Source organism: Taudactylus pleione, unplaced genomic scaffold (assembly GCF_031769625.1).
Source record: "Taudactylus pleione unplaced genomic scaffold, aTauple2 ptg000122l, whole genome shotgun sequence".
Lineage (NCBI taxonomy): Eukaryota > Metazoa > Chordata > Amphibia > Anura > Myobatrachidae > Taudactylus > Taudactylus pleione.
The window spans coordinates 6,416,455-6,488,543 of NW_028284524.1; the positions used below are offsets into that span (position 1 = coordinate 6,416,455).

Here is a 72,089-nt window from a genome sequence, read left to right on the forward strand (position 1 = left end):
GTGTTTAATTTTAACTGAATAATTCAGTGGTTCTTGAACTCTGCCCACAGGATGCCACACAGTTCACGTTATCCAGATCACCCAGCAGATGCACAGGTGCAGTCATTACTCAATGTATAAAAAAGGAGTAGGGGACAACCTAAAGGATTGTGTACTTGATAATACTGGGTGTCATTTGGCAACATCTATTAAGTGGATAATATGATGTCCCCTACATCAAATGGAGGATTATTAATTTTTAAATGACTGCTTGTTTATCTGACTGGAATCTATTCAAATCACAGATATATTATTAGGACTCAAGTCTACTAAGAGGGTATTTATATGAATTATGTTTCTCCTTCATCCACTAGGGGACACTGGAGCTCAAGACAGTGGTGGTAGAGTAGAGCCTGGCACTTTAATAATTTAGAAGTGTGATTCTATGCCCCATCAGCCCCAGTTTAGAAATTGTGCCCGAGAGAGCCGGTGCACTGTGGGTCTCCAGCCCTTTAGTATTTTATTCATTTTACATTTTATTCTTACATGTGAGGACAGTCTGCTTGCTACGTTGGAGCCCCTGGGACGGGCACCACCACAGCTACTGCAGCCTGTGTCCGGTGACCCTGAGGGTGGACCTTAAACAGTGAGTCATCGGACTTCATAAGGACCCACCACAACTGAAACCGGTTCGTGTCTGGGTTTCCTCATTTGCCCCCCAGCCCAGATGCAGCAGTCTGTAAGTATATCCCTCCACTTCTGACTAGCTGTAGTGGTGGGCCGAAACACTGGGCTCAGTGACAGTGTGTGCTGCGCGGCTGTCACACATACATCCTTGCCAGTGCTACTAATGCAACAGTGTAGGAGCTGCTGATGAGACCCTGTGCGGCCCTTGGCAGTCAGCATCCGGGTCTCTGGCTTATCCCTAGCTAATGTTTCCCTTATTTATTGAGGGGATAGACACTGCATGTTGTGGGCCCCTCTAAAGCAGGGGGGCCTCATGTTGTACAAAGGGGGAGCATTGGTGACACCGTGGTGCTGCCGCTGCTGTAACGCTGAGGTGCTCCTGCGCCCCGTGAGATAAAGCCGGCGCTAGCGGCTAAGACTGCAGGAATTTGTGAAAAGGTTCTCCTGCCCGCCATTAGCAGGAGCTGTTGGAGAGACCTGCCACGGCTTACGGTGGTCAGTGTCCAGGTCTCTGGCTATGTGGAGTGGCACGCTAGCAGCAGTAAGAACCCCCTCTTCACAGGTGTGATTCCCATTCCCCCCCCGATCTACTGTGCTAGGATGGGGGTGGACTACCAGGCAGCATGTCCAGTCCCGGCTGCACCGCGCACCCTCCCACCCGCGCTGTACTCCTGCTAAGCATTAGTCCAAGATGGTGTGCACCAAGCGTGGGTACCCGCCATGTTCTTCATAGCACTCCGGGTGTCCTTAACAGCACTGTGCTGAGTGCATACAGCCACTCACAAGCGGCTGTCTAGACTTCACTACCGTGCTGGGGCCCTGCATGCAGGGCCGACCCTAGCCAAAAATTTTTGGTGCCCCCCCTTTGCAGTGCCCCTTTTACAGTGTCCCCGGTAGTGCTCCCCCCTGTGCAGTGCCCCCAGTAGTAAGCCCCTTATATAGTGCCCACAGTAGAGGTACCCCCTATGCAGTGCTCCTTGTGCCCCCAGTAGTAAGCCTCTTATATAGTGCCCCCAGTAGTAGTCCCCCCATACAGTGCCCCCAATAGTGGTACCCTTTATGCAGTGCCCTTTAAACAGTGGCCCCAGTTGGAGTTCCCCCCCATGCAATACCCCCAGTATTGGTCCCCCCCTTGTAGTGCCCCTAGTAGTAGTAGTCCCTCCTCTTGTAGTGCCCCTAGTAGTAGTCCCCCAGTGGAGGTTCCCCCCTATGCAGCGCCCCCAGTAGTAATCCTCCCCCCCTTGTAGTACCCCCAGTAGTAGTCCCCCCTTGTAGTGCTCCCAGTAGTAATCTGCCCTTGTAGTGCTCCCAGTAGTAGCCCCTCCTTGTAGTGCCCCCGGTAGTGGTCCACCAAGTAGAAGTACTCCCTTGTAGTGCCCCCAGTAGTAAATAAAACACCTGAAACCCCACCCCTGCTCCTAGTCCCAGCGCCGCTATCAGCTCCTCCATCAGTCCTCCGGGCCGCTTTGCATTATGGGAGAGACGTCATTCCTGGTGTTGGCTTCTAAATTATGGTGGAACCCTACACATATTGTTCCCTGAAATTTTAGAAACCAGGACTGGCTGGCAAGCCTGGGGCTGGTTAGGCTTTTGGGGGGGGACCCTATGTAATTTTTTTTTCTATATTTACAGTCAGAAACATACATGTATCACAGCAATCTGTGTATGTTTCTGCCAAACTCGCAGATCACAGACAGGTGTATTTTTCCCACGAGTTTTTACAGGAGAGTTTTCCCATCTAATGAGAGTTTAGAAACTCCCTGCTTGGTAAATTCCAGAATCCTATCTTTACCAGTGAAAAGGTTCTCGAGTTTTGCCAATGGTGAATTGAAGAGAGTTTGCAAACTCTCCAGTATTTTCCCGTAGCAAAGGAGATCTCTCTCCCAAGTTTGATATTAGTAAATTTGAGAGTGGGAAAAAATGCCCAAACTCTAGAGTTTGCAAACTCTCAGCTTAGTAAATTTACCCCTAGGTGTCTAGGTCCAGCTCAGGCCATTCTGAGAAGGGCATTCTGCCTCACAACACATAGGTCTTGGGCTGTCGCATCGTGACCTTGAACTGTATCTGGTGTAGTCCTGTCCCCGGCAGTTTATATTATGGTGCCCCCTTTTTTTGGGGGGGGAGGGGGGGTGCTTATTTTTATTTAAAACTGCAGTAAATGCTCACGCAATGATATATAGTTTGGCACTCCAGGCAAGCAAGATAGTACGGGGTGCCTTCCTATAATGATATAAGATTATATTTCCTATAGTTGTGTATAACAGCACCACATAAATAAGAATAATTGAGACGGCACTCCCAGCTTCAAAACATGAATTTTAAAGTGATAAAGGTAAATCAATACATAGGCACAGATTAAAAAAAAAACGACGTTTCAAGGTCCTAAGACCTCTTCATCTGGACTGTACTTAAATCAAACGTGAAACAACAAAACTGCTTACCTTATAAAGAAGTGAGCTAGTGACTAAACCTGAGTGTAGCAGCTCCGTGTGTCCCGTCAGCGCAGCCAGCAGGGACATCCGGTGGGAAGCGGTGTAATCCTCCGTTACCTAGCAACCACGGATACCTGGCGGGCCGCGTCATCAGGAGGCACAGGCCTGCAACCAGAGATGAGAAGTGAAAACGCAACAAAATAGCAGTGTCAACATGAAGCGAAAAAGCATCGCTATGATGAAATCAAAGAGAAAAGTCTATATACCTCGTGAATAAGTAAAAGAATATTAATAACATATCGAACTGGAGGTGATATATTACATATAAAAGCTCAACATAAATATAGCATAAAACACCCAAGTGAATATAACAATAGTATAAGAGGTATATATATCATAAAATCTCCTGCGGTGAATATTAAAAACAAGTAACAGATTCAAGACAGTATCTAGATGACTAGACAAAAGAATATGCAGCAAAGTCAATATTAAAAAAATACATTTTGGGAGCGCTACCATCAGTCCTGTGTCATGCCAACAGTAAAGCATCCTGAGACCATTCATGTGTGGGGTTGCTTCTCAGCCAAGGGAGTGGGCTCACTCACAATTCTGCCTAAGAACACAGCCATGATTAAAGAATGGTACCAAAACATCCTTCAAGAGCAACTTCTTAATGTAATTATCAATAAAAGCCTTTGACACTTATGAAATGCTTGTAATTTTACTTCAGTATAGCAAAGTAACATCTGACAAATAGGTATAAAAACACTGAAGCAGCAAACTTTGTGAAAACCAATACTTGTGTCATTCTCAAAACTTTTTAACTTTTGGCCATGGCTGTAATCTGTTAGAGAAATCTGTGGACAGGATCAGCTTTACATCTGTATAGCTGTATAATAGATATAATAGATTATATATATATATATAATTTACTATATACATGGTTTATATATATTTCAATTGTTATGCCCGGCAGGGCTCGGATTCTACTGTCCCAACTGTTGTACTGTCCTATTTTAAACTCTGGTACAGTTTTCTCGAGTTTTGTTCTCGCGTTTCTGCCCTTCTCCTTTGGATTCTTGCTGGCTCTGCTAACAAGGTCTGTTTTCAGCTGAGATTACGAGGTTCGGACGATTCTCGTCTGCTGTTGTCCACTAGATAGCCATTTTCCTGTTCCATTCGACTTATGCTGTATGTTGTGGAATTTTCTGTGGCTGTTCAGCAAGTTTTGACTGTCTCCTGTGCTCTTTTTCACTTGGGCTTACGGTTCTTGGCGGTCCCTGTTTCAGTTTGTCAAGTTCTCAGCACTTCCCACCCGGGAGGTTCACTTTGGGACGTCCCAACAGTCTTGACCTCCAGTGTCCCCTAGTGGATGAAGGAGTAAACAGGATTTTTGATACTTACCTACAAATCCCTTTCTTCGATTCCACAGGGGACACCTGCCCAGCGCTGCATAAATGCCGTTTTTTTTGTTTGGTTCTTTCTGTGGTTGTGTGTCTGCATGTGTTCCCTGCAGTGGGTTCCTCTGTTCTCCTTCAGTCGGTCTTGTTCCGTTCTATGGACTTCTCCTTCTCCTCGTTTCCTGTGGTCCTTAGTCTCCTCTCGGGCTTAGTTTCTTAAACTGGGGCTGATGGAGCACAGAGGGGGAGGAGCCAGTCACACTAAATTATTTAAAGTGCCAGGCTCTACTCTACCACTGTCCCCTGTAGAATCGGAGAAAGGGATTTATCGGTAAGTACAAAAACCCTGTTTGAATTAATATTTTTCTTTTGAATATTTGTATACATTGTTTATCATATTTATGCACGCTCTTTGGTCTGTTTATTATTCTGTTATACATTTCTTGAAACAATTCAGAGTTTGTTAGGGAGCGGCTGGTTTATATATAGGCGCAAACAGTGATCATCAGAATTTTAAATATCAATTTTTTATTCTTTTGCACCTGATCTCTTAATTGGGTATTTATTGCTCACTGGCACATTTTAACCACTTAACTGATGATTTTTCTATTAAAAACGGTCAGAAATTACCGGGTCCGCAGGAGAATCCGAGGAGTCAGAAGAGATCTGTTCTCCACACATGTACAACAAATTTTCTCTTCAAAAGCACTGCAGGGTGGCGCATTTGCACCTTCTCAACTGAAGCACAGCTGGCTGCGTTCGCATCCCGTACGACCACGTCAGTTAAGTGGTTAAAAGATCCACAGGTAGAGCTAATTATTTCACTTGACATTCTGTGAGGAGACCTGGAAAACATGAACGGTTTGGGGTCCTAAGCACAGATTTTGAGAACCTATGAAATTATTTAGAAAAAAACAAAAAAAACTTTCTGATTCATATCTGCACTCATGATTCAACAATCTAAATAGGTCCTTTATTGCTGCCATTCTGAGTGCGCAGTGAGAGGATCATTTATGACAGCAATGTCTATACTGGAAAAAGTACAAATACCACTATAGCATCCTGGCTATAATCACATTTCAACCACTAACACACACTTTGGATGGGGATGGGTACGGGAAGCCTACAGTCAGAATCCTGACAGGGTTGGAATACCGACACTTTGTCGGTCGGTATGCTAACCCTAACCTCCCCCTCCCCGCACCCTAACCCTCCCCCTAGTGTCTAAACCCTAACCCCGGTAATTACCTTCAGGATTCCGGCGTGTTGCAGCTGGATGATTGGCTGAGACCAAATCTTAAATTAATATCGGGCAACGCCATTTTGTGTCGCCCCTGACGACGCCATCTTGCGTCGTCAGCATGAAACCATTGTGTGCGATGCTATATGCGATTAATAGCGTCGTGCATCTGCGTTGCTACCGCAAATTGTTGAAAGTCCTACCATAACCCATACGCACATTAAATAAAACATATAAAATATACAAGACGCACAACACACTTTTGCGCTGTTTATCAAAGCACTCTACACAAACGCACCACGCATATTAGCGACTTTACGCAATATTCTCACACTTACACATACCAAAACTTATAAAAAGGTTACTCCGCATTAAAACCTTAATATCAGAGGTTTTATTAACGAATACTTATGTTGTGAAATGTAATGTATTACGATATTTAAGGTACATAAGCTAGTAGACATATCATGTTTGGTACCATTCTAAATCACTGTTTATTTGCAGATTTCCGGTTCGACCCGCAAGGAAATCACATATATGAAATTAGTGGTTAGAATGTAAAGCAGTATGAAGTGTCTTTTATTAGTTTAAACCAGTTATTCAGCGGGAAAACCACACAAAGCAACATCTGAGGAACTGGGACATACCCCCAGTGATGCATATGAACTGTCCAATGACCTGCATTGTACCAGCATGTCCAGGAGCAAGACCCAATGGAAACCTGTTAACTAGTTTCTTTGTTCTGCAAGGTATATAGCTTGCATACTGGTTATAGTATACAGCCATTCTTCTTGGATGACCACAGGATTCTGGAGTGACGACTGTTTACTGGGACCAGTGCGCACGCGTATGTATCTGCTTGTATCTTTTGTATTTAACTGTCTCTTGCGCTAATTGTGTTTGATGTAAGCATGTAACTTTCTTTTATTGCAATAAGAACTTTTGTGCTTTGGAACCACAATAAACAGTCAGGTGCATAAATATTGGGACATTGACAGAATTTTCATATTTTGGCCTCTATTCACCACCACAATGGCTTTGAAATGAAACAAACAAGATGTGCTTTAACTGCAGACTTTCCTTTCAGGTTTAATTTGAGGGTAATTACATCCAAATCAGGTGAACGGTGTAGAAAATACAACCGTTTCTATATGTGCCTCCCACTTTTTAAGGGGCCAAAAGTAATGGGACAAACTAAACAATCCTAAATCTAACTTTTTAATACTTTGTTGCAAATCCTTTGCAGGCAATTACAGCCTGAAGTCTGGAACGCATAGACATCACCAGACACTGGGTTTCATCCCTGGTGATGCTCTGCCAGGCCTCTACTGCAAATGTCTTCAGTTCCTGCTTGTTCTTGGGGCATTTTACTTCAGTTTTGTCTTCATCAAGTGAAATGCATGCTCAATCGGATTCAGGTCAGGGGATTGACTTGGCCATTGCATAACATTCCACTTTTAGCCTTAAAAAACTCTTTGGTTGCTTTTGCAGTATGGTTCGGGTCATTGTCCATCTGCACTGTGAAGCGCCGTTCAATGAGTTCTGAAGCATTTGACTGAATATGAACATATAATATTGCCCGAAACACTTCAGAATTCATTCTGTCAGCAGTCACATCATCAATAAATACAAGGGAACCAGTTCCATTGGCAGCCATACATGCCCACGCCATGACACTACCACCACCATGCTTCACTGATGAGGTGCTATGTTTTGGATCATGAGCAGTTCCTTTCCTTCTCCATACTCTTCTCTTCCCATCACTCTGGTACAAGTTGATCTTTGTCTCATCTGTCCATAGGATGTTGTTCCAGAACTGTGATGGCTTTTTTAGATGTTGTTTGGCAAACTCTAATCTGGTCTTCCTGTTTTTGTGGCTCACCAATGGTTTACATCTTGTGGTGAACCCTCTATATTCACTCTTGTGAGGTCTTCTCTTGATTGTTGACTTTGACACATATACACCTACCTCCTGGAGAGTGTTCTTGATTTGGCCAATTGTTGTGAAGGGGTTTTTCTTCACCAGGGAAATAATTCTTCTGTCATCCACCAGTTTTTTTCCGTGGTGTTCTGGGTCTTTTGGTGTTGCAGAGCTCTCCGATGCGTTCTTTCTTTTTAAGAATGTTCCAAACAGTTGATTTGGCCACACCTAATGTTTTTGCTATCTCTGATGGGTTTGTTTTGATTCTTCAGCCTAATGATGGCTTGCTTCACTGATAGTGACAGCTCTTTGGATCTCATATTGAGAGTCAACAGCAACTGATTCCAAATGCAAATGTCGCACCTAGAATCAACTCCAGACCTTTTACCTGCTTAATTGATAATGAAATAACGAGGGAATAGCCCACACCTGTCCATGAAATAGCTTTTGAGTTGATAGTCCCATTACTTTTGGCCCCTTAAAAAGTGGGAGGCACATATAGAAACCGTTGTAATTCCTACACCGTTCACCTGATTTGGATGTAATTACCCTCAAATTAAATCTGAAAGTCTGCAGTTAAAGCACATCTTGTTTGTTTCATTTCAAAGCCATTGTGGTGGTGAATAGAGGCCAAAATATGAAAATTCTGTCAATGTCCCAATATTTATGCACCTGACTGTATATTTAATGGGATGCGGTCAATATCCCGGCACATGGGATGCCGGCGCTTAGAATACCAGCACCAGAATCCCGACCGCCGGCATCCCAAAGGTAAGTAGTGGGATTAGGGGGGTTAGGTTTAGGCAAAAATAGAGGCCAAAATATGAAAATTCTGTCAATGTCCCAATATTTATGCACCTGACTAAGTCTTGAAAGCAATTATTTCTTATACAAATTGTATCGCTAAACAGTGACATTTAGGGTATATAGATTAAGGGGTATCAATAGGCGGTTGGGAAGCGGGCGCCGGGATTCCGACGTGTTATGATTCTGGCGCCAGCATTCTGACCACCGGAATCCCCTCAGTTGATATTTTAACCACATCCCCTTTGGATGAGTATCTGAGTATATATCTACTTCCATTTACTGATTTCGTTCCAATTATAACGAGCGGGGGTTGTAGATTTCCATTAGACTGTTGCACTATAATACGAAGAGGGTATGTAGTCAGGAAGCCGGTGGTTGAAATGCACTGTGAAATCGCGACATGGGACTAATGATAGGCGTCTAAATACGACGCCTATCATTAGCCCCACGCAAAAATCCCGACGCCCGGCATATCGATCGTAGGTAAACTGGGCGTCGGAAGCTCATAGCCGCGGGAAAGGGGGGTTAGGGTCTCTTGGGGGGACAGGGTTAGACACCCCCCCCCGGGAGGGTTAGGCTAGGGGAAGGGGGGGGGTTAGGGTCTGGCACCCCCTTGAGAGGTTGGGGTTAGGCACCCCCCAGGAGGATTAGGTTTAGGGTGCGGGGAGAGGGGGGCTAGGTTTAGGCACCCCTAAGGGATGGTTAGGGATAGCCTACTTACCTTCCCCTTTGGGATCTTCATTTGCCAGCCTTCCAGCATCTGTATTTCATCCGCCGGGCTGACGTCCGGCGGTATAACATATCGATTCCACTAAGAGACGCCCTACCTGTGCTCCATCTACTTCTCTTTCTCTGATGAATTTAGCAGAGGTGGATATGAGCAGATGCCTTTCCTGAGCAGGTAGATCTGTTAAGACACCCATGTGTATAATCCCTAATGCTGTGTACACACTATGCAATGTGTGTGTACCCAGCAATGGCATGATGCGATGGAATGATCCATTGCGCCGTCCATAAACAATGTAGCGTATGATGGGGCGATGTGTGGTTCCATTCTGCAATTTAGCAGCATGGGATCATTCATCGCATTGTGCCATCTGCTGTGCTGCACAGCAGATGGGATGATGAGATAAACTACCCGCGCAATTGGACATATACACTATGCAATCCACACAATATATCGTGCGAGGAATCACATAGGGTGTACCCAGCTTTACAGCTTTCTTCCATCACCCACCATGTAATGGTGCTATACACCCACAGACAATAGCTTGGCACTTTTAGCCACACGGTTAGTGCTTAATTGAAATCAAAGTCACATTAAAAAACCTACCAACTGGCAGGATGACCAGCTACTACTCAATACTGCAGAATGAAATAAAGGTCTTGAGTCCTTAACAGACTATAAAAGTCTGACCAAACTCCACCACACCATCATCGCACAACAATCTTCCTGCTGCATACAGCACAGACAGTAGTTAAACACAGTGAGACTGGTTGTCTTACAGCTAACTGGATTCAGACTAATGAAAGCTGTGCTGTGGTTGCTATGTATTACAGCAATGTTATTCCACCATGCCAATAAAGATAAACCTTTGAAACAAAGTTGTTGGTTTTTTATTTACACATGTGGCTGGTGCAGCAATATATCAAAAGTTTAAATCATGTTAAAATAACAGTTTAATGATTGTCTATGTATTATTTGATTCAGACAATAAGTGTGTGGAGATACAGTATCTATCTATCTGTTAATTAGCCTAAAGACAGGATGAAGGTTAGTTGGGAGATGACTGGCTGGGATCCTGTGACTTACTGTTGACATTTTTAAGAGTGTGATATGGACATTAAATGAACCTGTTAGTAAGAATGAGCCATAGGTCGCTAATAACATTCATTTTGTCTGCCACTTGTGCCAAGCATGTTAACATATAAACCTTTTTATTTGTGTGTCCCTTATATACAGCCTTTCCCTAATGCATATGTTAGCTATGCAAAGGAGCATGAAATCAATGCATTTAGTCTCATTCTGCTTTATATTCACACTACTGGTTTTGTGGCAAAAGCTGAAGTAAGAGGGTTTATGCCAAGAAGCCAGTTTCAGGGGCCCTGAGATAAAAGTTCCATCTGGTTATACATGGTTCCCTTTTGCCATTGAAATAAAATATATTCATTGAGGCGGATAAACTAGATAAATAATTTTATGGGGGTTTATACACCTCTCCTGCTTTTTACAGCACTCATCAAGGCACATTGGGAAGGGGTCATTCAGTGTCTAGAGGGCACCATAGGATTGGTAGGGTAAGAAGGTACAACCTTGAAGAGCACCAATATAAAGATTTATGTGGGCATAATAGGCCCTTTGAATTACTTTTGTTGTCTTTTAAAAGTTTGTCGTCTACAACAGCGACATCTTTCCTCTAAGCCACAGCAGTAGGCTTTAAATTAAGTATATCATTTCAATAATGTTATGGTTAGTACTTTGTGTGTTTGTTGCATAATCAAAGTTTTTATTGCTTAAGGGATCAAATAATTAGTCATAGCTTAGGTGCCATGGTAGGCGTTGGATACGTTGACCTTTTTTTTTTTTTTTTATTGCCTAGCTCTCAAAATGTACTGTATTTCATAGTTCACATATTTAGTTCTTATGGTTTGACAGCTACACTCTTAAGGCTAAGCTACACTGGTCACTTCCTGATCCCAGAGAGGATGCATGGATTGGTTGCCGAGTTGTAAGGACTGTAATGCTGGCCATTCATTTAACGATGTGGGGGACGACGGCAAGATTACGACGCCGTCTCCCGCAGGGTGAACTGCATACACTGAACGTTCAGATCAATCATCCCCGAAAATGGCAACCTGACGGCAGTCGCCAGGTTGACAGTCATGTTCGGGCGATGATTGATGTTAAAAAAGACCAGCAGGCGCGCGCATCGCTGGTTGTTTTTAACCTTTTACTGCCCGATTTGTGGGTGCTTACCAAGCGATGGAGCGATAACGACCATCGTTATTGCTCCATCGCTAGGTATAATCGCCTATTGGATGGGCAGCTTAACTTGTGCAATGATCTCATCAATGTCTGGACTTAAGACGCCCCACTCTTGAGAGTAAAATTGTGAAGTAGGCTGTGCAGGAGGCCTGTATAAACATATTATGTAAGTATATATCCCCAGATTCTGGCAGGAGTTGCTATGGCTTGATAGTCAACCAACTTTGTCTTCTGCAGCGAGATAGGTACTCATTTCCCCAGGAAAGTCCCATTCAGTATTGGTCTATCTATAAACATGGCTAAAGGCAGCTCTGGAGCATTCTCTAGTTCCAGCACAGTAATATTGTTCATTTGTGAAGAGCTCAGGATGCTGCCTGGTACATAGAGGGTAATCTGTGGTCCTCGAGCAGGCCAGTACCGTCCAATATTGAAGCCATTTATCCACACTTGTCCCTGCAGAAGAGCAATCAATGTATGAGGACATGCAACACAAGTTTCCAACATTAGAAATTAATACAGTAGACATGCAGGTCACACAGATCATCCAACAATCATTCAGTAGCCAACCCAGTACACAGCTAATTCAATTTCAACTTCTATATCAAGTACTATTGTCTGCTTCTAACGATGTTACAGGTATAATGTAACACAGCAAGGCTCAAAAACCATTTCAGTCTAGGGTATTACCATACATGCACACCTCACTCCACATTGACTCCTCTAGCCTCACACCCCAACTGAGGACTGTGCAACGTGACAGCAGGAAGGCAAAAATGAAGGAAAAAGTGAGAAAGTGTCACTTCCCATTTGTAAGCAAGTTTTTATTTTATTTTTTCAACTATTTTGTTACACAAAATTTGCATTTCATTTATTTGTGAATTAGTAATAGCTAATGAGAAAACCCTCTTGAGCAGAAGCTCCTGTGATTATTACCTTTGTCCACTGGGGCAATTTTAGGAACGTGTCTCCAATGTCCGTAACCTTAAAGGATCCGCTGTAGATGACTGGTCCCCCTGTGTTCTCAGTCTGTGGAATCCTCAATATGTGATTACCTAGGATGTGGGGCCAGCCTCCTGCAATCGGGCCATCTAGATTGAGTGAGTAAACCAGCCAATCTTTCAGGACGTCTGCCTTGAGAGTCAAGTTACCCACCAAACCCTATGAAAAGAAGGTTAAAGTATTAATATAACCACAGACAGCGTTGTTAATAGCAGCCCCTTCATCCTGTCGCTGTCTTTACCTTGAAGTCCCTGAGATCTGAACCATAGTTGATTCTCCCCATATTTTCCACAAGAACATCCAACCATTCTCCAGCTTTCCCCGTCACATTAACGCCCTTTATGCTGTCTCTTTCCAGTACACCGTAAAAGCGCTGTATAAATAAAAATCAATGCAGGGTCATTACAAACAAAATGGATGTTGTATCATAGAGACATTTTCAATTTTAACATTGTACATGAAGTCTTACGGGGGCGGAGACATTTCCCTGTTCCTTCCGTAGGAAGGAACACAGGAAATGTCTGTCTGTCGGCCGCGCTGGGCATACACTGCCCGATGCGGCCGACAGTTTCCCGGGTAAATATCGCATCGGACGGGCATGCTGGACAATCCAGCATGCCCGACCGAGCAATATTTAACCCTCGGTCGCCCGCATACACGCTGCAATTATCGCGGCGATCCGCCGATATCGGGCGGATCGTCCCGATAATTGCAGAGTGTATGGCCAGCATTAAAAACAGCAGTATTTTTGAAAGGATAGTTGGGGCTTGGCAGTATTTGTAGCAAATGTGAAAACAATAACAATACAGTACAAAAACCCCAACACGTATAATGGCTTAAACAATCTAACTGGAATATACTTTTCTGCAGTAGTCCGACTTTAAGGGATAAGTAATCAGAACACACAAATTAATGCCATACTACCAATGAATGCAGTACTATCAGTCAGTGGTGTCAACACAACACCGGCAGCTAGATAGTGCTGCTGGTATAATCACTACCACCACGGTATATCTCTACACCCCTAACAGATAAACATCCTAAAAAGCATATCTGGCAGTGGCGTAACTAGGGTAAGTGGAGCCCAGGGCAAATTTTAAAAAGGAGCCCCGCGGCGAAAAATGGGCGTGGTCACAAGGGGAGTGGCCACTGCAAAATGGGGCGTGTCAACATGACAGACACACCCCTTTCTTGTCACTGGGAACATTTCTTTGCATTTGCACCTTAATACAGTTCCCCTTATACAGTCCCCTCTATGCAGTGCCCCTAGTAGTGGACCCCCTTATGCAGGCCGCCAGTGGTACCCCTTATATAGTACCCCCAGTATACAATGCCCCATTATTGGTCCCTGTTATGCAGGCCCCCAGTAGTGCCCCTTATACAGTACCCCCAGTAGTGGTCCTCCTTATGCAGCCCCGTTTAGTTCCCCTTATACAGTGCCCCCAGTAGTGATCCCCCATATGCAGGCCCCCAGTAGTGATCCCCCATATGCAGGCCCCCAGTAGTGATCCCCAATATGCAGTGCCCCTTATACAGTGCCCCCAAGAGTGATCCCCCCTATGCAGCCCACCATTAGTTCCCCTTATACAGTGCCCCCAGTAGTGATCCCCCAAAAGCAGTCCCCCAATAGTGATCCCCCATATGCAGTGCCCTTTATACAGTGCCCCCAGGAATGATCCCCCCTTATGCAGGCCCCCAGTAGTGCCCCTTATACAGTGCCCCAAGTAGTTGTCCCCCTTATGCAGTGCCCCCTGCAGTGGTCCCCCCTATGCAGTGCCCCCTGTAGTGGTCCCCCCTGTAGTAAGTCCCTTATATAGTGCCCCAGTAGGAGTCCCCCTTGATGCAGTGCCCCCAGTAGTAGTCCCCCCCTATACAGTGCCCTTTATATAGTGCCCCCAGCAGGAGTCCCCCTTGATGCAGTGCCCCCTGTAGTAGTCCCAAGTAGTGGTCCCCCACGATGCAGTGCCCCCAGTAGTAGTCCCCAGTAGTGGTCACCCCCCCCCCCCCACCCGATGCAGTGCCCCCAAGTAGTAGTCCCCTCCTTAGTAATAGTCCCCCCCCAATGCAGTGCCTCCAGTTTAAGAACACACACTGAAATTAAACAAATAAAAGGAAAATGAATCCACGCCCCACTCCCGCCGCTGTCCGCACGTCAGTCCTCCCGGGCTGGCGCGCTCTGCTGGCTCGGGAGGCACACATGGAGATGGGTCTGAGTGCTGGGAGCCTGTCTCACCCCCTACTCACTGTAACTCTCCCCTCACTACACTAAGCTTCAGCATCCATTGATTCTCCTACCTGCATCACTGTCTTCTCTTGCTGCTGGTGACTGAGCTCGACATCTAAACACTGCAGTGTACTTTCTGGTCACATGACACATCCAAGGTGTCCATCAGTGCTCAAGGCACTCCCCCCATACTCAGAGGCATGCCTCTATTAGCTCTCTTTCTGTGTATCTTACTGCCTGTGGTGTGGCCCCACCCCCAGCTCTGCAAGCAGTGTCTGACTATACAGAAGCAAGGCTGAGCTGTTGCTCCTCATCTCTCGTCTCCCTGCAGTCCTAGGGTGCTCCACAAACCTGGTGAGTGTTACCTTTAAAAATGATTACAATAAACAAAGAAGATGTTTATAAGTTATAAATAATTTTTATATCAAATCTCAGGAGTATGACAGTGGAGGCTCTGCCTCCCCTGACTGCATGTCCCTGGTATCTAGTCTCTAAATTGTAATGTTTAATATGCCTACTTAGGAGAAAAGTATAAACATCACCACAACAGATTCTTTTATTTAGTTCAGCAGAAAATGAGAATGTTTTTGGCAGACACTAGGTGTTTATTTACTAGATATACTGTTCTAAAAGCCAGCACTTCCGATTGGATTTAAAAGGACAATGTTTTTACTAGCAAAACAAGGCTAACAAAATAATTGCTCTTTTAAATTTCAGCCATAAACACAAGCGGAAGCGCCAAGCTTTAGAACCCGAAGCTTAGTAAATAAACTCCTTAGAGAATTGGACCTACCAGTAAAAATCTGCACAGGCTAAAAGGCAAACAGTGTCCAAACTTGGCTTAGATATATCAGTGTAAGCTAGGTCAGACGATTAAAAATATAATTATACAAATATTACATAATCGCTATAGAAAACAGCAGCCAGACTTATTATGAAAGTATATACTCCAGACTTCGTTCAAATTAAGCACAGCACTGAGAAGAATATACCTTACCCCATTAACTGAAATATAACCACGGTCATGGACGCCATTTACTTGTGATGAAACAGGAGTGTAGAATGGGATGTCCAAGGGCAGGTGGGTCCGGTATAGCATGAACCCAAAATACTGAGAGAAAGCAAAAAATACAAAAAAAAAAAAAAAACACTAGTTCAGTTGAACTTGTACTAAAGAATTGCTCCGTTATCACACACACACACACACACACACACACACACACACACACACACACCACACACACACACACACACACACACTACCTGTTTGGCATCCTCGAAGGTGATGGGGTAGGCAGTCACAAAGGGGCCTCCTGTAGCCAAAATATCCAATAGATCCACTAGAGCCCCAACCTGAGTGTGTAGGGGGAAGTTACAGTGTGTGACAATAGGTTATAACTAGGCAGCCATACTTCTGATGGTGCATACACACGTAACAATTTTTGGAACAATTTGTCGTTAACGATATTGTTAAGTCGTTCAAAAAAAATCGTTCAGTTTCTGAGTTATGATGAACGAAAATCACAAATGCGCGCTACCGTTTGCAGTTTTCGTTCATCGTCCCTTCTGACTGTCCAACATGACAATTTTCGTTCAGATAATCGTTCATGTTTGACAGAATGAACGATGAATGGCGGCCACTCCCTTAACTGATTTTCTATTTCTAATTAATTTTACATCTAATTTAGTTCAGGAAATCGTTGAAAAAAATTGTTCATTACATATTAAAAAATCGTTCACTTTTTCAAGGGAAAATGTGAACGAAAATCGTTGGTAACAAAAATCGTTACGTGTGTATGCACCTTAAGACAAATCAAATACTCACCTTTTGCAGAGTGATTAAACCATAGTAAAATTTTGTAGAGGGGGGTGGGATGGGCCCGAACGGCACTGGTTGGAACTGTAGGGCAAAAAAAGAAAAGGAAAAAAAAAAAAAAAATGGTATAAAACATTCTAAGTTGCATATACTAGACTCGCAGGCCTGGCCAACCTATGGCTCCAGCTTTTGTAAAACTACAAGTCACAGTATGCCGAGCCACAGTTTTGCTATTAGGGAATTCTAAAACTGTGGTAGGGCATGCTGGGACATTTCACAACTGCTGGAGAGTCACAGGTTGGCCAGGCCTGTACTATAGCAAATATCTATTTTTATTCATGTGTTTGTGTTCCCCTATAATACAACTGCACTGAAAATGAATAAAGATCAGACCATTACATAAACATAATTATTTTATTGTTCTTTCTTGCTATATTCTACAACATATGGCATAAAGTGTAACCTAGTAGATTATAAGATCATTTGGGCATGGTCATATTTTCCTTATATTAGTGGTCCCTTATTTATATCCACCAAAGTAAATCATTGCATAATATGTTGATGCGTCCTGAGAGGAAAATGCCAAAAGGGAGTCACAGACATCTGCATCAGATATGCATACCACGCTTCAGCTTGCAGAGGACCCAAGCGAGCAGGAACACCAGAGAGTAGAGATAGGAGAGGAAACGTCTAGGGGACGGACAACACATCCCGGGCAACCCAGAAGGGCTCCTGGGTCAGCTTGCGGTACTGACTAGAAGCCATCAGGTCTATGGAGACTAGGGAGTAAATATACAAAAGTGTGAGTTTTTAGAAGTGGAGATGTTGCCCATAGCAACTAATCATATTCTACTAAACATTTAACTAGCACCTTCTAGAAGATAATCGCTAAAATCTGATTGGTTGCTATGGGCAACATCTCCACTTCTGAAAACTCACACTTTAGTAAAGTTAACCCTAGTTGTTGGAAGACCTCGGGATGAAAAAAGACCATTCTCTTGGTTGGACATACTGACGGCTGAGGTATTCAGTCTCCCAGTTTTCGACTTACAGGATGTAAATTGCCAACAGAGCTGGGAGAAACTGGTCTGGAGCACTTTGCGCATGGCCCGTGGGGTTTGTGTGTTGGCTTGTAGGTGACCGCTGTTGCACTATGTGACCGGACCTTGACTGGACAGCCCTGGCAGAAGGCCCTGTAGATCGCTCTGAGGGGGTCATTCAGACCCACTCGCGAGCGCAGGACGCTCGCAAGCGGGTCGATGTTACCCCAATGCGCATGCGCACGACGGAGGGAGCTCCGTCGTGCGCATGCGCGAGACCCGGACAGCGACAGCCAAGCTGTCGCTCCGGGTCTCGCACCAAAGGGGGCGTGCTGTCGATGGTCTGGCCCCACTGGCCCCTTTGGTCTGGCCCCACTGATATCACTAGTGATGTTAGTGGGAGTGATTTTGGCTCAGATAGAGCCAAAATCACTGCAGGGCTTGCGGTCACCGAGACCCTACCGCAGGGTCTCGACGCAAGCCCGATGGTCGCGATGGTCTTGACCATCACGACCATCTTTTTGGCCACTCGCATATGCTGTGGGTGGTCACCCACAGCTATGCGAGCGGCCAGGAGGCCGCTCCATTTTTAGGTAGGAGGGCACTGATTCAGAGCGAGCGCTCTGGTCAGAGCGTCCGGCTCTGAATCAGGCCCTGAGTTCCTAGATGTGGATGAGAAGCTGGGATTCCTGTACTGTCCATCATCCCTGAATGGTTGAGGTGAGAGCGACTGCTCCCCACTTCCTGAGGCTGGCTTCTGTCAAAAGCAGAGTCCAATCCTGAAACAGAAAAGGACACCTATTGTCCAGGTGAGAAGCCTGCAGCCACCACAGTAGGGGGTAATGCACCTCCGGAGATAACATACAGGGACTGGGACCGAATCTGAGTGTGTGACCTGTTTCACCAGGAGAAGGACCTGGAGTGAAAACTTTGCAAACTCCACCATGTCGAAGGAGGAGACTACTTTGCTGTTGACAAACCAAAAAAGCAAAGCCGAAACCGGTAGTGGTCCGACAGGACTGCAATGAGCTGGAAGTGCTAATTCCCCTCCCAAATAGGGATATGCAAATAAGTGTCCCTTACATCCAGGAACACCAGAAAGTATCATGGTTTCAGTGAATGTATAATGGACATGAGGGACTCCATCTTGAAGTGGATGTTCAGCGAACTTCAGGTTCAGAATGTGGCGGAAGGAGCCAACTGGATTTTACACAAGGAATAGTTTTAAATAAAAACCCATTTCTCTGATGTAGTGGTACCAAGAACAGAAGGGACTTGAAGGTGTCCTGCAAGGCCCCCGACTTGGCAGGGTCGAGTGGAAGACCCGTTAAGAACCAGATGGGAGAACTCGGGGAAATCCAGGACTTTTTACATGTGCCACCACTTGTTGTAGAAACGCTGAAGATTGCCACCCACCAAAAGAACCATGAGGTGGGAGTCCAGCCCATCATGTGGACTCCTTATCTGGGGGCATGAGGTCTGGGTTTGCAACCTGCCCAAGACTGTCTTGCCCCTGGAAGAGGAACCACGGCCCCGACTGAAACATTTAAATCTGGGCCTTCCCTGGGGCTGATAGGAGAGAGTTTTGGCTTTCGGTGCTGCAGACGTGAGGAATATGGGCTTTATAAGCCGCAGCAGAAGCAATCATTTTGTCTAGTTTAGAGCCAAACAGCACCTTACCATTGATAGTAAGGGACTCAAGGGCTAGGCCTGCCACATGCAGAGCCAAGAGCTCGGCTGTCAGCCACAGTTGAGGCAGAAACTGTGGCCAAAAGGAGGCTAGAGACCATAGCCGCTTACCCTAAATAAGCAGTCCTAATCTTTACGGTGGACAACAATTCAGAGCGAAGTCCGCCCACTGTTCCAAGGTCCTAAAAACCCATCCAGACACTAAAACCTGCTGCAGTGATGCTCCAGCTGTTGTGATCTTCCTCCTGAAAGAAAGACAGCTACAAATTTGAATCCTGCTGAAAATCATCTTTGTATCCTGACTGTAGAGGAGTAGGCACAGGCCGTTTGTGAGGCATTGAGGGGTTGCAGGGTCCCGCATGTGGTGCAGAGAATTTGAAAACAACTTATTGAGACAAGCCCTGCATCCAGGGAGGCTCAACATTAATATGCTGAGTTGCGCTGGACAAAAGGGAGGGCCCCACAGAAGTGGAATCCGGTGGGGATGCTCTGGATAAAGCCAATTGTTTTGCCAGCTCCAACATCGCCTGGGACAGGTTGAAACCCACACCTGCTCAGGCAGAGTGTCTGCTACCTGGGGTCCCGACTGTGGTGCCGCAGTGGAGCAGGCATCACAGAGACCACTGTGGTCCTGAGCATCACAAATAAAATTGTCCTGACAATTTTTGCAGGAGAGGGGGACCTATGTACCGAAGCACCCTTCTCAGGGACAGCTCTGGAAGATTTCCTTTAGCAGACATGTCACCCAATTAGTGAGTTAACACCCGCAGTGGCCAGTGAAGGACACTGTTTAGTGAACTATGGCATTGATGCTAAATGTGGTATGCAATGAAAGCAAACAACAAAATGCCATGCTAACTAATAAGCTATTGACAGCACTATAAGCATAAAGAACTAGTACAGTGATCTGCAGAATAATCTGTACCTACAGAAGGAAAAGATTGCTATGCACACTAGATAAATTATCACAATAGTACTATGCAGTCTAGATTAAAAAAAAAAAAGCACAAAATGAAATGTAAGAGAAAAAGTGAACTATATTAAGTGTACCAGATATGCAATAGGGAGACAACACTGTGTGTGTGTGTGTATATATATATATATATATATATATATATATATATATGTGTGTGTAACAGCCACACGCATATGGCGTTAACATATGCACAGATGTAGATACAGATGTAGATAGAAGTTAACAGAATACAGATACACCTATATGGTGTGATAAGGGCACCTGACCGATGTATAGAGGACTACCCAGAGTCCCGAGGGGAGGAGAGTGTAGTGGGCTCTTGGCGTGTACTGCCTATACAGAAAGCACGCCAAGGAGACGGGGAGGAGAGAATGGGAAAAAAGTCCCCTGTTGCCGACCATAAGGGACACTGGGGCTGATTCAGACCAGCTCGCAAGCGGGTCAATGTTTTCCCCTGCGCATGCGCCGCCTCCGGCGTGCACATGCGCGAGACCCGGCCAGCGAAGACCGATCCGTTGCTACGGGTCTCACAGAAAAACGGGGCGGCTGTCCATTGTGATTGTTTTGGAGGCAGGCAGGGGGGTGGCTACACAAACGGAGGCGTCCCCGAAGGAACGCCTGCTGTTTGTGGGAGGCACCACTGATATCACCAGTGATGTCAGTGGTGAGCTTCCGGCTCTGTTTAGAGCCGGAAGCTCACTGGGGCTTGCATGAACGAGACCCTACCACAAGGTACCATCGCGACCATCACCTGGTCGCTCGCTAAAGCTGTGGGTGGTCAACCACAGCTATGTGACCGGCCAGGAGGCCGACACAAACAAAAAAACGCCCTGATTCAGAGCGAGCGCTCCGAAAGAGCGTCCGGCTCTGAATCAGGGCAACTGTTATATGAAACAGCATCCAGTTTATTATCTGTCTCTTGTTAGAGATTGGAGGACCGAGCCCTCACTTGAAGGACCGGGCCGTCACTTGGCCTCCCCCCTCAGGTGGCCTTCAACAGGGGGTCTTGCCGCAGCATCAACCTGACTCGCCGCAACTGTGGGAACTTCATTACCTTCATCCCCCCTGATCCATGATCCGGTCGCAGCTCTTAGCATGCAGCAGAGACTGTGTTGGCAGAGCTGCTGTCTATAGTGACAGAGCTCTGTCCACGAGTCCTTGAATGGGCAGCTGACGTGATGCATGAACAGCAGCACCGCAGCCTGTCCTTCACAATATAATAAACTAAAATAATAATTGCACTAAACTAAAAAGTGAGGATCCAGTGGTGATGGGAGGGCTTAAAAGGGGCAGAGTTGTCGTTTTAACTAGTTCAATGCCAAACTCCTGCTGCTGGATTCTAACCCCAGCTGTACATACTAACGCAGTGTCCCCAAGATGGATGATAGAGGAAACTACAGCTGCCAGAGCGACTGAATAAACAAGCCCAGCACCTTTAGGCACTAAAAAAAAAAAAAAAAAAAAGAAAACTACCTTGGGCAGGATGAGGGGTATAGGGGTGAGGCAGCGTGTGCGGTCTGAACTTAACTCTCCGGGAGAGATATATTGAAGCTTTGAGGGAGATATACCAGCTTCTATCATTGTCATTGTTTGTGTGAAAACATTACAGGAGTTGATTGGATGGTACTTTATCTCTCTCCAAGCTTTGATTGATCTCCCCCTTAGTGTCCAGACACGTCCAGCACCAGCTATACCCCCTGTGTCTCTCCAGTGTTCCTTATGGACGAAAGAGAAATTAAAGAAAAGATAGAAGATTATACTGTAAATAAAGTTCAGAACAATGGTTTTGAAATATTACCAATGAAAACTCTGCAGTGCTAAACATTCAGCAATGACAGTACATGTCTCATCCTAAGAGTTAGTACACATTAGTCTGTATAGTGCCCCCGTAATCTACACAAAGTGTCACCTTGCTAATCACAGATCGTATTTCTAGTAATTTATCTGTGGGGTCCCCGGCCTCTGTAAGAGGAGCATCATAATCATAGCTTGTTGTAATTGGCTGGTAAATTTTTGAGAAGTCTGCCCCTACGGATAAAAAGAGAGGATTACAGTTACTATGGTTTTACCAGCGGCTTCTTAATACACGGTTCCATCACTTTATACTTCTACAAAATATATCGCTTTGTTATTCTAGTGTTCTTCTGTGCTTTTAAACCCTGTCATTATATCATTAGGCACAGTTTTGCATTTCTGCTTCTATGGGATATGACACAAAACTGCTCATTGCGGCGAGCACAGCAGAGATTTGTTTTATCCAAGTGCAGAATGGAAGCGGTTTAAACTAATGAGCTGCCAGTGGCCAACAGGAGTTATCTATTGACTGGAGACAGACTTGATGTGAAAATAAAAACCAGACATTAGAATAATGATCCTCTCTCAGTGAGGATACTTACTTAGACATTATAAGGCAAGGTAAATACTAACACGATTCCCAAATGTCTAAAAAAGGAGAGTTATGGTAAAAACTTACCCTTGTTAAACGCTCTTTCTTCGAAGTCCATAGGGTCCACAGGGAGACAATGTGGTGTAGGTGGGACTTGGAGGACCGGACACCAACAGCAAAGCATTTCAATCCTAGGATGCTCCAGTCCTTTCCCCTATACCCCTCCCACAGCCTGAAGGCAACTCAGTTTTGTTAACAAGCCCAAAGCAGGAGCAGGATAGGAGAGAAGGAAGACTGGTACACTGAAGAATCACAGAGAAGGAAACAAGTGACCAAGAGAATAAGTCCATAGGAGCCAAATGCGTCAGAGCGGGTGCCCTGTGGACTTCGAAGAAAGAGAGTTAACTAGGGTAAGTTTTATCATAACTCTCCTTTTCTTCTTCAGAGTTCATATGGCTCCACAGGGAGACAATGGGGATGTCCCATAGTAGTTGTTCAAGGGCGGGGATGCTCCTGAGTGGAGAGGAGAACCCAGCGCCCGAAGGAAGCATCCTGAGAGGCAAATGTCTCAAAGGCATAGAACCTGAGAAAGGTATGGACAGAAGACCATGTAGCCGCCTTGCATAGTTGTTCAGCAGAGGCGCCACGTCGGGCTGCCCACGAGGGACCCAATGAGCAGATACTGAAGTCGGCACAGGAAGGCCAGTCTGCGTTTAAGCCTGTGAGATGGTCATGCGAACCCATCTGGCCAGAGTCTGTTTGTTAGCAAGCCATCCCTTCGTAAGGAAGCCATATAGGATGAAGAGGGAGTCTGATTTCCTGATGGAACTAGTACGGTCCACGTAGATCTTCAGAGCACGGACCACATCCAAAGAAGCCTCACCTGCCAAGAGGTGATTGAGAGGCCGGAACCACAATTTCCTCATTAAGTTGGTAACGAGAAACCACCTTGGGTAGGAAGACTGGGTGCGTTCTAAGAACAGCCCTGTCCTGATGAAAGATCAAAAAGGGGGAGCGACATGAAAGCGCCCCTGAATCCGATACCCTACGGGTAGATGCTATAGCCAGAAGAAACTGAGTCTTTGCAGTGACATCTACCGATTCCAAGGGTTCGAAAGGAGGTTCCTGAAGTGCGGGGAAAACCACTGACAAAGAGGGGTTGTATACGTAGAACACCTTGCAGGAAATTGTGAACATCCGGTAGAGGAGCAATTCTGTACTGGAACCAGAAGGAGAGAGCAGAGACGTTCACTTTCAGAGATGCTAGGTGGAGTCAAAGAACCAGTCCAGCCTGAAGAAAGGCAAGTATTCTAGAGGCCTTAAAAACTTGAGGGTCATAGTTTCTAGGAGCACACCACTGAAAATATGTATGCCATATCCGGTGATAAATTCTGGCCGAGGCCGGTTTACGTGCTCTGAGCATGGTCTGGACCACAGAGCTAGAAAATCCCATAACCATTAGGAGGGATGTCTTAAGAGCCAAACCGTTAAAGACAGACGGGCCAGGTCCGGATGTAGACAGGGACCCTGAGACAACAGGTCTAGTCATAGAGGAAGTTGAAGAGGACGTCTATGGAGAGAATTTGAAGGTCGGAGTACCAATGGGACTGTGCCCAATACCGGTTTGAACTTCCGAAGAACCTGAGGAAGAAGCGTTATTGGAGGGAAAAGGTACGCCAAATGGAAGGTCCACCTCACAGATAATGCGTCCACGAAGGCCGCGTTGGGATCCGTTGTCCTGGCTCCATACACTGGATTTGTGGTTGTGTCTTGAGGCCATGAGGTCTACATCCGGTAGACCCCATTTGTCCACCAGGAGTTGAAAGACTTCTGGATGTAGAGACCACTCACCTGCATGCACGTCCTGATGGCTGAGGAAATCCTCTTCCCAAATGAGAATTCCTGGGATGAACACTATGGAGACGGCTGGGAGATAGCGTTCGGCTCATGTGAGAATGCAGGACACTTCTGCCATTGCTGTTCGACTTAGAGTGCCTCCTTGGTGATTGTTGTAGGCCACAGGCATTGTCGGCATGCCCTGAAGAATATCCTGAGCCAGAGTGAGAGCTTGGTAGATGGCTCGGAGTTCCAGGACGTTGATTGGTAAGATCACCTCGGCTGGAGTCCAGCGGCCTTGGAAGGAATGCTGGCCGGTCACTGCGCCCCACCCGTGGAGGCTTGCATCCGTGGTGAGGAGTTACCAGTCAGAGATCCAAAAGTGGCATCCCTTGTCTAAGTGGGACGTCTGTAGTCACCAGGATAGGGACAGGTGAACCTCCAGGGAGAGGCCCATCGTCTGGGATCTGAGCAAATTGAGCAGCCCGTTCCACCTGGAGAGGATCAGATGTTGTAGGGGCCTAGAGTGAAACTGAACGAACTACACCATGTCGAAGGTGGACACCATGGATACCAGGGACAGCAATGCAAAGTGAATTGACACTCGTGACTGTGTAGTAGTCTGCACACCCGGTGCTGTAATACCAAGATTTTGTCTGCTGTTAGGAAGATTCTCGGAATCTGAGAGTCCTGGAGGGCTCCCAGATGTACCATTCTTTGAGAAGGTGTCAAGGAAGCCTTTTTCCAGTTGATCAGCCAACCGTGTGTTTGTAGAAAGGCAATGGTTAACTGTAGATGGCGGTGAAGAATTTCTGGGGGGCTGGCCAAGAGCAAGTGATCGTCTAAGTATGGGAGCAGTCTGATCCCTTGACGATGAAGATAGGCCGCCATAACTGACTACCATGATCTTGGTAAAGACTCGAGGAGCCGTTGAAAGGCCAAAAGGTAGAGCCTGAAATTGGTAATGTTTCTGTAGTATAGCAAACTGGAGATATTGTTGATGAGAAGGCGCTATAGGTATAGGTTGGTAAACGTTCTGAATGTCCAGATACACCATAAAGTCCCCAGGATCCATAACCAGGATAATAGAGCGGAGGGTTTCCATACAAAACCTGGGCACCCTGATAAACTTGTTCAGAGACTTGAGGTTGAGGATAGGCCGATGAGACCCATTGGGCTTCTGAACTAAGAAAAGGAAAAAGAAGAATAGCCCTTCCCTCTCTGAGGAGGAGACCGGAATTATTACTCCTGAGAGCAGTAAGGACTGAATGGCCTTCTGGAGCAGCAGGGCTTTGCTTGGGTCTGATGGAGGTCCTGTGCAAAAGAACTGCTGGGGGGGGGGGGGGAGGAGGGAGAGGGCATATCCATGGGAGACCACTTCTCTTAACCAGATGTCTGATGTGGTCTGAAGCCAGAACTGAGCGTATTGAAGAAATCGGCCTCCCACTCTGGCTGAAGGCTTGTCCTCAGATTTGGGAGGTGGACGTCTAGTCGCCCTGGTCTGTTAGGTCCTAGGCTTGGAGGCCTTAGTTGATGCCTGATGCCTTGGAAAGGACTGACCTTTAGCATTTCCTTGAGAACAAAAGGACCGAAAGGATGACATTCGAGGCTTTGCATTATATGCAGAGGGCAGGAACGCCGTCTTGGAAGCTGCCAAGGTAGTCACAATTTTGTCTAATTCTGGGACAAACAGGATATCCCAGAATAAGGCAGAGACTCCAATGCCTTTTTAGAGTCCGAATCTGCCTTCCATGAGTAGAGCCAAACAATACGGCGGGTTACTACAGAAGTGGCAGATGCCTTGGAAGCTAGGAGAGCCGTATCCAGAGCTGCTTCACCCAAATACGAGGTTGCATCTCTAATTGAGATATGTAGCACAGCCGTTTCCTCGACGCAACAGCGGGAAAGGTCTCTTCTAGGGCCTCTGCCCAACTCTCAATGGCTTTTTCTACCCAGGCAGTAGCCCTATCAGGACGAGTAACAGCTACTGTAAGAGAGTATACAGAGTTTAGACAAGCGTCCATCCTTCTATCCGTAGTCTCCCTCAAGGAGGTTGCAGTATGGATAGGTAAGGTAGCATTCTTGACCAGACGTGTCACATTGGAATCCACTGTTGGGGGAACTCCCCATTTAGTGCAATCAGTAGCGGGAAGAGGGTAAAAGGAAGTTAAACATTTAGGCAGCTGAAATCTTTTACTGGGCATATTCCATGCATCACTCATATGATCAGATAGCTGATCAGAGTGAGGAAACTCTGGTAAAACTACCTTTTATCACTTAAATACTGTCTCTTTTGCCTTAGGAGCGGGTTCTGTATCTTCAATTTGAAGAATAGATTTTACAGCTCTTGCAAGTGCAGGTATATTCAATTTAGAGGGGGGTTCCTCGTCTCCCAAGGAGGAGTCAGAGTGAGAGAGGTCTGCGTCTTCTGCCTCCCCAGATGATAACTCAGAATCTGATAGCTGGGTGAACTGGGAAGATAACACATCACGCTTAGTAGGTTTACTAGGTAAGGGTCTCTCCTTTTGCAGCATTTGTTGAAAGGCTGTAGAGGTATCCACCAAACTCTGCAATGAGGTAGAAAGTACGTCTACCCATGGGGGAGGCAAAGGATTTGCAGGGAGTATCTGCTGTGGCCATCCCATAAAGGGAGCTACCACAGGGACCGCTACGTGGTCCACAATTTTTGCCAGTACCGGTGAAAAAGTAGTCCAGGGTGGGTCCTGAGGAGAGGGCACCGGGGCTGATGGGCCCAGGGCAGTATAACAAGATGCACAAAGACCATCGTGAATGAGGTCCTCTGAAGCTAAGCCTGCTGAGCAGTACTTACAAGACACCAGGGTGGGAGCAGCAGGCTGCTTGTTATTCTTGCCTCTGCCAGACATAGCTGCAAGATTACTGTAACACACAATCTGACACAGTGCAGTGAGCAACCCAGATGTATGTGTAATATGGCACAGTGTAGTGTGCAACAGCGATATATAGTATGTGATTTCCCTCACAAATATAGGGAGATGTGAGGTACAATTAACCCCCTATACCTTAGTATACCAGGGTTATAGTAGAATAAAGGGAAAAGGTATAAGCTGACAGTAATATCAAAAAAAGAAAACAGACAGCAGCGCTAGCATAAGTCACATACAAATGCAAACTATACAATATAACTGCAGTGGGCACTAAAATCAACTACACAGACCGCAGTGGCTGGTAGGATATAGCGCTGTATAAACCTGGCCCTTGGGTGAGGTAAACAAGGAGACTGGAGCCAGCGTTCCCAGAGACCTGAATGCAGAAAATGGCTGCCTTGAGTCTCAGAGAGGGCGGAGGGTGAGGGAGGAGCAGTTCAGGGAGCAGCAAGATCGTATTGGAATGGCGCCCTGAGCTGGGGGAGGGGCTGCAGGCAAAGCGCCTTCTCCCCTATGCTGACATTAACCACCAGGTCCCCTGACTATAGTTGTGCCCTGCGCCAGTGCTCGTAATGCCCTGGTGGTCTAATGGAGTCCCGAGCAAATCGGTGTCTACATCAGCGCCTCCGGTCTGTCTGCTGATAGCGGAGGAAACACTGCGCATTAGACGCGGGTCCTTCAAAGCGAGGATCCGCCTTACCTGTACGCTTGCATCCCGGCTGCAGTCTGGGGTCCGGGGAGCCTTGCTAGCTAGGTCCCCCTCAGAGCCCCGCCGGGAGTACCTAGCTTGGGCTGAATAGCAGGACACCAACGAAACTGAGTTGCTCTCAGGCTGTGGGCGGGGTATAGGGGGAAGGACTGAAGCATCCTGGGATTGAAAAATTTGCTGCTGGAGTCCGGTCCTCCAAGTCCCACCTACACCCTATTATCTCCCTGATTGAGCCCTATGGACCCTGAAGAAGAAATGAACAATTATTAAATACGAATTTGTTTTTCTGTGAACACCAGACTATTTTCACTGTATTGATTGTTGTTTTTCAGAGCATAAAATGGCTGATAAAGTACAATAGCTTGTACTATGCTGCAATAACAGATCTACACACAGCGTCAAACATCCTCTGTGCTGCTTTGGAAATTAATTATAGTCTATTTGTATATTTCTACATATTTACATTGGATAAACTTTTATTTTAGGCTCCTCTGCATAAGAGTCCTAATAAATGCTAATAGTCATACAGCATGTTACAGTCACAGAGAGACAGAAACTGCCCTTACCATTCCAGTAGCCAAAGTTGGTGCCACCCTCAAACATGTACCTGGAAGTGGACACAACGGACAATATGGTAAACATATTACTCCATATAACAACCAATAGGATTCCTTATAGCTAGACCCATTCCTTGTAGGTGTCTACAGCCATGGCCAAAAGTTTTGAGAATTACACTTATTGGTTTTCACAAAGTCTGCTGCTTCAGTGTTTTTAGACCTTTTATGTCAGATGTTACTATGGTATACTGAAGTAACATTACAAGCATTTCATAAGTGTCAAAGGAGGAGATGTATGAAGCGTCGAAGCGGTATCAGCGCACGTTATGTGGGCTGATACCGCTTCTCCCCGATGTATGATCAGGGGGTTTAGCGGTAAATGACAGTGGCACTATGCGCCTCTGTCATTATCGGCGCTGCTATCTGCAAGATAGCACCGCTGATAGCCTGGGCAATGTATGAACGGTGAGTTCGTCCGACCGTACTGCCCACTGCAGCTGTCGCTGTCGACAGCTACAGCCCTATCCCCACAGCAAGGACAGTGCTGTCCCTGCTGCAGGGGCTGCCAACTCCAGGACTGCATGCGGGATCTCGCGATATTTGCGAGATCCTGCACATGCTCATTGCAGCCGGCCAGGACTGAGACACAGTGCATCAGCACTAGGCTGATGCACTGTGTACTCAGGCAGGGATCGCCGGAGGGGGGAGTTAACACTCCCCCACTCCGGCCGATGAGATGTTCATACATCTCATCGTTAGTGCTTCCTGCTTCGCCTCGGTAAAGAGGTGAAGTAGGAAGCAATATAGCGGCACGTTAAGTGCCGCTATAATACATCTCCCCCAAAGGCTTTTATTGACAATTACATTTGTGTTTATGTTAAGTTTATGTTAAGTGTCAATACTTGCAGTGTTGACACTTCTTTTGAAGACCTCTGCAATTCGCCTGGCATGCTGTCAATCAACTTCTGGGCCACATACTGATTGATGGCCGCCCATTCTTGCCTAATCAATGCTTGGAGTTTGTCCACCCGCCTCTTGAGAATTGACCACAAGTTCTCAATGGGATTAAGGTCTGGGGAGTTTCCTGGCCATGGACACAAAATTTAGTTGTCTTGTTCCCCGAGCCACTTAGTTATCACTTTTGCCTTATGTCAAGGTGCTCAATCATGCTGGAAAAATCATTGTTCGTCACGAAACTGTTCTTGGATGGTTGGGAGAAGTTGCTCTTGGAGGATGTTTTGGTACCATTCTTTATTCATGGCTGTGTTCTTAGCCAAAATTGTGAATGAGCTCACTCCCTTGACTGAGAAGCAACCCCACACATTAATGGTCTCAGGATGTTTTACTGTTGGCCTGATACAGGACTGATGGTAGCGCTCCCCTTTCCTTCTCCGGACAAGCGTTTTCCCAGATGCCCCAAACAATCTGAAAGGGGATTCATCAGAATAAATAACTTTACCCCAATCCTCAGCAGTTCAATCCCTGTACCTTTTGCAGAATATTAGTCTGTCCCTGATGTTTTTCCTGGAGAGAAGTGGCTTCTTTGCTGCCCTTCTTGACACCGGGCCATCCTCCAAAAGTCTTCGTCCTGTGTCATGCCAACAGTAAAACATCCTGAGACCATTCATGTGTGGGGTTGCTTCTCAGCCAAGGGAATGGGCTCACTCACAATTTTGCCAAAGAACACAGCCATGAATAAAGAATGGTACCAAAACATCCTCCAAGAGCAACTTCGCCCAACCATCCAAGAACAGTTTGGTGACGAACAATGCCTTTTCCAGCATGATGGAGCACCTTGACATAAGGCAAAAGAGATAACTAAGTGGCTCAGGGAACAAAACAACATTTTCGGTCCATGGCCAGGAAACTCGCCAGACCTTAATCCCATTGAGAACTTGTGGTCAATCCTCAAGAGGAAGGTGGACAAACAAAAACCCACAAATTCTGACAAACTCCAAGCATTGATTAGGCAAGAATGGGCGGCCATCAGTCAGTATGTGGCCCAGAATTAGATTGACAGCATGCCAGGGCAAATTACAGAGGCCCCTAGGGTCAACACTGCAAATATTGACTCTCTGCTTAAACTTAATTTAATTGTCAATAAAAGCCTTTGACACTTATGAAATGCTTGTAATTTTACTTCAGTATACCATAGTAAAATCTGACATAAAGGTCTAAAAACACTGAAGCAGCAAACTTTGTGAAAGCCAATACTTGTGTCATTCTCAAAACTTTTGGCCATGGCTGTACAGCCCGCATTCAATGCTCCTGATAAGTGCTCACATGTTCACATTGGCGCCGGTCTCCAAGATATCATACAGGCCCTGGCTGACTTTGGACGATGGGGTCTGAGCGTGTCTCTGTCCCCAGTAATCCAACCACCCCGTGTAATACTCAGAGTTCACCTGCAGCAGATGGATAGGTTAAAGTGTAACTCACAGTACATGGATACTTTAAGGAGCGGGAATTAATCATTTACATGCACTGACAAAGTCATGACTGAATGAGGGTTAATCACAAAGTTGGAAACATTCACTTTAAAGGAGGTTGGAACAAAGCTCCTGAAATAATTCCCATAATTAAAATAACTGTCCACCTTCAGATACCTAACTTATATATGCTTTCTTGGAACCGATTAGTTTTTCTACACTTAAATACAATGCAGCTCTGCTAAGCCCCCCGCACAGTATATAAGTAGATCCAGAGAGAGCAGCTGTGCATCATATCCCAAGCTGATGAAAAGAAACACTTTGTGATGATAAAACTACAAGGCTGAAGAGGGCAGAACGAAAAATCTGGGGAGTTATGTAATACAGGTGTGTCTGCATGTGAAATGCTACGTTACAGTGTCAGCGGCTGTGACACGAACGTAGCATTTCACATACAGGTACACCCGCACACACAGTATCGGCATGCCGAAAATATGCGTCCTATTCACATCATTTGCGAATAAGACTCATTTGAAGGTAAAAAGTTGCTGGAAAAGATGCTCAGTGCTATAGAGTCACGCTATGGCATGGCACAACTAGAAGGGCTGTTTAACATGCTAGAAAGTAAGATGTATGAGGACACATTTGCAGGTTCCAAGTTTAAGGAACTGATGTGTTTTCGGCGAGTGCTTTAGTAAATTGAAAGTGACAATTTGTTATAAGGCTAACGCTATCAGTGTTTGTTTTATACAGAAGGGCTACCGGTCACCTCTCCCGCAGTTTCTGCCAGCTTCAGCTGAGTCATAAACGCTACACCGCCAGGTTACTACAGGGCAGCAAAATGGTTTTCTCTCTACTTTATCCAAATCTGAGGACACGGACAAGATGACACGCCACTTTGGGCAGGCCAGACCAAGGACTCAGTATAACCAGTTCACTAAAGAGGGATGGAACCGTAAGGGAGGTATGTGCTGATACAACAGACTACACACAGAAAGGTTAGGGGTTATAATTGAAAAAAATATATATGTAGCACGTTTATCCTCTAAAGGAAAACCTGTGTCCCAGATTTTGTTTTAAACAAGCAGTTTAGATGACCCACTGCTCAGACTTAATAAAAGTGATCTACAGCGGAATAATATCATGCTGGAGGTGGGTGTGGTCTGAGGGCCTGATTCAGAGCCGGACGCTCTGACCAGAGTGCTCGCTCTGAATCAGGGCCCTCCTACCTCAACTTGGAGCGGCCTCTTGGATGCTCGCATAGCTGTGGGTTACCACCCACAGCTTATGCGAGCGTCCATGATGATGGTCGCGATGGTCAAGACCATCGCGACCATCGGGCTTACGACAAGACCCTGCGGTAGGGTCTCGTGGCCGCAAGCCCTGGAGTGATTTTGGCTCTATCAGAGCCAAAATCACTCCCACTGACATCACTAGTGACGTCAGTGGGGTCGGACCCAGACGGTAGGCGTTCCCATGGGAACGCCTCCGTCTGGCAGCCACACCCCCGGCACGCCCACCAAAGGGGGCGTGCTGTCATTCACCATCGACAGCACGCCCTCTTTGGTGCGAGACCCGGAGCGACAGCTTGGCTGTCGCTATGCGGGTCTCGTGCATGCGCACGACGGAGCTCCCTCCGTCGTGCGCATGCGGGCACCATCGACCCGCTTGCGAACGGGTCTGAATTAGACCCTGAGTCCTGAGTATATATGGACAGATGGATTAAAGGGTGATGCAAAACTTGCCTTTTGGAGACATAGAAAAAATGAAAAATAAAACGCGCAAAACAAAGAACATTATTTGTGTAATGTATCTGAGAATAAAGAGGTGTGATGTGATCCTGGGGGGATGCAGTCTGGAAGCCGACGGTCTAAATGCCGACCGCCGGCTTCCAGACTCTCTAATCCCGGCGTGGTACTAATAATGGGTGTCGAAAACTCACATGTTCACGAAGGTAAGCCGGGCGCGGACAGCCGGGTGGGGGGGGGGGGGGGTTAGGTACCCCCCACTGGAGGGTTAGGTTACTCTAGAGGAAGGGGTGGGGTTAGGGTTAGGCACCCCCCCGGGGAATTTATGTTCAGGCAGCGGGGAATGGGGATTAGGGTTAGGCACCACTAAGGGAGGGTAAATTAGGTTAGCGATACTTACCTTAGGGACGATCGGGATCTTCACTCTTGCAAGGCTGCCGCTGTCGGGATTTGATCCGCCGGCCAAGCTTCCGGCGGTAATACCTACTACACCCATCCTGGGAGAAGTTTGGGATTATCACCACAGTATACTAGTCAGTGTGACAAGTTAGTAATATCATTATTATATAGCACTCAATTTGTACAATACCAGAGGTCCTCTGGGTTGATATCTGCGCATAGCTTCAAAGGCTTTTGTTGCATTGGCCACTGTAACACAGTAAAAAAATATATTTGTGATTTTAAAATATTGAAGTCTCACAGAACAAGTCATTTTCCTTTAAGTTTTTAGGAACTATTGGTCCTAAGAGGTGGTCATAGCACATTACTCCTCCAACATAAGACAGAGGAAAGTATTGTATTTTAAATGCTCACCTTAGCTAAAGCTTGGCTCACTTAGCAGACAGACAGTAGAGACTGAGAATTTCATTCAACATACAGACCATGGGAAGTGGCACTGTGCAGCTTTACATACAACCAAAAGAAGAACAGGTAGAATCAGCATCCACCAATACAAGGAGTGGTATTATGCAATTTCTGTGATCCAAAGAAACACTAAGTTTCTTTCTTTCTCTCTTTCTCTCTGGCAAATTTAATCCAATGCGAAGATGAATAGCAGCAGGAGGGAGCTCCCGCAGCTATTCAATTCAATTAAACGCGCAGTTTGCCTGGTCGGGAATTGGTTAAGTTAGAGATTGTCGGTTCTCGAGACTTAACCTGGGTGTTTAGGCGCGATTACCGGCATTCTCTGACTAAGGTGCCGGGCGCGCAGCTGTTCGGGCCACGCTAAGCCGGCACTTTTGTCGAAATTCTCCTCGCATCCCCAGAGCCGCCCAAACAGCGCGGCGTATTGAATAGCTGTGGGAGCTCCCTCCCGCAGCTATTCAGCTTTGCACTGTATTGAATTTGGCCTTTTTGTCATGTGACTACCATGGCAACTAGTCATATAGCACATATATAAACCGCAGAGAGGCTTTGGACACCACTTTGAGCTCAGTACATTGTAAAATCCTCCCCCTCCTTCTCAATCATGGCATCCTGTCAGACAGTAGCGTTCCCGCTAGGCTGTTTTAGCGGGGCGCGGCGCCCTGCCCTCCTTCTGGAGGGCAAAAAACGCCCTGCCCTCACAGCCTGCGGGTGCTGTTCTCACTCGCGGGACGCAGTGCCCCGCTGGTGGAGAAACATGCGGTGTCCCGGTTACCGCCGGAGAATAGACGCCGGGCGCATGCGCCCGGCATCTATTCTCCCTTTCTGCAGCGCTTGGGGGCTGCCCGGCATGTCCGTAAGCGTCGGGCACGCCCCCAAGTATGACGAAAAGGGGACGCGTCTTATAGACACGCCCCCTTTTCATGACCGCGCCCCATAAGGTTGCCCTCTCTAGCTCCGGCGCCCTGCCTACCGCCGGAGCTAGAGTGAACACTAAAACAGTATCTGTGACTGAATTATAGACAATGTGGTAATGTCTGTTCTGTGCACTGAACCCCCCACCACCACATGACATGCTGAGAGCAGTGACTGCCATACTTGGCTGCCCTTCATATGTGTATTGAAAAGGAGAAAATGATATGTAGAAAGAAAGAAAAAAAAAAAAAAAAAAATCAGGATTCTTTGCTCACCATAAAATCACTTTATCCGATTCCATGGAAGACACTGGAGACGTAGGGGTTAAGAGAGTAAAAGAGGAGCCTGGGCACTTTCAAACTTTGAAACTCAGGCTACTCTCCCTGAAAACCCTGTATGACTGTACTACTACCATGAGGTTTTTTTTTTTTTTTTTTATGAACAAAGCCCATGTTTTAAATCCAAAGACAGTCACAAATCACTCAATATTGTAAATGCTCAGCAGTATCAAACGTATCTTATGGTAAAGGTTTGAGAAAGGAATCTGATTCTCCGAAACGTTGCGACTGAGCCTTTACTATAAGAGAAGTTTGAACAAGTCCTACTTGAGCGCCTTCAATTACTTGTTTCTATGTGGTCATTTCCTTTTTGGTTGATACTGCTCCTGGGTAGTTAAAATATTGAGTGGCTTGGGTCTGCCTTTGGATTTACAGGATCCCGGCACTGATAATGCTGGCGGTCAGAATCCCGGCAGCATAATCCCGATGGATGCAGGTAAGTATTCTAACCATTCGCTTAACCCTACACCTAACCCACCTTTCCCGCTGCCTAACAGTAACGCTCCCCATAACCTAACGCTAACCCTCACCGTTGGGATCACTGCCATCGGGATTATGACACACACATACATAACCTTTCATGGAAAATGTAATACATGAAACATTATAATATAATACAATGAACATGGAACATAGGTGCATAAAATAATAAGGAACTCGAGTTTTTGATGGATCACAAATTAATCAGTGTAGCGGCACAAATATTTATGAATAGCACCTAAATATATACCAGAAGTAAAGTATGTCCTAAACAACATCTGGTGCTTCTAGATCTCACCAGTGAATAGTTCCTACCGGAAAGCAGGAAAGTTTTGGGGCAGATCGCTGTCTCTGGCTCCGCAGGCCTATCTACTGCAATGGCAGATAGACTAGCTATCTTTTACATGTGTGGCACTGCTGGGGCCGGTTCTTGGTAAATCTGAACAGCAGAGGCAATGTCAGCCACGCACACGTCTCCCCCGAACCCAACCCGCTACCAGTCCCCTCCCCCACCGACCCAAGTAAAAAAAAATTAAAAATCACCCTGACAACAACATGTGGCACCATCAGGCCGTTGGCCCACTAGAAAAATTCCTGGTGAGCCATATTGCCAATCTGCCCTTGGATGCTGCAAAAATATAAAATTTCAGTTTCTGTGAAAATGATGGATAGTTAGTAACTTTATTATGGGTTAGAGCACATCAGTTCTATATACTTCATGGTATTACACAGCATCTATTGCTAACCTGGGCCAAAGTCGACAGTAGCATACAGGTCCTGCAGAGTCCCACATTTCAGAAAATAATCTGCGTTGCCATCTGTAGTGAAAAGCACAACATCATCCCCCAGGTACACGCGGAACAAGGTGTTAAGGTGACGCAGGTAACTGTAATCACAGGCATGGAAACTTCCGTATTCATTCTCCACCTGCAGGACAAGGCAGCTATGAGGTCCTGGGGTCCTTATTCTTACAGTAACTATTAGTTCTGTCCATTGGTGCACACGGCATGCATGCTATTCTTCCTGTCAATGTGCTGTGTTACATCTAATACAGTGTCAGTCCATACCCACCAAATCAGATACATGACACTGTGCATGTAATCCAAATGGGTTCAGCAAGATTTTGAAAGGACAGCAATTATAATGATCAAGTCTGAACACAGGCAAAGCCCACAAAGGCCCAAGCCAATGGTGGCACAGAATGGAAAGGGTGTGTGCTATGTACGAATGCAAAATGTGTGATACTTCTCTCCAAGGAAAGCCCTACATGAGATCAGACAAATTACCATCTTGTATCATTTTCCAAAGGAAAATGTCTAAGTTTTCACGGCTACAAAGTGATAGATTTTCATAGATATTTACTAAAGTGAAAGGATTAGAGAAAAATAGCTGCAAGTAAATTGTGTCAGGAAGAAGGGACGAGATGAAGAGTCACATAACCTGGACACTGATTATATTTCCTCCATTGCTGTACAGGCGGGAACTTAGTTTGGGGAGCAGGACGGACATCCAGGAATCCACAGCATTCAAGTAATCTGCAATTAGATTTGGTGATGAAAGGTTTATGTGCATAAAATAGTTGGGGCAAAGGAAAACAAAGCTTCAGCACATTGGTTGAAAATGTTCAGGGGTCTTCCACCTCCAGATAACTTTATGTATCACCCTCCTTCAATATTTAGTAAATATACTTTTTCTTTATCTGGCTTTTGAGCCATGAAATTATATAATCTAGGAAAATATTTAATTTTGGTTGCTCACAGTATTGGATACAACTGTATTCAGGGAGCTAATGTGTCGTATCCACGGGCAACAGATATAAATAATTCTTTATATTTTTGTCCTCTCCAAGAACAATATTCGTGGGTTAGAAAGGGACATCTATATAGGTTATTTACGTTTACATTTTGAGGGAGGTGGTTCTGGCACCGAATTCTGACTCATTATCAATTGCAAATGACTACTTATGAGCTCTGAGCATAAAATTAGGAGTAACACATTATAGATTGATGCTTACCTGGATCTGAAGAGCGTAATGATATATCTTTCTTATTCAGCAGCCAGGCTGGGAGTCCTCCCTAACACAAACATCAAGACTTCTGTTAGTGCTTATATAGCCGGTAACAGAAACGAGAAATTACCATATGAATGACATTTTCCAACACTTTGGCCCCAATGCAATAGGCTGCGCTGTGTGAGCACTAGCACCATTCATATAGCCGCTAGATTTAAAGCAACAAAACCAAGCTGGTTTACATTAAAACGAATTGCCATTTTTAAATCTAGTAGCTACATTGCTGAAATCGCAGGCTGTTACATATGGACCTTTGTCTTACTCTTTATATCATACTGCTAAATAGTAACTCTTTTCAATATGCCTGTCATTGGCCTCCTTACAGATGAGAATAAATTCAGCTACACTGTGTAAAAATGAGAATCTGGGTGGCACATTTAAAATGCAAACAAAGAAGGTGGAAGGAGCGCTTGTTTGTGAAGAAAAAACAAAAATTGTAGTATAACAATGATTTAATAAATACAAATTTACACTGAGATAATAAATGAGCAATGGCTCTGTGCATGAATACCAGAACGTCTGTTCCTGTGCACTATGAAAACCAGTAATTAGTAGATGGATAAATTGTCCATTTCGTGCAGAATTGATGATCCAAATGAATAAGAACAAGTCCTGTTACTTTCAATGAAAGTATGTCCTCTTAATAGAGAAATGGTTATTTAAATTACAACAGTAGCAGCAAGGTGGAAAAGCTACTGCAGGGAGCCGCTAGATGTTAATAGAAACAATGTCTATCCAGTACACGCTGACCCCAATAGTAGCTAGGGAATGGAGACCTCTACCACTTATTAGCGGGAGTGTGAGACCTGTGATGTAGGTATAATAATTACAGCCTCGATCTCTGGTGACCCACACTCAGGAGGAACAGAAGCGCTCCACTGATAGTCAGCGGGAGCGTGGGTGCTGGATGAATTAGCGCCAAGTACTCTGTCCTCCGTGCCTGGCTGTAGTAGTCAGCTGATGACAGCCGGCAAAGGGCTGGATAACAGTGTATCAGCAGGCTCCCTGAACGATAGGGTTGTAGCGGTCAGAGCTCCAGTGCACAAAGTCTGGTATAATGAATGCAGGATGTTTCTTGACGCGTTTCTCTGGGCAAAAGAAATCCCAGTTTCCTCAGAAGGTATAACATCCATTGATCTGCCATGGGCTTTAAATAGCTGTGTTGGTTGATTTTTATTATTGGGGAATGCTCTTCAGCTGTTTAGTTCTTCTCAGCTGCCCCAATCATTGTCTTTAAATTGGTGAATGCTTTTGAGCAAGGTAAAGCAAGAATTTCAAAAGATATATAACAAACCCATAATTACAATATTCATATATTAAGTAATATGCACATTATTTGCATTAAATATTTGAAACCAAGCAGAAAAGAACAATACATATAAAAAATATATATTAAAAATAATAAGTCTGTGTTACTCATTTCTCTATATGTTTAAATTTATACTTAATACTAATACTGTATATAGTATAGAATAAAATTAGATGAATGTAAAAATGAATAAAAAAAAGAAAACGAGAAGAATAGAGATACAAAATGGATAAGTATAGAATGAGAAATAGAAAAAAAGAAAAAGCCAATAATAACATCACATGATATATGGATAATATAATCTACATCAGAAAGTAGTCCAAAATTGAACTTAAGATAACATGATCATATTATCCACACGTATTATTAAAATACTTAGATAGTGAACACAATCATAACATGAGCACCAAATATATTGCTTTGCCCCCCTGTTGTCTTGATTAGCATATGAAAATGGGAAAACATAATGATGAGGCTTGCATGTGAGTCCCAAACAGATATCTGATGTCAAACTGTAACCACAATATGGTACACCTATCTGAATGTGAATGTTCATGTAGGTGAACTGAAGTAATGGACCGTAAAAGATGATTTAAATGGCCATGTGTGATTCTAAGATCACACCTCCTCAAATTCCTTCTTCACATATGACGTCTCTCATTGACAAATATGAGACCCCCCCTCCCCCCACCCAGGTGCACCGAACCTCTGGCCGATCCCCAGGCAACGCAGTGGAACCACTACTCCTGTGTGAAACCACGACAGAGTCAGCATCATGTGGCAATGATGGGAGGGGGGGGGGGGGGGGGCAACTCAATCAGCCCACCTGATCATAACAATGATCTAGGCAACAAGGATGATGAAAACCTGATATCTGAACTCCATATTGGGTGCTAGAGAGAGAGATGACAAAAGGGGATATCAAAAATCCAATTCAATGGACACATTCAGTCCATCCGGAAGTAATGTGTGTAGTGCATGAATCCAAAAAGATTCTTTCGTGCATGACCTTTTATAACGACCCCCCCCCCCCTTTGGGTTAGAGGAACTTATATTATTATTACTGCTCTAAGTAGAACAGGGTTGGCCTCATGTTCCTGTGCAAAATGTCGGCCTATGCTATGCCTTGTCATGCGATTGATAATGTTCCGTCTGTGTTCTAAAAACCGGGACTTAAATTTCCTGGTGGTACGACCCACATATTGTTTAGTACAAGGGCATGACAAAACATAGATGACATAGTTCGTCTCACAGTTCACAAAAGTGCCTATTGTAAACAGTTGTCCTGTAGAAGCTGACTGAAAATTTCTATCTCGATTGGATATGTGTTTACAAGTGGTGCATCTGACATGATTGCACTTGAAACAACCAGTGGGTTTTGGAGCCCACATGATGGCATTGGGGCTATTTGTATGTATATCTCGTTGCGTGAAATGACTGGACACTAATCTCCTGTGTAAACTGTCAGCTTTTTTGAAAATCACAATCGGTTTATTGTTTAATTCGGCTTTCAAAATAGGATCTAGTTTTAAAATCGAAAAATTATTAGCTATAATACTCTTTCTTATGTGACAAACTGTTCTGTTTAGACACAAATACCAAGGATTTATCTACTTCTCCACTCGTTTTTGGAGTTTTGTCTTGTTTAGACAATAAGGTGGCCCTTTCCAAAGATAGTGTTTCATTAAGAGCTTTATCAAGTAGATCCTGAGGGTATAATTTTTCTTTGAAGGAATTCATTAAAAGGTGTAGCTTGTTCCATAAATTTATCCTTCTCTGAACAATTTCTCCTGAATCTCCATAGTTGCCCTTTAGGAATATTTTTAAGCCAACTTTTTTGATGGTTGCTATTGTAGCTGATATAATTATTGCAGTCTACTTCTTTTTGAAAGGTAGATGTGCTGATCTGATTATCTATAATACGAAGCGTGATATCTAAAAAAATTAATAGTGGACTGGTGGGGAGTGCTTGTGAGGGTGAGATTGAAACGATTAAGATGTTGCACAAACTGAGAAATAGACAGAAAATCCCCTTTCCAAATGAAAAATAAATCATCTATATAGCGTGTATAGAGGACCAGGTTCGCGTCGAAAGGGCCACCCCAGATGTACTCCTTTTCTAAGGCGCCCATGTATATATTGGCATAACTCGGTGCAAACCTGGTCCCCATCGCTGTGTCAAGGACTTGAAGGTAGAAAACGTAATTGAACAAAAAATAATTATGTGTGAGAATGAAGTGTATAGCATGAAGTATAAACTCGCGCTGTTCCACTGACATCTCTTTGACTTCCCTGAGGCTTAAATCAAACATAGTTACACCCAAATCATGTGGTATGTTGGTATACAATGATGATACAGCACAAGTAATAAAGTGATAATCTTCCCTTTTAATCTCTGCTATTTTCTCAAAGAATTGTGTAGTGTCTCTAAGGTGAGATTCAAGTGAAACAGCGAGAGTCTGTAAAAATTGATCAACAGAATGTGAAAGGTTTGCAGTGAGGGAACCTAAACCAGAAATTATGGGACAACCGGTGGGATTGTGTTGTGTCTTATGTATTTTAGGAAGGTGATAATAAGAGGGTGTGATCGGGTGTGCAGGGTAAAGAATCAAATATAAATCTTTAGTGATAATACCTTTCTCCAAAGCATTCTGTAGTAAATCAAATAATTTAGATTGAAAATGTATGGTGGGATCTCTTTCAAATGTGGCGTAGAACTTGCGATCAGAGAGTTGTGTAATTGCCTGATACATAATCTGTCGTGTTCTGCACCACTACTCCTCCACCCTTATCAGCTGATTTTATTGATGTGTCTTTCTGTAATTCCTTTAGGGCACACCTTTCTTCTTGTGTCAAATTATGACAATATTTAATATCAGTGTGTGCTTTACTACACAATAATTCGAATTCCTTCAAAGTTTTCTGATAAAAAGTTTCGATTGGAGCACTTTTATATTGCAATGGGACAAATTGGGATTTAATGTTACAATCCTTTATTTTGGCGTTATGAGTAAATCTAGAGACCTCATACACTGGGACAGGAGTATTAATGTGATTCTCAACATGGTCCTTATTATCCTCCAACAGAGAACTCAGATCATGTAGTGGAATATTATCATCCTCTGTTAGATGAAAATAAGAGGGAGACATGGCGTCATCAATAATTATAGGGGATCCCTCTACTTTATGTTTCTTTATATCTTTAATGGCGAAATATCGCTTACGACAAAGATTCCATTTGGATTAACAATTCTGCACGAAATGGACAATTTATCCATCTACTAATTACTGGTTTTCATAGTGCACAGGAACGGACGTTCTGGTATTCATGCATAGAGCCATTGCTCATTTTATTATCTCAGTGTCAATTTGTATTTATTAAATCACAGACGGTATAATGGTTAGCGTTACTGCCTCACAGCACTGAGGTCATGAGTTCGATTCCCACCACGGCCCTACCTGTGCAGAGTTTGTATATTCTCCCTGTGCTTGCGTGGGTTTCCTCCGGGTACTCCGGTTTCCTCCCACACTCCAAAAATATACCGGTAGGTTAATTGGTTCCCAACACAAATTACCCCTAGTGTGCATGTGTGTGCACATGTGATAGGGAATATAGAGTGTAAGCTCCATTGGGGCAGGGACTGATGTGAATGGCCAAATATTCTATGTAAAGCGCTGCGGAATATGTGTGCGCTATATAAATAACTGGTAATAATATACTACAGTTTTTGTTTTTTCTTCACAAACAAGCACTCCTTCCACCTTCTTTGTTTATATTCTCACCCAGCAGGTAGCAGATCCTGCTTGTTAGGAGCTGCCAGTTTGGAAGCATTGTATTGATTGGTTGACAGGCGCACCTTATCTTTCCTTCACATTTAAAATGCGTTGGCATATACAGAGTTGGGAGTGGGCACGTTCTAACCAACTGTCAATGATAAAATAAAAGTAATACATGTTCTGAACCATATCCTATTAGATGCAATGGCTCAACTATGGGAACAAAATACACCCTCCCTCTCCCTGGTTCAATGTATATAATAGACTACAGAGTACAGCATTATTACTTTGTAAAAGTTTTTTTTTTTCTTTTTTTGAGGGGGGGTTGACATCAATCCAACATTTCTAATGTCGCTAGAACACTGATTTGAGAATTCAGTTGTGATTGAGCTTTTAGTATATTCCATCAGGTATATTCCAAAAAGAGTAGATGGAGGACAACGGCTGCATTACAGCAGAAATACTAGGGCTATATTCTATTGCGCAATTTTGTGCAGGTATAAACTTATCGTACTGTTCGCCCTAACAGGTCACTGATCACGTCTTTGTGCACTCCTGTTTTTCGTGCAGTACTATTGCAAAAGTCGCGAAGCAGCATTCGCGCAAAAAATCTTCATGGTGTTAGCTGCAAAATGTATAGGTAAAAAAGGGAGAAATCTGCCTATACCCCAAAAAAAGTCAAACTACTATTGGGTAACATTATAGAAGTGTATTAGTGGCCATAATGAAAGCGTTTGGGGTTCTTAAAATGTGTGACATGGCTGTTATATGCGTTTTTCTCTTACAGTAAAAAAATTATAGGAAGCTATAATTTTTGGTTAAAATAAATGCTGTAGTTAAATTTGGGGCACATTAAAATGGGTGTAAAGGTGCATACACATGCAAAAAATTTTTTTGAACGATGACGATATAGTGATCGTTCAGTCGTCAAAAAAATCGTCCAGTTTCTGCCCCGAAATGATGAACGATAACTACCAATGCGCGTTCCCGTTTGTAGTTCGTAGTTATTGTTCATCGCCCAAACCTCCTGTCAGGTTGAACATGGGAGGATGGCCGGCACTGAACAAAATCATTCTTGATTTAATTCAGTGTTTCTGCTCAGTGTAATTAACGACACTATTGCATCTGCCGGGGACACACGGACAATTTCGTTCATGGAGCGAATCGTCCCGTGTGTATGCACCTTAAGTATATTTTCGTGTCAATATAGGGCATTTTTAAAAATGTTAAAAACACACCTGTCACTTGCACCTGTAATGTTTAAAACACCTGTCCCATTCGTACAGCCCCCCATATACCTGTTCCACATCAATTAACCCATTTTCCTGCACTTTGAGCTTTATCACCCAAAAAAATTACACGTCATTATTGGCCAAATTAAGTTAAACAAATATTTTTGCCTAATTAGTCACTAAGGAGGGTGCCCCAGTGGTTCTGAACCAAGTCCTGACATTTCTACCTTAAAGCAGGGAAGTTCCCCAACTTATCACCTGCTCAGGAGGTGGTGATAACTAATTTGCGATAAATGCTATAGAGAATTTGCACCTGTGAAAAGTTGTGACTAAAAGGATTGCGCAATAAGTCTAAAATAGAGGAAAAGCGGCTTATTGCGGCTAATACGACATGGCTCAGTCATTCCACAGTCGCTTACCATGTCCCATTCTGCACAGATGTAGGGTCCTGGTCTCATGATGACCAGCAGACCAAGCTCCATTGTCAGATCCAGGAAATATTCAAGATCACGATCTCCCCTGAAGTTAAACACTCCAGGCTGTGGTTCGTGGAAGTTCCAGGGAACATATCTAGAGAGAAATGGTAACATGCTAACACTTTGTATTTAATAACCGACAACAAATGAGGTCTACATATTGACCACATAGGAGAAAGAGATAGATGGATCGCATTGCTATCAGGAGAGAATGACTGATTAAAAACTTACATCTGGACAGCATTGAGCCCAGTCATATACATCTTTTGGAGTCGGTCCTTCCAGGCGCTGGCAGGAATTCGGAAGTAATGGATACTCCCCGAAATGTAACGGAAACACTTCCCATCCTTTAGGAAACAGTCCCTGGTAAAGTCAATTGTGAATGATCGACTGCCCCAGGCCTGCAGAGTGGAAAGGATTTACAATACACATTTGTGATCATTTTTCTATGGTCTTATGTAAAACACAGATTTCCATTAACTGGTCTCATTTATGACAGCAGCACATCAAACACACCAGCTACACACAACAGAAGTAGCCTGAACCAATTCACAATGAAGAAGTTTGTCATGTGCAAGTGATGGTATTGTTCCCTATACATATGTATAGGCTGCATTCTTATGAATATCGATTCCACCCATAAAATAGCTGCCTCTACTGTCTGTAGGCGTCGGTCAACTTTACAATTTTAGAGAAGAGAAACCAAAACTTCCCTAAATGAGATTATATGTAAATACTATCAAACTTGCTGAAAATTAACCCTTCCAACCCTACAGCCAGGTTGACAATTACTCCAGGATTGTTCTCTGCAACCCAGCTTTCATTAATACACAGGGAATCTCTTCCAGGCTGATACAAATTCCATTTTTGTTTGCAAAACAAATGTAGTTTTACATAGAACATTATCAGATTTTAATACAAATATGCATTTTGGTGCCACTTTGTATAGCTGGATCTGAAGATATTTTATGTCAGCCCAAGATGTGTATTTGAGGAAGGTGGACTACAAATTTATTATGCTTTCACCAATGTATTCCATATCAGAGAGAGACAGTATTGTGATTGTGTTTTTCCATGCAGTCTGGATATCCAGAAGTCCAGCTGTCTTAGGAAATACAGTGGTATCTGGGGGAGGTTTTCTGCCCTTGTCTTTCTACTGTTATCTCTATCTAGCACAGCAGTGGACAGTCTGGCTTTTTCTCTTCCTGGCCATTATCAGGAATCCATGCCAAAAAGAATACCCCAACATTGGTGGTCCACAGGTATGGCTGTGCCAAATGCTAGACTAAATTACCTGATGGACAAACAGGCAATCTCCCCAAGGACCAGCCTCCTATTTACTGCACCTGGATCAATGACCCATTCCTCCCCTCCCTAAATCTTCTACTTTCCTTTCCTCTCTACCTGTCCACTCTGAGTCCAGGGAACATTCAAGGATCGTTAAGCGTCTTGGAGGAAGGGGGAATATTAAAGTTATATGTGGGCATATTAATATTATGTGGTAGATCATTATTATATGTGGGGGTATTTGTCATGTGGGCTGTGTTAAATGTGGGGATGTTTTAATTTTACGGTTCATTGGGAAGGAGGAAAAAATAATAAATGTGGGTGCTAGAGAGTGAGGCGTAGAGCGCTCCTTGGTTGCTCAGCAATCTCTTTTCTAAGATGGATACAAACATTTCAGGATCTGACCAAACAGGATCGGTCCCTATGTCCCACTTCATGCTGATCAGTTTGTGATCGGGAGCTGCAAGTACCAAATTTACCCACACACAGAGGGGAGTATGCCACAGCAATGTCCCAGGTCTGGTATAATGCACTGAATGCTTGAAATCTCCTCTGACAGTCTTTTGGTGGTCAGCCTCACCAGATAAGCTGAGTGCAGTGACATAGTCAGGGAAGAGCGACCACTCACCCTGCTGAAAAAGCCTTAAAAATCGCACCTCTGCAGCTCGCCCTAGCAAACGTAGTCTACCATCTGGAACTCTGCTACTGTATAGTGCGTCTTTTACCCAACAATGACAGCATTGGCAGGGACTTAAAAACAAACACAGGATGCACTTTGGCCAATTAGCAGCTTCCAATCTGATGTTCCTAACAAGGGCTAGTAATGCTTGCCATCTAACCGGGAGAGGAAGAGACTCTGGGGAGTGTGCTCTCCCACCTTCCCTCTGCTCCACAGCACAGAATCCAGAGTGGTTGCTGTAGCCTCTTGCAATGGCTGATTAGTGGATGGTGGTCAGTGACCTAGGTATCAGGAGGTTTGTGACTTTGCGCTGCAGAAACAGAATGCAGTGGCGAATGAGCTGGGACTTGGGGTGCCTATTTCTCCTCTCCTCGTGTCAAAAACTGGCTATGCCACTGGCTGAGTGGCTCACAGTGAGCTCATTGAACATGCTCCGGCCTTGTGTCAGAGTGCAGCCACCTCTCAGAACTGTAGGATCTACACACAGATATGCCTGTGATATGCAGAGCATTTTGTATGAACACTTGGTGGAGGAGCAAATAAGTGTAGTCAGATAGAATAGACCTATATTATGCAACCTGTTGCTGTCCAGTTGTTGCAGAACTAAATGCCCCAGCATGCCTGGCGTGCTGGAACTTTTATTTCGTTTGCTACTACAGCATGCAGGAATGGTTGCTGCTATTTCCAAGTTGGAGAAAGGACCTCTGTGACGTATCCACCACGTGACCGCTGCAGGAGGCTGGACCGCTCCTGCGTTACCATCCACTAGGGCATAGAGGGGGAATAAATAATTGTGGCGAGCGCAGCCACCGTGCCCGAAGCGTGGCGAGCGGACACTTTTGGTCCCCCGTTACCATCCCCGCCCCTCCCCCTTTCAGTCCGGGTCACAGGGGTGTGACGTCACAAGTCCATCTGCGCTGTATAGTCTAGTCCTAACCATGCAGGAATAGGGAATTTGGAAACATGCAGATGTTTGCCCATTTGCGACTTAAGCTAAATGGACTGTTGCAAGGTGTGTGATTCACTTCATTGTGAGAAGAGTAGAAGACATTACTATTAGCAGTGCATGTATGACTGTAATATTGTATTTGTTACTCACCTGTTGCCACAGAGAGCTGGCCAGCAGCAGGCAGAAAATGAATGGTCCCATGTCTGCCAACCATTGACAGGAGCTGTTCTGTGCTATAAAGTTCCAGCTCCCAGGATCACAGCCCTCTATACACTCACAGTCATCATCCCCTATTCTTTTCCTGTAACGCGACTCTTGCCTAGAACACAAGACCTGAATCATGTGATCTCTCTGCTCCTGCTACAAGTCCACAGGGTCCTAAACCCTTCTCGAATCAGCTTAGCTGCTAAACGGCTGAGTTTCAAAGTATAGCGGCTCTCTATGGAAGAGGTAATAATAAAAATACAGCAAAAGGTATCTGTAGTGCAGACTGCTGAGCCAGACATTCTATAAATTGTATAAAATCAGAACTTGTAATAACAACCGGAAATATAGATATCTCATAGTCTCTGCAAAACTACAGTGACTGTAAATATTAACAGCAGCGCATCCTGTGTGTTAGGATGGGGGCGAGGGGGTGGGGTTATTCTCGCAATAAAGTGAATCACACACACCTTGCAACAGTCCATTTAGCTTAGGTCAGTGGTTCTCAACGCTAGTCTCCCAACAGGTCATGTTTTCTGGGTTTCTTTAATCATGCACAGCAGCACAGGTGAGTTAATCTATTTTGCTGGCTCAGTAATAATCCCACCTGTTTCCACAGACAAAAATCCAGAAAACATGACCTGTTGAGTGGTGCTTTAGGGCTGGTGCTGGAGAAGGCAGGGGGTAGGACAGTCAAGATATACATTAATCTGAAGAATGAAATGGATACATTAGATGCAAAAGAAATTGTTATTCTGCATTGTGTTATAGGAAAAGTGACCAAAAAGCTGTCCAGCTGGTCCAGGGCAATGACTCTGTTTTATGCTGGCCATACACTAGGACGACCAGCGTAAGATAAGATTCATCTTATGATTTCCATTGAACTCTCCGGAGCTCCCTGGCAGTCCGGCCATACGATTTTGTGTTTTTTTTCACACACGATTTACACGCGATCTGATGTACGATCAGTCATCCCTATACGACGGATCGTGATACGATTGATCGTGTGAACGACAGATATGTCTGTTCATTGTGCTGTGTGTATGGTTGGTCAGCCAACTGCCCATACATTTGTAGCAAAGGACGTGATCATCCAATAGATTGTGCCTAAATTTAAATAGAGGGCTGGGCTTCACGGGGAGGGGGTGTATAAAAAAATTGGCAGCCATTTTAAGGTCTGCACACTTCTGTTTGCTCTGTGACTAATGAGGTTTGTTTTTTTTACCCTGCTGAACACTCCACATTGCTAGCTACTGTGCATTGCTTTATATTGTCTGGCTTTACAAAGTGCTTTTTCTTGCTCTATTTCCTGTGTTCTATCCTGCTTTTTTGTGGTGATGGATCCCTGCTGTTCTAGAGCTCTGCTGTCCTATGCTGTGGTCAAGCTGAGTGAGGAGAGGGAGAGAGCTCAGCATAGGAGGAGGATGAGGTCCTGCCGGACCAAGGATTGGCTGCTGGAGAGGGAGAGCCGATCCTACATGACCCTGCTGACGGAGATGAGGGAGAAAAATCCGGATAACTACCGCAAATATATGTATATATAAAATATAGAATTTTAAAGTTCAAAGAGCATCTTTAAGTTACCTAATTCCTGATAAGTATGGTGCGGTATGAGTATGGTGTTTGTGGCACAGATTTCAGGGGTGCAAGAACATGCTGCAAGTGCAAACTCAGTGGTCCCAGCCCCATCGAGATGCACTTCCAGCATGTATTCATTAACCCACCTGAGTCTGCGTCACAAACACCATGCTGCATACAGCTCCATACTTATCAGGGAGTATGAAACGTCCTCATTACTTTGCTAAACTATGCCAACATGGTGGTTTGTGGGTAGAAAACAACTGTATAAAACTGCAAAAGTATAATTTCTGGGGGGGCCCAAATCACAATTGTGCAAAAGCATCATTTTCCTCATCTGCTTCGCATAATAGAGAGAAAATACTGGGCTGGGAGGTTGGAGAACTCGGATGGTAGGAGGAGGTGGATAGTGGAGCAGGATGGTAGGAGAATATGGGGAGTTAGGAGTTTGGAAGGAGGAGGTTGGTAGGAGGAAGTGGATGTAGGAGGTGGTGGATGGGAGAGTAGTTTGGAAGGAGCAGGTGGATGGGGAGGAGGTTAGTAGGAGGAGGCGGGTGGGGGAGCAGGATGGGAGAGTAGTTTGGAAGGAAGAGGTGGATGGGGAAGAGGTTGGTAGGAGGAGGTAGATTGGAAGGGGGAGGTGGTGGATGGGAGAGTAGTTTGGAAGGAGGAGGTGGATGGGGAGGAGGTTAGTAGGTGGAGGTGGATGGGGAGGAGGTTAGTAGGTGGAGGTGGATGGGGAGGAGGTGGGCTGGGGAGTAGGATGGGGAGGAGGTTGGTAGGAGAAGGTGGATGGGGGAGGAGATAGATTGGAAGGAGGAGGTGGATACGGGAGGAGGTTGGTGGGGGAGCAGGATGGTAGTTGGGCGTTGGTGGAAGTTAAGTTTGTTTTGAATAGTAGGTGGGTGGTGGCATGGTGAGTGTATGGGGGGCAGGAACTGTGGGCCGGGTTGTAATGGTTGTGTCAGGGAATCGGTATGAAATACCGCCGGCAGCCCGACACTGGAACAGATCCCGGCAGCGGCAGCAAGACAGCGCTGGAAATCCCGATCGTCATAAGGTAAGTAATGACTACCCTAACCCCCCTAACCCTCCTCTGGGGTGCCTAACCCTAACCTCCCCCCCAAGTGCCTAACCCCCCCTTCCCCGCTACCTAAACCTAAGTCCTCCGAGGGGGTGCCTAACCCTAAGTCCCCCCGGGGGGTGCCCAACCTTAACCCTCCCTCCCCATAGCCTAACCCTCCCAGGGGGTGCCTAACCCTAAGTCCCCCCCGGGTGCGCTAAACCTAACCCTCCCCCCCGTGGTGAATTGAGCGGCGTCTACATCTAGTCGGGAAGCCGGCTGTCGGTATAATGTCAGCCGGCTTCCCGATTGCATCCCTGTGTCAGATGTCAGTAGAGAGCTCCGTGCTTTGAAGATCAGTTCGGACATCAGTCTTTCAAACTGTGGGCATGATTCAGACCCAGACGCTAAACCGCGATCGCTCGCTGCCAAAAGGGGCCATGTATGCAAATTCCTCGATCGCACTGTGTGGTGTTAGGACGCCCTCTATGTCTTAGAGCGACGGCAGTGAGCGAACGCTGGTGTATAAAGATGCCCACCCTCCTTTTTTAACACACATCATCTCCAAGAAGTGTATTATTATTTCACAGTTCCCTACAAGCACAGAAGAGTGGATAGCCATTGGGGATGAGTTTGAGAGCCGTTGGCAGTTCCCTAACTGCGGGGGAGCTATTGACGGCAAACATATTAGGATTACCCCACCTGCCAACAGCTGGTCATACTACTACAATTATAAGGTGTACTTCAGCATTGTTCTGATGGCGGTGGTGAATGCCAACTACAAGTTCCTGTTCGTAGATGTGGGGAAGAACAGCCGTGCTTCTGACGGTGGCTCCTTTAAGAACACGGCATTCTACCAATGGCTCACCTCGAAGACCCTGCATTTGCCATCGAGAGAGGCTACAAAACACGGCCTCAATTACATATTCGTTGCTGACGAGGCTTTCGCCCGTCATAAGAATGTAATGAAGCCATTCCCACAGAGGGCACTGAATCATGAGAAGTGGGTCTTCAATTACCGGCTATCTCGTGCAAGGCGTATTGTCGAGAATGCCTTTGGGATCCTGAGCAACCGATTCCGGATTTTGCATACTGCAATAAATGTAAAGGTCGAGAAGATTGACTGGGTGGTCACCGCTTGCTATATCTTGCACAACTTCCTGTGCAAGAAAGCCACACAGCAAAGGTTATTGGGTACAGCTGTAGTGAAAGACCTAAACCATCCGGAAAAGGTTCTCAGTTCCCCTCAGTGGAGATACCACCAGTGATGGAAACTGGGAGTGCTCTGGCCAAAAAGGTCAGAGAGGAATATATGGCCTACTTTAACGGGGACAGTGTGGTGCCGTGGCAGGAGGAGTAGATCTGAAAATATGTCTGTACTCACCAAAGAAGCCTTTGCAGATTACCCCACATCCTCTTACTGCACTCTACACTCCTCTGTCTCTGCCATTACTTGGACAGAAAGACGAACAGGATCCTGCTGCATCAAGAACATGAGGAGGTCATAATACCAGAGCATGGTTTTGTATATGCTGTCGGCCCCGGCTCCCGATCGCTTGGAATTTTTAATTTTTTTGTGCTCTTTGATAAATGCAGTACGCAGATTTTGTATTTTACTGTGCACCCAATCTATGGACGCAGCATCGTGGTATGGCTTACTGATCATGGCCAGCTCGGAATACGCATGGTATCGTTTCTGTTTGTTGCTGTATATTTTTTACTTTGTATGCCAAAGACAGTCATGGTGCCTATATAGCTCAATAAAGCCACTTAGAAAATCTGGTTCACGATGCAAAGACATCCCTATATAAAAAGAAAACTTTAAATTGGAAAAATTCTGGACACCCCCAATAGTGGGGGAGGCTGTTGAACTGCTTAATTGTGGCCCCCAAATAACCGAGGCCTTAGTGGACTTAGGCCCTGATTCAGACCCACTCGCAAGCGGCTGTCCGCTCGCAAGTGGGTCGATGGTCTGCACTGAGCATGCGCATGACGGAGGGAGCTCCGTCGTGCGCATGCGCCAGACGCGACGAGCGAAGGAAAGTCCTTTGCTCGTTGTGTCTGATCAAAAGGGGCGTGCTGTCGATGTTGATTGACAGCACGCCTCCTTTGGTGGGCGTGCCGGGGGCGTGCCTCCCTGACGGGAACGCCTCCCGTCAGAAGCCGGCCCACTGACATCACTAGTGATGTCAGTGGGAGTGATTTTGGCTCTGATAGAGCCAAAATCACTCCGGGGCTTGCGGTTGAAAACCTCAACCGCAGGCTCCGGCTCGCAGTTGCGATGGTCACGACCATCGCGGCCATCAAACTGCACGCTCGTATAGGCTGTGGGTGGTCCAGGAGGACGCTCCATTTTTATGGAGGGCGGCCCTCATTCAGAGCGTGCTCTCTGCTCAGAGCGTACGGCTCTGAATGAGGGCCTTAGTCTGGCCACCCCCAACAATGGGGGTGGCCTTTTGAACTATATAATTGTTACCCCCAAATAATGGGGGCCTTAATGGACTCTTGTTCATTTTACGGTTAGAATGTTCACTTATTGTAAATAAGGTTGAAATGGTTACACACGTGTCACTTACTTTAGATGCATATAATTGCCTATGTATAGGAGGGGGGAGAAATTAAATTCATTGACACAATGGCCTTTTCTTGATTTAATTAATAAACATTATACTAATCCATTTTTTTTTTAAAAGACCGTAGTGTGAATGAAAACCATACTTAATAGTTTAATGCCATATAGTACACAATTACAACATTATTTTGGGGTACACTGGGTGGTAAATCACATTTGTACAGCATCAGGCTAAAAAAAACATATTATAACAGATCTGCTTCTTCCCATATACATTGATGGGCATTACAGGTAAACAACCACATTTGTATATTTGCACACAGCACATTTTTCATGTGGACATTATATGCATACAGACATCATTGGTGGGCAGTGGGCATTACTGCAGAAACATAGGTGGCAGTGGGCATTGCTGGGGAAACATAGGTGGACATTGCTGGGCAAACAGGTGGGTAGTGTGTGCAGGGCCCAAAATAACCCCCACTCTGCATATAGACATCATTGGTGAGCAGTGGGCATTGCTGCAGAAACATAGGTGGGCATTGCTGGGGAAACATAGGTGGGCATTGCTGAGGAAACATAGGTGGGCAGTGTGTGCAGGGCCCAAAATAAACCCCCACTCTGAATATAGAAATCATTGGTGGGCAGGGGGCATTGCTGGGGAAACATGTGGGCATTGCTGGGGAAACATAGGTGGGCATTGCTGGGCAAACAGAGGTGGGCAGTGTGTGCAGGGCCCAAAATAACCCCCATTCTGCATATATACATCAGTGGTGGGCAGTGGCCATTGCTAGAGAAACTTAGATGGACGGTGGGCATTGCTGGGGAAACATAGGTGGGCATTGCTGAGCAAACAGGTGGGCAGTGTGTTTAGGGCCCAAATTAAACCCCCACTCTGCATATATAAATCATTGGTGGGCAGTGGGCATTGCTGGGGAAACATTGTTGGCCAGTGGGCATTGCAGGGCATCAAATATACATACCTGCAGTTGAAACGCCACACTATCGTGTCTGCTGCTCCTCTCCACTCGTGAAGCCGCCGTTTGGAGTGGGCGTAGGCAGGAAAATGTCACTCAAATTACGCTGCTCGCACAATGCATCGCATGTGCAGATACATGGCACGATCAGTTTTAAGAGCTGCGGGAGCGTGCATCAGATCGTATCCTACCTTAAAAACTACACGATTTCCACACGATTCATCATATGATGTGTTGCAAATCGGGCAATCGGCCCGAAATCGCACTAGTGTATGGCCAGCATTAGCTAGTCATGGATGGGCCAAAGCGTTTCTCAGTCATGGTAATGTGCCTGTTTGTCTAATTCTATGAACATATATTAATATATTGACATTTATTTACATAGCACCAGCACTTTCCGTAGTGTCCACAAACCTTTACTAAAATGGCAAGACAGAGGCCCCCATTTACCAACGAAGCATGACCCCTTTAGCGCTCGCTAAAGGGGTTATGTCCTCGTTTCTGCATTTAACAAACAGCAGTAATCTAAGATTTCTGCTGGTCACTGCATCGCTCCCGCCATCTTTTAGATGGCGAGAGCAATGCGGTCCCCATTGCCGGCAATGGGGACCCTGCAGTGCCTTTCTGGCTTTGGCAAAGCCTACCAGGTACTGCCGGTTCCCTGTCGCGCATGCGCATAACACCGGAGCCCCGTCGCAGGCAGCATTAGGCTGCCAGCAGCCCAGCGGAGGACCTCGCCGGAGGGGTATGTATTGGTAAATACCAGAAATGTTTTTGCATTTTTCCGCTGTTATTTTCGTTCGTTGGTAAATGGGGGCCAAAATATGTTAGCGCCCACCTTTCTGGGCTTTTGGAATAACTAAATAGCTGTTTAGCACTATTACCTCCTAATCATCCTGATTTTGGAAGGACAGTTCTAAATTCAGGGAATTGTTCCACCATCTTGTGATAGGGACGTTAAACTCATTTTGCAAGGGTTTGGGAGGTTTTTATCATGCTGCGCTCAGCTGAGGCAGATGTCTCCTTGCATACACCTTAGGAACGCGGGGCTTACCCCCAGTCCGTCCTGCCTTTTTTTTTCATGAAAAAATTTCCGGGCGGTGCGCCAGCTATGTTGGCGAGCTGTGTGCCCGGGCCAGCTGTCCTCGACTACCCAACCAGGTAGTCCAGTGAGTATGACAGGCTGGCCTCATCTCTCGACCCGTGGTGATAACTTGAAGACGTAAGGTAAGTAGAAGGTGGAGGGTCTTAACTAGATATATAAGGGGGGGCAGGTGGCACATCTTAAATATATAAGGGGAGGTCAGGGGGCACAACTTTAATAAATATAAAAGAGGCATTTGTTAAGCCATCTCAATGTTATAAAGTTCACGCTGAAAAAAGAGACAAGCCATTCCTAGCCTGCAACCAGCTGACAGAATCTGGTTGTCAACCTGAAATCTGAGAATTAGAGTGCCATCCATGAAGTTTGCTCCCTGCTCCTATAAGTTACAGTTGCCTCCATATCCCTGGTACCCAATTCCTTTCATATTTCCCATTGCTACTAAATCATACTTGCCGACATTCTGGCTGCCCCTCCGCGGCATTGGGGGGGCATGGCGGGGAAACATGACGCGGAATTGGGGACGGAGCAGAAGCGTGACTGCGCAATTGCTACATAATGCCGAATTTACAGGCATTGTGAAGCAGGGGGCAGGGTCATAATAACACGATTGAGCGTGAATCGCATCATCGGCTCCCCCACTGCAGGGGTGCAGGGTAGTCTGGGGGTATGTGGACGGCTGGGAGACTTGCCCACTTTTCCTGGTGGGTGGAGCGCCACCCAATTTCTAGGCGAGCAGGCAAGTATGTACTAAATAAACCCCCCCACTGGTTAAGTAACATAGATACATAGAATTTGACGACAAGGCAAGTATATACTAAATAAACCCCCCCACTGGTTAAGTAACATAGATACATAGAATTTGACGACAAGGCAAGTATATACTAAATAAACCCCTCCACTGGTTAAGTAACATAGAAACATAGAATTTGACGGCAGAAAAGAACCATTTGGCCCATCTAGTCTGACTCCTTTTTTTTTTTTACCTTTTTGGTAACCTCAACCCTATTTGATCATTAGGTCTTTGTAAGGAATTTTCATATGCCTATCCCAAGCATGTTTAAATTGCTCTACTGTCTTAGCCTCTTCCACCTCTGATGGAAGGCTATTCCACTTATCAACTATCCTTTCTGTAAAGTAATTTTTCCTCAAATTTCCTGGAACCTCCCTCCAGTGACAGTGCATGTCCTTGTGTTCTAATACTCCTCTTCCTTTGAAGAATGTTTCCCTCCTTTACCTTGTTAACACCCTTGATATCATTCTTCTCTGCTCAAAACTATACATATTAAGATCTTTTAGGGGCCGATTCATGATATTACTTATCGGGGTCCGAACGGACCCCAATAATTAACATACTAACTCGCCATGGAATCCGGAGCAATTCATCATTGTTCCGGCGCAGTGACAGCTGATGCAACACCAGCTGTCCCCACAAGCAGCTTCGCTGCTCCTTTTCGGAGCAGTGAATCTTTTCACTGCTCCTTTCAGGGCAGTGACGGGAGTGTGCATGTGCGACCTACATATCATGCATGCGCACAAGAGCCCCGACATCCAGCGGAAGGAGCCGGACAGGGGTAGAGGTACCCGTACCTACTTCCCATAGAGAAGGAGCGGTTTGCGATACACAAGCGGGAGCATTGGCATCTGAAGATGGTGAATGCACCCGCAGTCAAGCTCCGAAAATATTGTATTTTCGGAGCTTGATGAATTCTGTCCCCATACTAGTGTTTGGAGACACCGGGCCATTCAGCAAAAGGAAGGTAAGTAGGAGATATCTGTGATAATTCCTGCTACACCTTCTTGATGAATGGCCCGATAACTTGATTTTTACAATTGCAGGAGAAAATGTTAATTTTCACCTACTTTTGTAAAAATTAAGCGATGATGAATAGGCCCCTCAGTCTTTCCGGGTAAGTTTTGTAATGTAGGCCATGCACCATTGTAGTTGTCCTTCTTAGTACATTCTGTAATGTGTTTATATTCTTCTGGAGGTATGGCCTCCAGAACTGAACACAGTATTCTAGATGAGGCCGTACCAATGAGCTATACAAGGGGGGATGCGGTTAAATTACCACAGGCTATCAGAGTCCTGATAGCGGAAGGCTGATCCGGGACTAAAGATAGGCATTGAAATGCCTATTTTTAGCCCCATGTTGAAATCCCGACGCCCGGCATCCCGAACGAGGTAAGCCAGGAATACTTAGGTCGTAGTCATGGGGGGTTAGGTTTAGACACCCCCGGGGAGACTTAGGGTTATGCATCCTCCCCGGGGAAGGTTAGTGCCTGACCCTAACCTTAGGCTAGGGGAAGGAGGGGTTGGGGTTAGGCACTCCCGGGGGGAGGTTAGGGTCAGACACCCCCAAGGAGGGTTAGGTTTAGGCACCCCCGGGGGGAACATAGGGTTAGGCACCACCCTGGGAGTTTCAGGGTTAGGCACCACCAAGGGAGGATCAGAGGGGGAACAGGGGTGATTTAGCCTACTTACCAGCCACTGTCGGGATGCCCTCCCTTCTTGCTTCCCTTGTCGGTATGAGAACCGGCGGCTATTCATGGGCAGCACAGACAGTGTAATGGTTAGCGTTACTGCCTCACAGCACTGAGGTCGTGGGTTCAATTCCCACCTCGGCTCTTAACTGTGTGGAGTTTGTATATTCTCCCTGTGCTTGCGTGGGTTTCCTCCGGGTGCTCCGGTTTCCTCCCACACTCCAAAAATATACTGGTAGGTTAATTTGGCTCCAAACATAAAAAATTAACACTAGTGTGTATGTGCGTGTGCATGTGGTAGGGAATATAGATTGTAAGCTCCACTGGGGCAGGGACTGATGTGAATGGCCAACTATTCTCTGTAAAGCGCTGCGGAATATGTGTGCGCTATATAAATAACTGGTAATAAATAATAATAAATAAATAATAAATATTCAGCCGTCGGTATTTCATACCGATTCCATACAGTGGCATTATTACTTCTTTCTTCCTGCTATTGATTCTTCTCCCTATGCAACCATCTGACTTGCCTTTCTCATTACTTTGTTCCATTGCTTACCTGCCTTTAAGTCACCTGAAATCGTGACTCCTAGATCCCTTTCCTCCTCAGTAGCGGCCATTATAGTGCCTTTAATACCATATGTAGCCTTTGGGTTTTTGAAACCCAAGGGCATCATTATGCATTTTTTGGAGCCAAACTGTAGTTTCCACATTCCTGACCATTTCTCTAGTCTACCTAGATCTTCAATCATTTGTTTCACCCCATACCGATATGTCCACCCTATTGTATACCTTTGTGTCATCTGCAAATAGGCATACTTTCCATTTGATATCATATGTAATGTCCCTAACAAAGATATTAAAAGTCGCTGGACCAAGTACAGATCCCTGGGGTACACCAGTTGTAACCTATGGCCCCGGGAAACTGCACTTCATTACAGCTCTCAATTTCCTATCCTGCAACCAGGCTCTTGTCCATTCCACGCTTTCGAGTTTATTCAGCAGTCTGCCAGGGCCGGCGCTTCCACTAGGCAATCTTAGGCAGCTTCCTAGGGGGCCGGGCAATAGAGGGCGCCCGGCACTCCGATCACCCTCCCCATTTGCCGGTTGCCCGCTGAGTTTGTGTTACCAGCGGGCACCCGGCTCCTCTATGCCCCCCACCCCCGGTGGCACCCGGCTCCTTACTACCCCCTCCCCACAGTGCCAGCCGGAGGACGGAGCTCACTCCTGAGCTCCGTCTTCCAGGTCCTGCAATGCACTATGGGAGTGATGTCATGACGTCACTCCCATAGTTCAGAGGAGCGGGCGCCGGGGACGGACGTCAGCGGACACTGCAGCGGGGTTTAAGGTAAGTGTTGTTCTTTTTTTAATGTGTGTGTATGCATGTGTCTGTGTGTGAGGGGGGCTTATTACAAGGGCCGCATTACAGGGGGCATTACAGGGGCCGCACTACAGGGGGCATTACAGAGGCCGCACTACAGGGGCCTTACTATTGGGGGCACTACAGGGGCCGCATTACTGGGGGCACTACAGGGCCTGCACTACACACTACAGGGCCTTACTATTGGGGGCACTACAGCGGCCTTACTACAGGGGGCATCATATGGGGGCACTACAGGGGCCTTACTATTGGGGGCACTACAGGGGCCTTACTACTGGGGCACTACGGGGCCTTTACTACTGGGGGCACTACTACATGGGGCATTACTATATTATATATATATGTGTGTGTGTGTGTGTGTCTATACATACTTCTGCCTGCATCCCCCTCTTCGTACTCATTTAGCCCTTCAGGTGAAAATGACTTTGCACAGGTGGAGTGGCATATGAGTTATGTGTTTTATATATATTTTATATACAGTATATTATATATAAATATTTTTTTTAACACAAAACTCATACGCCACTCCACCTGTGCAAAGGATATATATGCTACATTGACGGCCCCTCCTTCATCTATTATTTTACCCCCCAGTAAATCCATGCTGTTTGGGATTCTGTAAATTGCTGGATATTAGATAGTTCACAATTCTTACTTTTAATTGTGTTTTCATCAATTTCCCTACTACTGAAAATCCTGCACCCACCTCCTCTTCACTCTTTGTCACCCCCGGAGGCCACCCACTTACAGAGCACAAGTGAGCAGTCCAGGGGGGGCGATGACGTGAATTGCATCATTGTAGCCCCACCCCCAACTATACAATGCCTGTTTGATCTGCACTGTATAGCGGGAGTGGGGTCACGACAATGTGATCTTGCCACCCCCACCCCCGCAATGGACACTTTCCCGGCCGCCATGCCCCCTCTGTGCCATCCTGGCTGCCCCCTCACAGAGGAGGGGGAGCAAAGTCAGTAAATATGATGTAAGGCTCACTGGTCGGTAGTTGTTGCCTCTTCCTTGCTTCCACTTTTGTGCAGTGGGACTACCTGTGCTCTTTTCCAGTCCCCTGAAATTACTCCTGGTTGAATATTTCTGTGAATGGTGTTACCAGTACCACTTTGAGCTACTTTAGTATCCTTGGCTGTATCCCATCTGGCCCCATTGATTTATCTACTTTTAGTTTTGAGAGTTCAGTTAGTACTTTCCCCTCTGTAAATGTACTTGTATCTACCTCATTTTCATGAATGTCCTTGCAACTTAACTGTGACCCCTTCCCCTCTCTTTCTGTAGTGAATACTGAGCAAAAATAATTATTTAGATGAAGTGGAGATATTACCCATAGCAACCTATCAGGTGCTAGCTATTATTTTCTACCAGGTACTCATACCACCCAACATTTAAATCCAGCCAGGAGGGACAGTTGCGCGTGCCTGAGGCACACGCCCGAAAATAGAGGGCTCCCATTTTCGTCATGCTGGGGGCTTGCCCAGCGCTCTGGGAGCTGCTGGACAGCCCCCAGCCTCTTCAAGAACCGGCACTGTGGGTATGGATGAAGCGCGTAGGTGCACGTCATCTATTCACCGGTGCCCAGCTATGCAGAGCAGCGGTGTTAGCAGGGGCGCCGAGAGGGGGGGAGCGGGTACAAATTACCCAGGCCCGGGCTTCCTGAGGGGCCTGGCGGGGGCCTGGGTCCGGCGCCGCTCCCCCCCTCACAGCAGCCCAGCACACAGCGTGGAGACTGCTCGTGGCTGCTGAGCATGCCTGTGCGGGGGAGAGATCACACTGATCGCGCCCCCCCTGGCTTTGCGCCGGGCTGAGGGGGCTCAGAGCGCCCCCCCTCCCCAGCGCGCAGCGCCGCTTTGTGGTGCTGCAAATATTTTTTTTTCCTTGGCTAGGGGGCGTGGCCACGCTTTCCTGATTAGGCCACGCCCCCTATTACCGGGGCCTGCCATGGCTCTTGGCGGGCCTGGGTGTTAGCAGGTCCTCCCCAACTTCCCCCGTCTGCGGGACACTGTGGCCCGCAGGTGGGACTGCGGGACAGTGCCTCTAAAACGGGACTGTCCCGCTGAAATTGGGACAGTCCCAATGACGCCTTAATGATCGTAATTTCATTGCTTTTTGGAGTTTGAGTGGCAGAAATTCAATAGATTTTGTGAATTTTCAGATCATGTCTAAGCAGCCTTAATGGGACATGTGAAACCATAAGGTTTTTTGTCTATGGAATTTCATAGCATTTTAAAAATGTATTCACTCTCAGGGTTTGGATGAGCAAACCGGGCCACCTGCAGGGGAGAAGGCCAACGAAATGGTACGCTAGCGCAGGTGGAAGCACACAGGAGGTGGTTTGGGAGGTGCAGAGTGTGAGACGGCTTTAGGCGTGCGGGGTAGCGGCAGCAGCGGTGGTGCAGAGCAGTGGCAGCAGTGCAGTGCAAAGGGGGCATCAGCGGGCGACAGCGGGCTCACTGGTACCTGAGAAAATAAGGGCACTAAGTCACAGATGCACGAATGCAGCAGTGAGATCGATCTACGCATCTGTGTTAAAAATTGAATGTTTAAAATAAATGTGCACCTGGCTAGTCAGAACCAACCCTGGCTGCCAAAATATGGGGGACAAATGACATAGGGCTTCCCTGTATTCAGCGCAACCAACACTGGGCCCTGAGCCAGCCCTGGTTCTGGAAATACAGGGGGAAAAAGTGCATAGGGTCCCCCTGTATTTACCATAACCAGCACCGGACTCTTTCTAGCGGGGGGTGATGCCACAGACAGGGGAGCCCTTTCACCAGGCCCCCCAGCTAAAGCATAACCCCTGACCGCTAGTCAGCTCAGGCTGGGGATCCTAGGGGGAGCTGGGGGTCCCCCCCAAGAGAGGGATCCCACTCTCCAGGGCACCCCAGGTCCAGGCTGATATCCCAGGGCTATCCCCAGCACCACTGGGTGGTGGGTGCTCAGTTGATTGTGTTGTGCATATGAAAATATAAATATTGTCTTTTGCAGTAGTACTACAGGTCCCAGCAGGCATCCCCGCATACTGGCACTTGGAAAACCACAAGTACCAGCAGGCGGGGCATTAAGGGTCCGCTGGTACCTATAGTACCCCTGCAAAATAAATATTAAAATTGAACAAAAAAAGACAATTTTTTAAAGTATTTTATTTTGCCGCACCTTCACCTGGGGGGCAGCAGCCTTTAAGCTCTTTTACATGGCTGCTGTTCCCCTGGGACTTCTATGGCATTTTCACCTGGAGGGCAGTGGCTTTAAGCTCTTTTGCATGGCCGCCGCCCATCCAGGACTTCCTGGCGTCTTCTTGCTTCAGCTGGTCTTCTCTCCAGCTCCCCGGCCAACGGACTGAGTGGACGGCGCCTTGTGCTGGCTGTATATAAGCCAGCCGAGGGGGCGGGGCAATGATGTTGCAAACCGTGATTGGCTCGCGACGGCCATCTTTGAATTTCAAAAATGAAATGAAAAGGGCACACTCGGTTCTCACCATTGAAGCTCATTGGCTGAGAGGCAGAAGGCTCACCTCTCTCAGCCAATGAAAGCTCCGCACCAGGATTTCTTAACTGGAGCCGTCATTCGGATAGTAGTGTTCTCTAAGAACACTACTAATGTACGTGTATCCGCGTATTTCCGTTTTTGTTTTTGCCAAGACCCTGGATTGTCCGAAGAGGATAGATCCACGCATAGGATGAAGTGAGTATGGATTTTTTATTACAGGTAATCCATAGGATTATCTACTGGAGAAGAGGACAGATTGGATACATAGGTGAGTATGTGAGATAGTGTGTGCATGTGTGTGTGCATGTATGTTTTAATAAAATTTTACTTTTCTACGGTGTGTGTTCTGTGGTTTTTTAATATTGCTTTTGCTGTGGAACTACAGGTACCAGCAGGCCCATAATGTCCCGCATGCTGATACTTGTTATTCTCCAAGTACCAACATGCGGGGGAGGCTTGCTGGGAACTGTAGTTTCACAGCAAAAGCCAATATTTTAACTATTTACTTGCACCACACTTTACACAATCAATCCAGCACTCACCGCTCCAGGGGTGCCAGGGACAGCCTTGGGCTGTCAGCCTGGGCCTGGTGTGCCCTGGAGAGGGGACTCTTTATTGGGGGGTCCCCAGATCCTCAGGGATCCCAGGCCTGGGCTGACTAGCAGTCAGGGATGATGCTTCAGCTGGGGGGCCCAGTGAAAGGGCTCCCCTGGCTGTGGGATCACCCCCTTGCTATAAATACTCCAGTGCTGGTTCTGGTAAATACAGGGGACCCTACGCATTTTTTCCCCCTGTATTTCCAGAACCAGGGCCTGCTGAGAGCCCAATGCTGGTAGTGCTGAATATGGGGGACCCCTACTTCATTTGTCCCCCGTATTTCGGCAACCAGGACTGGTTCTGAAAAGCCTGGTGCTGGTTGTGCTTAATATGGGGGACCCCTACGTCATTTGTTCCCTGTATTTAGCACAACCAGTACTGGGGCTCCAAAGCCCAGTGCTGGTTGTTTTTTGGGGGGCGGGGCAACACCATTTTTTTTTTAAAAACAGAAGCAGGTATCATGGATCTGCCAGATCCAAGCCTGCATCGGTGTGCTGGTACCTCCCCTGGGTCCTGACGCCTGCCCTACTGCTGCCCGCACAGCCGCCCGCACCTCCACCGCTAAGGCCAGCTACGGTCCCAGGGGTCCTGCCCACAGCTAACGCCCGCTACCCCCCCTGGGTCCTGCTGCAGCTAACGCTAGCTTCCTACCCCCGTGCCCACCACCGCTAAAGCCCACAAATGACGGCCGTCTTTGTACACCCAAGTGAAGCCACAGTGAATACACCTGCCTGAGGTTCCTACTGAGGCTGCGCAACAAGTTGAAATTTTCTATCCATTCAATGGTGCATTCTTGAGGTAATAGTTAAAAACTGTAACTTTGTAATTTACCTTAACCCCAAAAGCATGTACCCTGGCACAATAGCTACCTAATAAACAAACCCCAAGTCTAAATTTGCCCCCTACCCTGAGTTATGCCTTCCCAAATAACACCCATAGAGAACAGCAGAAAAGTGGTCCTAATTGAGAATGTCAGAAAAAAGTGACAGTTGGAACGTTAGATTACTCCCTAATCCTCATTTTTTTATGTTTATGCCCTGAAATTTGGCATGTAGCACCGAGCCACAGTTCTACCCGTCCGTGCCAAATTTCAGCATGTACCTCCAATAGCTTTTGAGGTGTAGCCCCTTAAACACCCTGCCCCCCATCCAGAATTCTCTATGGGAGAATTGCAGTTTTTTAGATGCAGCCTTAATATAAGGGCATGCCTGTGCCCTTATCATATATATACGTGTTTGCATATATGTATATATATACAGATATTATCTATATACTGTACAAGAAAAAGTTCTCTCCTGCAAATTCATAGGACTCCCTTTGCTGCCGGAGGTATCTTCGGGTGCTCTGGTTCCTCCCACATTCCAGAAATATGCATTTATTAAAGTTTCGGTGGAAAGGAACAACCATAATCTCACTAGGTATAGTAGGTGAAGACAATATGGGAGGTAAAAGAGGAGAGACACCAACTTTGAGGAGGGGCCTATTATTAATTAAAACTGCTGTGATTTCGCTCTAGTGGCACCTGGTACTTATAAGTAGGGATGAGCGGGTTCGGATTTCTGAAATCCGAACCCCCCGATCTGAGTCGGGAACCGAGTCCGGCTCGGGTTTTCCCGCCTGATTCGGAACTGAAATCGAGGCAAAACGTCATCATCCCGCCTTCCGTGTCTCGCGGGTTTTGGATTCTTTAAAAGGTCCCCGCGTCGGCGCCATTTTTCACTCAGGCTGTGGTCAGTGAAAAGGGAGGGCGGGAGCTGTTAAAGGGTGGTGTAACCCCCAAAGTGCACTCCAAACAAAATAAAAAAATATTTTTTTCTCTGTTTGTGAATTGTGTGCGCTGTAGCCGCACGTACATCAACAAAGTAGCGCCAAGTGTGCACCTGTGTCATAAATCAAGGGCCGGCTGGCTTGACCGTTAAAGGGTGATGTAACCCCCAAAGTGCACTCCAACAAAAATAAAAAATATTATTTTCTGTGTTTGTGAATTGTGTGCACTGTGGTTGCACGTGCATCAACAAAGGAGCAGTGCCAAGCGTGCGCCTGTGTACCATAAGTAAAGGGCCGGCTGGCTCATCTCTTAAAGGGTGGTGTAACCCCCAAAGTGCACTCCAAACAAAATAAAAAATCATTTTCTGTGTTTGTGAATTGTGTGCACTGTGTTTGCACGTGCATCAACAAAGGAGCAGCGCCAAGCGTGCGCCTGTGTCATAAGTCTGTTAAAGGGTGGTGAAACCCCCAAAGTGCGCTCCCAAAAAAATAAAAAATTCTTCTTTTCTGTGTTTGTGTGCGCCTTAGCCGCACGTATATATCAATATAACATAAATGGAGGACAAAACTTTGTCCGATAAAAATAAAATAGGGAAAGATCAAGAACCACTTCCTCCTAGTGCTGAAGCTGCTGCCACTAGTCATGACATAGATGACAAAATGCCATCAACGTTGTCTGCCAAGGTCGATGCCCAATGTCATAGTAGAGGGCGTATAAAATCCCAAATGACAAAGTTCAGGAAAATGACCTTAAAAAAACCATTTAAATCATCTGAGGAGAAACGTAAACTTGCCAATATGCCAATTACGACACGGAGTGGCAAGGAACGGCTAAGGTCTTTCCCTATGTTCATGACTAGTGGTTCAGCTTCACATGACGATGGAAGCCCTCCTCCCGCTACAAAAATCAAATGAGTTAAGCTGGCAAAAGTACAGGGAAGAACTGTGCGTTCTAAGAAGATATCACAAATCCTCAAGGAGAGTCCAAGTGTGGTGGCGGTTGCGATGCCTGACCTTCCCAGCACTGGACGGGAAGAGGTGGCTCTTTCCACAATTTGCACACCCTCTGCAAGTGCTGAAAGGAGCACCCACAGTCCACTTGCTGATATGCAAATTGAAGATGTCACTGTTGCAGTACAACAGGATGAGGATACTGGTGTAGCTGGCGCTGAGGAGGAACTTGGCGAGGAGGATTTTGATGGTGATGTGGTTTGTTTAAATCAGGCTCCGGGGGAGACAGTTGTTGTCCGTGGGATGAAAAAGCCCATCACGGTCATGCCTGGGCAGAAGACCAAACATTCCACCTCTTTAGTCTGGTAATAACAAACAACTGTCTTGCCATATGTACCATATGTAAAGGTGAAATAAGTAGGGGTAGGGACGTTAACCACCTAGGAACATCCTAACTTATACGTCACCTGCAGCGCGTTCATAAAAAGTTACTGTCAAGTTCAGAAACTTTGGCTAAGACCGTTTATTGTGTATGCGACTGGTCGCATAATAGCGTATACGTACTTCCGGTTGTGCTGCCACGTGTTTGAACAAAGCCATTGAGGTTTACATTTTTTTCTATTACCAATATCTGGTTTAACGTGTATTTTTCTGCGCAGGAAAAAAGTGTGTAACAGTGAATATTTGTTGAACAAAGTTAAGGGTATCGTAGGATCCTTAAAGGCTAGGTGCAAGGGTTAGTCTAGCCGCTCGGTAAGCAGCTTTACCGTTCTATACACAGTAGCAGGTGTACATGTTGTCTTTGGTGTAGAGAGGTGCGTGAAAGTAGCCGACATATAAACTCTCATAGGTGTGGAAGTTGCCTTACTAAATCTTATCCGGGTGTGGGAGTTGCCTTTTTCAAATCTTATCCAGGTGTGTGGGCGCCGCCGACTTAAATCGTCCACAGGTAAGTGAAAGTGTCTTGATTGTCTTTCACCGGTTTAAATCTTTATTGAAAAACGTAGGAGTTGTCTCAGAATGGGAGCCACGCAAACAGTAGAGATGTTAGGCAATGATGTGCTGCTAATGGAGGCGCCGATCGGATCGGCCCGTCGTATCATGCATACAAAGTACGGTACTTATGCAATAAGGTATTGTGATTTATGGTTTAATATGACGAGGAAGAGTGTTAGACCGTTTCCCAGAATTGGTAGTTTCGATAAAAATGTTAGACAATGTCCGGGATCACATCAGTTTGATGCGCTCCCGAGAGAAAAAGGTTAAATATTTTGAATGTTTAAAATTGTGGCAGCATGAGGGGGATGCGTTTCTTAAAAATGTGCAAGAGATGCAAACTAGCGTCGCGAGCGCATTGAGAGAAAATACATCAGCGATGCTGAATTGCAATACGGACGAGCCGCAAATTGGCTCGCACGTGCGGCAAGGTAGCGTTGTGGAGAGTATTGCCAGCAGTTCCCGCTCACCTCCCCCACCTTATGTTGATGGAGGTGCAAGTACAGTTACCAAAAATACCCATAAAAATGTAACAAGCAACTTGTACCCTCTCTTAAGCAACTATAAAGAAATGTTCATGATGCGGATGATGAGCCTACTGTAATGTCTGCCATTTCCCATGCTGTGCAGATGATAGATGCTGCATCACCACAATCACGAGTGGTGCCGCCATCTCCATCGGTAACAGCAAGGGAAGTGTTAGTGTCCTCTGCACCCGTAGAGGAAGTTGTTCATACCATACGCAGCAGCAGCAGACTAAACCCCCAGCCAGGTAATCAGGTCAAAGGTAGCAGCGCTACCGGTCTGCATCCCATTCGGACAATAACTGTTCCAAATGGAAATGCAGACGCGAACGGTGCGTGTGGTGTTAAGGGCCTATCTGCCACGCAATACCGACGTGACAAAATTTATCACGGATTGTGTATTGGATGGTGACGTTCCCTTAACCGACCAAGTAAACCAAGGTAACATTTCCCGCATTGTAACTCAATTGGGTATATATTTTCCAGTAGTAGTTAACTGGAACAAAATTTTCACCATTAAACAGAAAGAGAGTGAGACTGCAGAAGATTACTGCGATCAGGCTCTGCAGGCTATCACCCAGTACAATGGGATAGAAGATATTAAAGATAGCACTCACCACAGGGGAATGATAGTTACGGTACTTGTGGACGGTCTGAAAGAGAGTTTAAAAACTCGGGTTCAGACCTCAGCCTGGCTGGCGGGGACTTACAATAGATACCCTCATAGAAACCATTGAACATGATAAAAACATCTCCAAAAAGAGAGAAGCCCAGAGCGAAAAACTAATGGCTGTCAGTATACAAGCTCTGGAGGGAATAACGGTAACACAGCCAACAGACACACTTGCACACACACTCACTTCTGAACAAGTATGTGCTCTCACTAACCCCACTCAACAACAAACACAACTCTATCCCACTAATCCGATGCAACCACAGGTCCCAGGCTATCCACCAACTTCTTATCCCCCACAATACCCTTACCCTCCCTATCCTTACCCATATCCACCACCTTTACCCTCTGCGCAAACCTCACAACACCACATGTCTTCACCCGAAACAAGAACATGTTTTAACTGTAAACAAACAGGACACTTAAGTAGAAACTGCACAGTAAAAGGAGTAGGGATCCCACAGCAGGGAAGACCTAGATATCCCCATAAGGGATATGCACAGAGGCCAGCAAATGTTCAGGAGGCACCAGCTCCAATTGTAGCTGTAAATGCTTTATTGGAGAATGGTAGCCAATGCTAGGGGTCAGGTCATACCTGTAGTCTACAGATGGTCAGGTTAACGGGAAGTACTAGGGAAGAACCGGTCATGATGGTTGATGTAGCTGGTACTGAATATCCTTTTCTTGTAGACACAGGGGCGACCAGGTCGGTGATAAAATCTCCTGTTAATTTGCAGGTGACCAACGAGACAGTACCAACAATGGGTGTAACAGGTAAAGTGGAACATTATCCTTTAACAAAGTCCACAGAGGTTACTATTGGGCCGTTGCATACCAGGTATTCTTTTCTCCTGGCTGCTGCGGCTCCTACTAACCTACTGGGCAGAGACTTGTTATGTAATATGGGATGTGTTATATATTGCACACCTGATGGTGTATTTTTAGATATCCCACAGAGAACGGTATACGAGGTGTGGGATATGTTAGACACTCCTCAAAGGATAATGTATCACTCTACCATTTGAAATGAAACTCCATCACAGGTAGATGAAATGTTGTCCAGAATTCCAGATTCCCTTTGGACTAAAGATGGACAGGACACTGGATTAATAGCAAACATAAGCCCAGTAATGGTAAATTTAAAAAGCAGAAGGCAAGCTCCAAAAATTCCCCAGTACCCACTAAAACAGGAGGTAGAATTAGGGGTTTTTCCAATAATTAAGTGAATATTACAACAGGGAATTTTAGTTCGTACAGCGAGTGTAGCCAACAGTCCCATCTTCCCGGTAAAGAAGAGTGGTGTGGGGGTTATAGGCTAGTACAAGACCTTAGAGGTGTTAATAAGGTAGTAGAGAGCCAATTCCCTGTAGTGCCGAATCCAGCTGTCATTTTGATGCAAATGCAACCCAAATCACTGTCATTGACCTCTGTTCTGCTTTCTTCTCTGTGCCTCTCCATCCTGACTGTCAGTATCTATTCGCCTTTACATACAGAGGTTTACAATATACATGGACACGATTACCTCAGGGTTTCATAGACAGCCTCAGTATCTTCTCCCAGGCATTGCACGACTGTTTACAATCTTTTCAACCTGCCAATGGATCTGTTCTAATTCAATATGTGGACGATTTATTGCTATGTTCTGACTCGTTTATGTCATGTTTGAATGATACTAAACTTTTGTTACTTCATCTCTCACAAACAGGACACAAGGTGGCTAAGGACAAACTACAGCCGTGCCAATCCAGAGTAAAATATTTGGGACACTGCCTAACCCAGGGGTTACAACACCTTACAACAGATAGAATCCAGGCCATACAAAACATGACACTGCCGCAGAATCAACAGCAAATTCGTACCTTCTTGGGAATGTGTGGATACTGTTGAATGTGGATACCAGGTTTTTCTATTTTGGCCTTACCTTTACAGGAATTAGTCTCTTCCTCAAAGCCCGATCGTGTCATACACACAGAGGAATCAGAACAGGCTTTCCTTAATCTTAAGGATAGTCTGACAAGAGCTCCTGCATTGCGAATACCTGATTATGAAAAACCTTTTGATTTGTTTTGTACGGAAGCAGATGGTTGTGCTGCAGGTGTCCTTACACAAAAACATGGTGATGCCAGCAGGCCCGTAGCATACTACAGTGCCCAATTAGACACGGTAGCAAGATCACTCCCCACCTGTTTGAGAAGTGTAGCAGCTACCACTTTATTGGTGAGTAAAAGTGAGGACGTAGTATTGGGCCATGATATGATTGTCTACACTCCCCATGCTGTATCTGCTCTGTTGAACTCAGCTCAAACCAGACACGTCTCCTCGGCTAGGTTCACCAAATGGGAACTAGCTCTAATCGCTCCTGCAAATATTACTGTTAAACGCTGCAGTACGCTGAATCCAGCAACATACCTACCATATGTACAACATGATGTACAAAGGGTGGAAGGAGAGGAGTTGCTGGCGGGAGGTGAGTTCGGCAAACATAATGATACGCACGATTGTATGACATATCTGAATCAGACCATTACTGCTAGACCTGACATACATGACACACCTTTAGAGAATGTGGATGTAACTTTTCATACGGATGGGAGTTGTCATAGACAAACAGACACAGGTGAATTATGTACAGGTTATGCTGTTGTAAATGACACAGACATCATAGAAGCTAAACCTCTCGGTCCTCCTCACTCAGCCCAGGTGGCAGAGTTAGTAGCACTGACTAGAGCAGGTGAACTGGCAGCAGGCAAATCTGCTAACATTTACACTGACTCGAGGTACGCGTTTGGGGTGGTGCACGATTTTGGGGTTCTATGGCGTCTGAGAAATTTTATGACAGCAGCAGGCACACCAGTTGGACATTCCCGACACATAAAACATCTTTTAGAAGCAATCCAACTGCCCAAAGCAGTGGCAGTAATTAAATGCAAAGCCCACACATGTGAGGATGACCCGGTGTCACTGGGCAACAACAGAGCTGATGAAGCTGCAAAATGGGCAGCAGGGTTAAAAATGTTTCCTCCAACTGAAACAATTATGTCATTTCAAACTATTGATATGCTGAAATTAATTGAGATGCAAAATTTGTGTTCAATTCAGGAAAAATCCATTTGGAAGTCCAAGGGATGTGGGCAAGAGTCCTCTGGGCTCTGGAGGGACGGACATGGTAAGCCAGTAACCCCCAAGGCATATTACCCCTGCCTGGCTGAGGTAGCACACGGTCTGACTCATCTGGGTAAACAGGGTATGTGCAAGTTGGTGAGGGCATACTGGTGCGCACCAGGTTTTTCTTCACAAGCAGAGAAGATAGCAATGTCCTGTCTGACCTGCTTGAGAAAGAACATAGGGAAAGCGATCCCTACCGAACCGTCCCACATTCCACCGACTGATGGACCTTTCCAGGTGATACAAATTGATTTCATCCAATTACCACCCTGCAGGAACCTTAAGTATGTATTAGTGTGCACAGACGTATTTTCTAACTGGGTTGAATCTTTCTAATACTTGATCATATATTTTCTTATGACGGAAGGGCGACATTTGTGACCATAGGTTAAACATGGACCCATGCTACCATTTGATCACATGTGAGCAGTATCGTCAATAACATCTCCACAATTGTAGATGTACTTAGAATTTATTCCAAACCTTAGAATCCAACGGATCCAATTTGGATTAGCTCAGTCATCATTTCTGTTCATCTGTAGAAGTTCAAGGGACCAGTGTGGATTTCATAACCCATAGCATAACGTGATCTCTGTGTACAGTAAATAATAAATAGAAGACAGAGACCACTAATATAAACATATTGAGGACAACAAATATATTTATTGCTTTTCCAATCTTTTCAACTTTTAATATTTCGCTTGCTTTTTAAGGACACATAATAAAAGTTATATTTTAAGTCATTTGGGCAATAGCCTTTATTCATATATCCCAGATGATGAATGAAACATATCAATGTTAAATATGATATTGTGAGTGCCTCATTAGGAACACATGTTTCTCTTTTCTTTTCTTGGGTTGAGGCTTACCCAGCGGCCACTAATACTGCTGGGTTTACTGCCAAGAAAATAGTTCAAGAATTTGTATGCAGGTAGGGTATCCCTAAAATCATCGAGAGTGATAGGGGGTACCCATTTCACAGGTGATGTTTTTCAAAATATGTGTAAGCTGATGGGTATTAATAGCCGACTTCACACCCCCTACCGACCGCAAGCCAGTGCCAAGGTAGAGAGGATGAACGGGACTATTAAAAATAAGCTAAGTAAAATCATGGCAGAGACTGGACTAGGATGGCCAGAAGCGTTACCTTTGGTCTTACATAGCATAAGGACCACTCCTAGACCTCCTCTGAATCTGTCCCCATTTGAAATATTGTTCGGTAGACAACCTCATTTGATTATAAGTCCACAGGAAGATCTAAAGGGTAACAACGAGGTAACTGTGAAGTATCTTATATCAATGAGTAAGCAGTTAAAGCAACAGCAGCAGAAACTGAAATTGTTGTCTAATGATATGCCTGAAACGAACTGTCATGATGTTGAACCAGGAGAATATGTAATAATCAGAAATTTC

General features: G+C 45.6%; 1 protein-coding gene across 1 annotated transcript; it reads right to left on the reverse strand.

Annotated features, from left to right (window-relative positions):
* Nucleotides 1–10,060: 10,060 nt before the first annotated feature.
* GLB1L (galactosidase beta 1 like) lies at nt 10,061–47,506 on the reverse strand. The gene is made up of 16 exons (XM_088472318.1): nt 47,295–47,506; nt 44,461–44,630; nt 44,173–44,323; nt 37,379–37,439; nt 36,805–36,899; nt 36,111–36,291; nt 33,357–33,415; nt 30,874–30,995; nt 28,600–28,640; nt 22,106–22,224; nt 16,501–16,575; nt 15,939–16,028; nt 15,673–15,786; nt 12,693–12,824; nt 12,386–12,610; nt 10,061–11,905 (listed from the first exon to the last, which is right to left on the reverse strand). Exons 1-16 carry the CDS (start codon nt 47,484–47,486, stop codon nt 11,702–11,704), a joined length of 2,031 nt encoding a protein of 676 aa, XP_088328444.1. The 5' UTR covers nt 47,487–47,506; the 3' UTR covers nt 10,061–11,701.
* Between the last annotated feature and the right edge of the window lie 24,583 nt (nt 47,507–72,089).

Excerpts from the sequence above, each read along its gene's own strand:
- GLB1L (XM_088472318.1), bottom strand. The coding sequence starts at position 47,486 with ATGATTCAGGTCTTGTGTTCTAGGCAAGAGTCGCGTTACAGGAAAAGA. Across the intron at positions 44,324-44,460 it reads GGGCTCAATGCTGTCCAGAT|ATATGTTCCCTGGAACTTCC; the intron begins GTAAGTTTTTAA and ends ATTTCTCTCTAG. Across the intron at positions 30,996-33,356 it reads ATCAACCCAGAGGACCTCTG|GTGAACTCTGAGTATTACAC; the intron begins GTATTGTACAAA and ends CATCTGCTGCAG.